At 40.1% G+C, this 72,089-nt stretch overlaps 1 pseudogene; it reads left to right on the top strand.

The window, feature by feature from the left end:
* Positions 1-37,987: 37,987 nt before the first annotated feature.
* On the top strand, positions 37,988-67,090 carry LOC124964069 (AP-2 complex subunit mu-like; annotated as a pseudogene).
* The last annotated feature ends 4,999 nt before the right edge of the window (positions 67,091-72,089 follow it).

The following is a 72,089-nucleotide window of genomic DNA, read 5'->3' as shown; positions in this document are numbered from 1 at the left end:
TTCCTTTGAAGACAAAAAGTTCTAATCACTATTGAATTAATTATTTCATCCTACTTAGGGGGAAAGTTTAATAAATTAGTACATTATTCTGGTGGATTAGTTGACCAGCATGAGGCTATCCTTTGAATAATAATACACTTTGAGCCAAAACTCATTCGCTTTCTAAATCAGAAAAATAGAATGGGCTTGATTTATATGTTTCCAAGGGGATAAAAACTGTCTACAGAAACCTCCTTTGCTTTTCTCATCTCAACCCTCATTTTTAGATAATCACATACAAAAGCTTAAAGTGTCCACTGACTTCATCATCTGTAATAAGTGCCAAAGATCATGGTACTTGGAAGTCTTTTTGAAAGTCAACATGTTACCAACATAAATTAATTTTGAACTACTTACTTATTCATTCTCTCTTTAAACATTTACTAAACATACACTACTTGCTTTCTTTCATGAAGCATCAGGAGCATAATAAAAGAAATAAACCTCTGTCCTAGAATAGCTCATAACAACCCATGTGGGGGTGAGACTGACATTAACAAAACTGTGTGTGTTAAAAGTCACAAAAAGAATATATGCAGAGTATTATTGGGATAGTTATATAATAGTTTTTGATAGTCACTGAAAATTTTTGACTCTTAACAGTAAGACATCACTAGTTTAGCTCTTATAATCATAGCTTGATATTTTACTAAACCAGAAAAGATTGCCACAGTCATGGAATTTCTACAAGAAGAAAAAATTAGGTATCAATTTGTCTCAGTGGGGTGGCGTTTGGAAATTATTAAATGAAAGATAGGACACAATACAGACGAAATGAGATGCTTCATATTCATTAGAAAATATTCATAATAGAACTTATGTACACACTGCATTACTATAAAGTTGTTATCTAATACATAACCCAATGAAATTATTTTCATACAAGTTTCCAAGAATCAAGATATCTCTATGGCACCCACAACTTTGGAGAATTTAATGTTCAATACCTTTATGTATTACTTGTTTTAATTCTAGAATTTATTCTTTATCAGTATGTTTTGAAACAGCTAGATATACTTAAAATTTATTAGCCATCTCTCTTTGAAAACATACAATTTCATACAGAGGTCACATGCTGGGTTATTTTGCTGATGTGAGAGGTAAAGTCATTAGACATTCTTGGAGAGAGGTACAAAGCTTAGGGACTGTCCTTTATCCAGGTTGAGGGGAGGAGAGCTGAGTCTGAAATCTGAACTTGAGGACCATTGAACATATTGCCACTAAAATTCTTAGTATTAATTTCTCTCAAACCATCTGCAGATGTGTGCATATTAATTGGCTTCAGGCATTCTGTTGTCTAGGAGGAGTAACATGTTTGGTAGCTAAAATTAGAAGGAAAAAACCCCCAAAACTTTGTGTGCTGATGTAGGTGGGGTGTTATAGCAAGAGACCCTACCAGGCAGTAGGGCTACTTAATCCCTGTGAAATGTAAGTGGCAGAAGTGCTGAGGCATATTATGGAAGGATAATGCTGCTTCACCCTTGCGTCTAGATTTGAGGTTGGAAGGCTGAGAGCTAGAGTTATTCACCATTTACACTGCCACACGTTTTTACGGCATGCTTTTCATTACATGGATTTAAATACATCAGGGTGATGGGTGAGGGGGCGATGGAGGAAGCCAGAAGGGAAATTGGAAGGCATGTGGTTTTCTGCTGTTTTTTTCTGTTTAAGCTCATGGAAAAAAAAAAAAAAAAAAAAGATCTCCTCAGCCTTTTTAAAAAACAAAAACACTGGAGTAATGAAAATGTGAACAACCAAAACAACAATAGCCACAAGTTGTGGAGAGTATGTTATATATGAGGCACAATGTTAAATGTTTTATGTATCTCATCTCATTTCATATCTCCTGTGCTTCCCCCACTCTCCCCAAACAGTAAAATTCTATTCCAGAACTGTTCCTTTCACACCGGATATATAGTAAAGGATTCTATATTTACAATTCTGAATTTCTAAGATCTCCTTCACTCTTTACCTTGTTAGAGCTACTTTATACTTTGAGATGGTTAACAGGGTGCCCCTGACTGCTGAGGGGAATGAAATCTTTTCCCTCCCCACCCAAAGCCAGGCTCAGACAAAGGAGAGTGTTTTCCTTGGGCTTGTTGTCAAAGGAAGTGTCACCTCCTACTAGGAGAACTGCAAAGTTGAGACCTGCACCTACCTACCTCCACCTCCCTGTTCTGGGTCTCATCCAGTTCTTGGACTCAGAGATTCTCCTCTTACATAGTGCTTATAAGGCACCAGGGTGTGGAGAATGGCTTTCCTGACTCAGGGAAGAGGACTGACCCTGCCAAAGTGAACACTATTCACTGTCCTGAGAGGACGGTGACAATAAGGCAGATTGTTCTTGGATACCTTCCAATAAACCCAAAACCAAAGGAAATGCCTGATGAAACAGGCAAGGAAAATCCTCAAATAATTCAAGTGGTTCACAGGGTGGATGAGGACTCAGACTCACTGTCTTCTAAGCAGAGAAAGGCTGTATTTCTGTTCCCTTCAATGATCCACTGGGAGAAGGCACCTGCCACTACTACACCCTGGACATGTTCTCTTTTAGAGAACTCTTCCATTCTCTCCTTCCTCTTTTTCTCTTAAACTTTGCTATTGTCGGTGGTATTTAGACAAGCTGTTTTCTCTCCTCCGGGTGCGCTCCAGGATTTGATCTAATTGTCCTGCTGTTCAAGTGTCACTTGGCATTATTATTGGGAAGATGAATGGGACGTGGGTCAGAGTTCAGCAGGAAGGCATCTGCTCGCTTGCATGGCATAGTGGAAGCACTCAGAGGTGATCTTTAACGAAAGCTTGGAAAAGATTCGCACACAGCAGTCTATCCTTCCAAATCTGGAGTGTCCAAAAGGTGGCCCTTTTCGATAGGGCCAGAAATCGAATAAACATGAGGTAGTAATATCTTTGCAGGAAGTTCCCTACTTACAATTTCTTTTCTTACAGGGAGAAAAATGGGGGAAAAAGTGTGATTAAACAGGGAGGAGAAAACGGAAGCTTCTGAATGGGTCCTAACCATTTTTTGACTGTTTTGCTTATACAACAATCTCACCAAAGAAGAGTTTCCATTCCACTCGCAAGGACTCTCACCCGGTGTCTCCGCGGCTCTCAGGTTACTGCACCATCGCCACCACAGGCTCAGGTTCTCCTACTGGGCTCTCCTCGGGTTGATCGTTCTTTCACTTAACCAAGTAGCCAGAAGCCCCACTTAGAAAGTGCTTTGGCATTTAAGACAAGTGGGACAATGGCCTCATTGTTCTTTTTGCCCTCTTGAATAGGGCAAATGTCTCTTCCATCTACCCTGTCACCAAGGAAAGCTGTGTGGAGGTTCCTTGGAGACTCACCTTCCTTCCACTCCCCCTTTGTTCTTTGGAAGAGGGTTATTGTGTGTTCCTCTCAGCCCTCTACCTACCAAACATGTTTGGGGAACCCTAGTGGACCTTGCCCTTTTCTCCTCTACCCAGAGTGGAAGTTGGGAGGGGGAAGAAAGAAGCACAAACCAGGGAGCTTATTTTAGTTAAGGTGCCACCTGCAGCCTGGGATTCCTTTTGGACCTCCGGGCAGACGCTTCACGGTTCTCGGCGGGATTTCTGGCTGACACACTAAAAATATCCGGGACAGGGAGAGCCCGGTGTTACCCAAAGCTCGCGGAGAAGCGGTATCCTAGGATGGGTGGGGATCCTGCCACCAGCGTCTAGCGCGGCAGGAGCCACTGAGTCCTCCAGCCGGGCGCACCTTTGCGACGGGGTTTCCCAGCTGCCTTCCGGGAACCCCGCGGAGCCCCGGCTGCTCCGGTGGGTGCGATCTTCCTCTACTCTCCAGCAAGCAAGCTCTCTTCGCCTGCAGGTCTCCCGAGCGAGCGCTCAGTGTCCCTCTCTGAGCATGCGCAGCCCGGCGCCCTCCCCGCCCCCGCCTTCTGCCCCCTCCCCGCCAGCCTTTTGCTCCTTTCCTTTCATTAAACAAGCAGGAGATCCTGAAACCTGGACCCTGTGTAGGCGCCGCGTCAAGAGGAGGCGGAGGAGGAGGCAGCGAGGGATGGGCGTCGAGGGGGATCTGTGATCCCGCGCACCCTCCTCGCGCGCGCGCGCGCGAAGACACACACACACACACACACACACACACACACACACACACGCATACTCGCCACACTCTCGCACAAACACACACTCGTACACGCCCGCGCCGCGCGCTCGCCGGCTCGCTCTCCCACGCAGGCGGAATGCAGCAGCTCCCGGGGAGAGTGTCTCCAGCAGCTGCCTGAATGCACTTCGCTGCTGGGAGCCGGACGGCCCAGTAGGGCGCACCGGAGGACGCTCCGCCACTGGAGGTGAGTGTGGCGCCCGCCGCCGAGGGACAGCTCCGGGACGTCGCAGCTCCTGGGCAGTCCTGGGGGCAGGTTCCTGACCTGACGCGGTGGTGCAGGTGGCCCACGCTTGGCTCATGGGTTTCAAGGTGCAGATGAAGCCGGCGCCGGGGCAGTGTCGAAGGACAGGGCGATCCCAGGGAGGGTCGCCTCCTGCGAGGTGTCAGATTGACCCGGCAGAAAGCTACCCCCTCTCTGCTCGTAAACTTTCCTCTGCTGTCATTTGGGAAACGTGGAGACAAAGGGGGCGTGGAGGCTCCCATCGTCCGGTTCCACCCTCCTGACTGCATTCCGGGTTTCCACTCGAGCCGGTGCGCGTGGGTGGGCATTCGGGCTGGGGGCGCCCGGCAGGTAGGTGGTGCCAAGTCCTCCTACCCGGGCGGGGATTGGGATATCTCACCCTCAGCTATCAGCATTGCGATTGATTTTTTGCCTCGGGCGTGGGCACTGTCATCTTTTCCTTCCACCCGCCTGCGCCCCAGGCACATAGTAGTGGTGTGTTGGAGGGGGGTGTCACCTGAAGAATTGGAAGGACAACCATAGGCTTTCGCAGTGCTGGAGGCGCCGGGGTGAGGCTCGGGTCAGTGGGGGGATGAATGATGAGTTACTGAAAGGTTTGCCATAATCACCTCCTAGAAACGCTGGGCGCCAGGATCGCTCCTCCCGGGGGAAGATGCTGCTTTCACGTACACCAGCGCTGCAGCGCTGGGAGCTGAACTGGGGCTGCTGTCGCGGCAGCGGTGGCAGGGGCAGCTGCGGCTTTATTTTTGCCTTGGGTTTTTATGACACACACGTGTGGAATATGTGGAGGATTCTGGGTTATTTTTCTTTGTGGGCATACCGGTTTTTCTTTCAGCCTTTTTCATGGAAGAAATGTTTTGCTGCCTACAACCTGGTATCTAGCTGGTGGTCAGGCACTGTTCTGAGTATCTCTTTGGCTCAAAAGAAAAGATCCTGGGAAAAGGATTTCTTAAAATGCCAATCCCAGTGGGGCAGGATCGTAGAGTACAGAGTACTTGCCTGCATCAGGGAAATCTTGACATCTAATGGTCCTTTGAAACAACCAAGACTGGGTCGGCATGTGATGAGTCCAGGAACTGGACAAAGGGGAACGCCAGAGGGACGGACAATGGTCTTTGGGGGCGATGTGACCAGAGGCTTATTAAGGCAGGAAGAGGTTGAGTGCAAGACCAGGAACTCTGCACCCTTCATTGAATTCACATGCCTTTTCTACTTCTATGGGTGGCAGCTCCTTTTCATGCAATGGGACTGTAGTTTGGAGATCTCTGGAATGTCACATCTGGAACATGAAGGACTGTGATTATTCCTGGGCTTACCCTTTACCATAATCACAAACTAGTTCTTTAGGTCTAGAAAGTGCCAGTGTGAAAGTTTCTCCATCTTGACATGTTTGTGCTTGGAAGGTGGGATGGCCAGACAGGTATATTTTTGTCTCTTTGGTACTCCAAAGTCTCAGATTTGTTAGGGAAGCCAAGCCAATGTTGGCAGAAGGAAACACTGAAGCCCAGACCCAGTACTGGTCATCAGAGGGGATTCTCTTCACTAGGAGATGACAGACGGGGTCTTCTTTCTGCTGCTGCTTGGGAAAGGGACCATTTTTGTTTTTAACATTTTTTGACTTTGAAGAGGGAGAAAACATGATATGCACACACATGCATATATATATATATAGATACACACATATATGAGATTCATTGAGAAAGTTCACATTCGAAAGAGTCATTGACTCATAAGTTAACATATCTGAAAGTGCAGAGGCTGGGAAAAAGAAAAGGAGAAAGAAAAAAGAAAGAAAGAAGGGGAATTAAGAAAAGATGCATATTACTAAAACATTTACTTTTATGATTTTTCTAAAGTCTTTCAGAAAGACAGAAATCTGAAAGTGTTGGGATTTTTTCTTCTTTTTCAAATGACAAGTGAAGTAAAGACCTTTCCAGAAATATTTTCAAGATGAAATTGGCATAGAGGGGGCTTAAAAATAATTGTCAGCATATGTTCTTTTTTATTTCATGGTGAATATTCTTATCATTTTCCTTGCAAATCTTGGCAAGAAAAGATCAAGATTTTTTTTTTTTTGCTCCTTACTAGAGCTCTTTCTTCGCTCTACTACAATGTGTTTCTTCCTTCTTCATCTTCAAGATCACTTTATTTTGATCATTTTCAGATTCTGTTCACAAGTACTTATTGACTACATATTCTGTATTTAGCAAGTCAGATAAAAAATGTATAACACTTCTGTTCCTCGAAGGGTTTACCATCTAGCTGTAAATACAAGATTAACATACATGAAATAATCAAAGTAGGATAACTCTGTATTGTACTGTGAGCTCTTTACACATTCTATCCCTATTTCCTGGATTTTTCACAGCATTTAGAAAACATACAGCAGCACCTATTATATGCTGGAGCTTGGAGGAAAAAAATAGGAAGTAAAAATTGGTCCCAGAAGTGGGGAATAGTTAGGTCTTAACTACCTATGAGGTAATCTGATTAACTGTTATATTTGCGGAGTAAACCAAGTACCAACAATATTGACACGTGATTATTTTTCTTCTGAGGAATTAGAACAGGTGATTTTTGAGATATTTTTGAAAAATGAATAATCTTTCCAGGTAGGGAAGAACAGAAAGGACATTCCAAGCAGAGAGAATGTGTGAGAGTGCTTGATAAATTAGGGTAGCTATAAGTCATCCTCTGTGGCTAGGGCCATACAAGGATGAACAGCACCTGGGTGACACTAATTAACAACTGATACTGTGGCATGAGTGTTTGGATAGGGATATGGCCAGAATGCTGTGGAAGCACAAAGGGAAGACTTCCATCAAAGAGGGGATGATCAAGAAGATTTCTTAGGGAGTTTGATGTGAGCTGAGTCTTGAACAAGGACAAGGAGAAGAGAAAGCCTTTCTGGGCAGATATAACCATGTGAGGGCTTAGAATTAGTTCTCTGTGACGGCAGTCCCTCATTGGAGGGACATGACAGCAAGCCTGAGAAGTCAGCAGGGATCAAGGGTGAATGGAACATGCAAAACAGCTTCAATTTTATGCAAATGGTCAGGAGCATCTGGAAGTTGGAAAAGCTGAGACATGATCAGATTTGCATTAAAGAATTACAGCCATGACCACAGTGTGGAGGATGAGTTGTAGGTGGTGAGATTGGAGGCAGGGAGCTTACTGTGGAAATATAGGTAGATGTGAAGTGATAAGGGTGATGGAGTAGTGTGGAGAGGAGGACCTCTCTCTAGGAAACAGAGAAGTAGAACCTGTTTATTTCCAAAGAAGGGCCAGCATCGTGTGCTCCTATATCACCCTCTACTTCTTGGGTATTCACTTGTGTAGCTGTCTTTTCTGCACTGTGAGGGCAGAACATTCACAGCTTCATCTTCCACATTCAGAGAAGGCCTGGTATAAAGTAGAGACTCAGTAAATATTGGTTGAATGAGTGATTAAATAAATAAATGAGAAATAAAGTCACGAAATAATGATCCTGCACTAGCATAGCAAAAGCTAAATCATGATTTCCATTTCTCCAAGGCAATCAACTTTTGGGAGGTCGGTGACTTAAAATGTTCTAGAGAGACCACAGATCAAAACAAAAGCACTTTTCTCAGCCACTTCTATGAAGACCTGTCATCTGAGGTGCCACTAGGAAATGGTGTTGAGACATCATTTTTTTTATATTTAAAAATTTTATCATCATCACATCTTGAAGGCAATGTCAACCACACAATTAATTCCTGATAATATAGTATGCTAGTGGTAAATCCAAGTCTCCTTTTCCTTCCCTCTTACTTGTCAGAATTTTCTGCTTTCATGGAAATCAGGACTTTGTGAAAACTTTCAAAGTCAGCTGGAACCAGGGAGTTTGTAAGCCACAGAGTATCATTTAAACAGCTCATGGCATACTGGCAACCTGGGATGTGAGCCAGACCACCCATCAGCAGTGCAGCCTTAGGAACTAGGCCCCTTATTGAACCAAGCCCAAGCATATTGGTTTTCAATCTGAAAACCCCAATAAAAGATGTCAGAATGGAGAGAACAGTCAGAACTTGTTTTCTACAGGTGGTGAAGGAAAGGAGTATCAGATAGTAGCTGCATGAATGGTGTTGGAGGAATGACGAGGGAGGTTAGCTCAGGAAGGTAAAGACTCAATGCTGTTCTGCAGGAGTTGATTTTAGGGTGACATTGAAACATCTTGGAAAGCACTAGGACAGATCCCAGTGTGTGGTGATTTCACAGTAAATGGCAAATATTGTTTGTGTTAAGGGAGAGGATAGAGAAAGTTAGAGACCACAGAGCCTGAGACCAAATTTCAGCATGTAGGAACTAGGGATTAGGGATAGAAGCAAGCTCTGGTAAAGAATGTAGGAAGAGAATTCTCCGGTAAAATGAGAAAGAACTGGCAGGAAAGCAGAGCTTTAAGAATCATGAGAAGGGGTGGTTAGATTTCACAGAAGTGGCCTGGATCAGACCTTGTACAAGTGCCCACATGTGGAATCTCATTTTTACTGCACAACACATGTGACTCCTTTCTCCACTTTTTAGTCAAAGCAGCTGAGACTGGGAGTTCAACAGCTTGGCTGTGGTTAATGATCTTGTGTCAGAGTCAGGTCTCAAAATCTATTTTCATAATCCCACAGCCTGTCTCTCCTTGTGGAATGTGTAAATTATCAGAATGGTTTTAAGTGAGGACAGACTGAAAGGATTCAAAGTAGGGGACTGAGAACAAGACAATGAATCAGAGTTTTGGGTGACTGTCAGGAAAGCAGTTGTAGCATAGCAGTGTGCTCAGAAGCCATATTTCAGAGGGGGGAAGGAGCTAAGAAACTCCAGGCAATGCACACCTATCAGTCATTCATGGAATCTGGCAGGGGGAAGAGTTATGGGGCCATTGGGAGAAGGATCAGGGAGCTACAAGCAAGTTCTTATCAAGCAGGAGCAGATGGGAAGAGTCTGCCTAAAGAGAACAAAAGCTGTGGGAACTGACTAGGAGAGAGGGAAGGATGTCTCTGCCTGAGAGCATGCAAAGATGCATTTGAGGACAGATACAGGGTTGCTGTTCTCCTCACCAAATGACCCAAGTGTTTCCCGAATGCTGAAGTGTCCTGGCAACCTAAGGAGACTCTGAGTGCCAGGCACTAATGGTGTCACTTGGGCATGCAGGCTGATGGTCCTTGTTTATATAGGATGGCAGCTGGGAGCATGGACTCTGGAGTCAGGTTGCTACCTGAATTAATTCTGCATCAATTTGGGATTCTGAATTGATTGATTTCTTCCTTCTGGCTCTGCCACTTCTTGACTATGTGACTTTGGGCACCCTGTTTACTGCTCTGTGCTTCCAGTTGCTCCTGTGTTAAGAAGGAGACCACAGTAGAACCTATCACAAAAGATTGTGAGGATTAGATAATTATTTGTATAGCTTGGTAGGGAGTAAGTGTTCAGAAAATGGTAAGTATTATGGGTGACAGTGACAGTGATGTTAAACACATATAGCTTTGACTTTAAGCCCCGGTCTCTAGAGATGTAGACTTTGGCATCCATTTAAAAAAATCTTTTTTTTTTTTCCTGGTTGGTTATAAATAACTGGCTCTACTCCTGTCTTCCTAAATGCAGGAATTAAATCAGCAGATACAAATATGGCAGGAGCAGACTAGCTCTGCTGTGAGACTCCTAGGTGGGCCAGACATGTGCCGGGGGGGGGGGGGTCTGCCAATAACTTTTGCCTGGTTGTCTCCTTCTCACACCTGTCTGGGGAAGATGAAAGTTTGCTTGCCTTAAGCAGGTCCTTGCATTCTTCAGGCTCACAAGCATCACACAACAGGGACTTAGCTATTTAGCAGATCATTTTCAGGGAAGCGACTAGCTACATTAATTACAACACCTCTTTGGTACTGAGGAATATAAGCTCTAAATATCTCAGATGTGAGGTTCATAACATTCCTTAGAAATCAAATGTCTCCTTCCCCATGAAAAAGTTTCATGTGTTCTATAGAATCCCAGTGAATGTGGGAGGCCTATCGTTACCTAGCTGGTCATGGGGAAGAGACTGGAACTCAGGTCTGACCTGTATTCTGGTGCACTTGGTATTACACTCTGGCAAATACCTTTTGGTTGTTTTTCCATGCATCTTATTTATATTTCAGCCATACTTAACTTTGTGTGTGTGTGTGTGTGTGTGTGTGTGTGTTGTTTGTTTTTAGGATTTAAATACATGTCCTAATGTTGTTATTGGTTATACATGACAGTAGAATTCTAACTTTATAGTTTCCCCAATAAGACTTTTCTTTTTCATCTTCAGGCTTTTGACCTTGTTGTTCCCTGTGTCTGGAATTCCATCCTTGCTGTCCCCTGCTTAACTTCTTTAGTTTTCAGATCAAAGTCACATTCTCTAGAAGGTTATCCTAATCTCTTACACTAGGTTGACTTCCAACTCTATGTCGTTTCAATAGTCCCGAGCCTTGTCACAGAATAAGTGCTCAGTAAAAATTTTGGATTGAATAAATCTTTTGGATGAATGAATCTTGCCCTTTCTAGTCCCCCAAATGCAGCTTTTTGTTATAAAAAATCATAGCATTTTTTCTAAAAAATGCATTTTATATGAGAGACAGAAATACTCACTACATGCAGCATCCGATATTTTATAATTATTGTCCTTTTATTTTGGATTGTTGCAGTACGGGTTGTTACCCTTTAAATCAATTTCGTGACCACTCCTTCAGTGGATCACAACCAGTTGGTTGAAAGACATTAGTCTGTGTATCTCTGCTTTGGCCATGAATAAAAAATACTACCTTTCTTCCCCCAAAATCACAAATTTTCAAGTTTGATGATTTATAGGAACTTATCCAATCAGACTTCCTGAGATGAGGAATTGAGAACCAAAGAAATACAGTGATTTGACTGAGGCTGGTAGTCACTATAGCTAAGAAATATCACAGCTCAGATTGAAACCTTTGTCTCCTGGCTTCTGACTCTGAGTCTGCCTGGTGTTGGAATCAGGGTGAGGCGAGGAAAGAAGGAAAGCAAGCACACCCTCAGATTCTTTTTAAAAAAATTTTAGTATTTCCTTCATTGAGGAACTTTGGTCTTAATTATGTTTTTAAAAATAACGCATTAAAATATTGTTATCATGATTATTGAGCACATTGGGACCCCTTTTTTCCCTGATACAAGTGCCTCACTCACCTGACAGTGGTTCTAGCCTGCTCTTTCCCCAGAGCGGAAGGAAGGACATGCCACGCCTTCCATTGCTGCTGTAGAGTGAGCAACACAGTGTGGCAGGTGCCCCGAGTGCAGCTGTCCAAGGAGCCACCAGTCAGCATGGCCGTGAGAGTGGCTGGTAAACGTTTCATTTCCTGGTTGATATGCTAATCAGCAAACAGTGCATTCAATGGTAAAAGTAAGGCCAAAGGGATAAAAGTGTAAGGTGAATAAAAGCTCTATCTGCCTATCATCTCTCTGTGTCTCAGGGTGTCAGGGTTAGAGATTGTCTAGACTAGTTCCTTCACTTATCAATTTATGCATGTGACTGTCTACTTCTCTATTTTTGAGTTTTTTGCAAATCCAAGTTAGTAAAGGGGAGAAAATTATTCTACCCATTAACTTGACTGATCTTGGCTTATTGCCTTGTTGAACTGTTTTGAAGATTTAAGGGCAGAATGGCAGTCTGACTGTTCACACACACACACAAATACACACACACACACAAGCCAACCAACAAACAAAAAGAAAAAAGTAAAAGGTGCAAGGATGGGAAGAAGAAAAAGAGTAAAGGAAGGAAACTTGATTGGTATTTATTAAGTACCACACAAAGTACTACTGTGGATTATCCAAGGGCTGTTGCTTGTATTATTTCTTTAATTCTATAACATGCTGAAGAATAGTTATCAGTATCCCTATTTGACAGCTGAGCAAACCAAGTCATAGGAAGTTGAGTCGCTTACCCACTTCTCTGAACTAGAGCTAGATTCAAATTCAGGTCTGACTGAGTCCAAAGTCTGTGCTCCCTCTCGGACTTGGTCCTTCTCATTCACAAGGTTTGGAATTTCACAACTGCCCTGGGAAGCCTAATGTGATGACTTCGGTGGCTTGTGCCTTTAACTGCATGGAAAGTCAGCAGGTGCCTCCCATCCTGCCGGTATTATTTCCTTAGGTGGTACATTTATCTTTTCCCATTTATCAATAACAACATGGAGAAGAGCTGCATACGCATAGGAAATAGATGTCCTCTTTGTATGAAGATCATAAATTTTTACCTGACAGGAAAGCACATATTTTATACTGCTTCCATTATGTGAGAAAGAGCTTCTTCTTTGGGTATTATTGCATCAAGTGTTCTAGAAATGCTCCCAGACACAGACTGATGGAAAGGTGATCATGTTGACTGGAGCAAATCTGTCACAAGGAGGGGAATGTATTTGCATGCCTGACAGGGGTTTCTGGGTGCCCTTTTTTATTTTCTGATGGGAAGCATGGAACAGTGGCCCCCTCATCAACATTTAAATTCAATAAAATATATAATCAAGTGGAATCAGATACAATTAGCAAGAAGAGTGTCTGGTAGAGAGTGCTGCTGTTTAGCTGAGCAGCTCTCCAAGCCAAGCGTGCTTTATCATTATTCCTATCTCCCTGGCTTCCCTAGCTATCGCTTCCAGGCAAACCCACTCAACTGCTCTAATAATCAGCCCACAGCCTTCTCTCCTGGGGGTCACTGGAACTGAAAAAAAAAAAAAAAAAAGATCTTTTAATTCACACTTGTATTAACAAGAAAAAACATTACCTCTCTGTATTTTTTTTTTCCTACAGTGTTTTAGCAAGGCAATATCTCTAGATTTGAAGAAAATCTTTTGGGTTTAGTTTTTTTACATTTTTACATGGGTTGACATGTAACATGTGACAGTTTCTGGTCAGGTGGTTTGGAACAATCAGAATATAATTCTCTAGTAATTAAAAATTAACTAAATCAGTTATATATGTGCTACAATGATGCATAAAATGCAGATATAATGAAGTTCCTAACATAGAAAATAAATGTCACTTAAATTTCTGCCTGACTCATTTCTCTTGTTTGGTATAAGTTCCTCTAACATTTTTGGCTTATTAACATTTGCATGTTTTTAAAAAAAAAATTTAAAGGGTAAGATTATACTTTATGTATTTTTCACCATTTTCTTTTTGTTATAATTTCAAAGAAGTGATTTCTTTTGATTAATTAACATTTGTTAAATATTAAATAAATTTGTTAAATAAATAAATGCTGCTTTCCATTTTAAGATAGAAAATGACTAATGAACAAATATTTTCTGAGTGTCTTGTGGAAGCCACTTATTACATCACGTGCTTTTGAAGAGTTCACAATTCAGCAAAAGATCACATACCCAGGGCACTACGTTTTAACTTAATCAATGACAGCATCTGTCAATTCTCCTTGATTCACAGAATTCCTGGAAGGGATAGTTCATTCCAATTGTTTTATTTTTGCTGATCAGAAAGTTGAGGTCCTCTGAGGGTAAGTGACTTGCCAGAGTCCCACAAGTCTGGAGAGGCTGAGATGGTAGGGTGTTTTCAGCCTGTTAAGCCAGTGCTGATCCTATTACATCTGACTGCATCAGGACGCAGGAACTAGGGAACTCACTTCACAAATACTAGCTTGAGCAAATGATCCCTACCAGATTGAAACTCATGCTTTATGTAAATGTTGGCACCCACAGTCAGCTGCAGAGATTGCCTCCTATCCTCCCTATCTGCCTATCTCCTCTCTCTCCATGCTCCATGGTCTGAGATTCTCACATTAGAATAATACTTGGGAGCCAAGCAACAATCATGAAATGAAATGAGATGTTAACGAAGGAAGGTGTTCTCCTGCAAACATATTAGTAGAGATTTATTTTTTTCAATTTAGCTTCTTGCCATCTTAAACCTTAATGAATTCTAAAACAAATGCATTTTACCTGGCAACTTTAATCAAGTCATGAAGTCTTCTTTTTAATAACTGATGATTTTTGTCCATGATAGAAACATAAATAGAATTCTGATTCTTAAGTACTTTACCTGTATTTCCCTGCTCAGGAAGCAGGATCATGTGGTGGGTTAAGAGCTTAGCATGTGAGGTCAGATGGAGCTGAATTTGAGCTCCTGTTCTGCCATTCACTAGCTTTGTGATGTTAGGCCAGTTCCTTAGTCTTTCTAAATTTTAGATTTCTCATCTATGAGATTGTGATAATAGAAGACCCCTCCTCCCAATGAAAGTTAATGAGAAATAAGTAAACTATTCACTTTAACATAGAGTCTAGAACATAATAAGGACTGAAGAAACTGTAGCTACTACTATCTTCATTACTTGTGATCTACACAGGACATACTGCTAATATAGCCCTCAGAACCACTTAAATATCAAGTGATGAGCCATGGATTTAGGAGCTTAGCTAGAGGTAGGAAAAGGGAGGTATATGATCAATATATCAAAACTATGTTTTAAAAATAAAATCTCAGTCTTCTTTTCATTTTTCTACATTCATGGAAATGCTTTAGAATTCATAAAAGTGTATACTTTTCTTAAATGTGAAGACAACATTATTAATCTCTGTTGGCCAAATACATGCTTTAAGTCTTGTTTTCCTTAGTTTTATTGGTTGTTTACCTAGATATAGACACACATTCATTGTTGCATAGAAACACGAACCTGAGATGTGGATGGTAAGAATCCCAGACAGTCACACAGTACTAGGATCTTTCCTTCCACACATATAACAAGAAGATGTCTGGTCTCTGTTTTCCAGCATTGGGGCTTCATTCCTCCCTATGTTGGTGACCACAGTGGAGGTACCCAACATAGGGACTAATTGGGTCTTAGCTGTGGTCGGCTAATATCCTAGAAGCTGGGGCAGAGAAAGTAACACTGATGTTCATCAAATGCCCCAAGTTTTGAACTTGGGGTCTTTGCACTTGTGGTTAGCTCAGTCTGGAACATCTGCTCTGTAGAAATCTGCATCTTCCTTCCATGTCACCTCATCCATCCATTCAACTGTCATCAGACAGGCTTTCCCTAATAACTCTAATACACCCAGTCCATTAATCTTTAACTCTACTTTGATTTAGATTTCTCATTAGTACTGATAAAACCTTACTTTCCATTTATGTGTTCAGTTGTTCATCTGTTTGTGATCTGTCCCCCCTACTAGGATGTAAACACCACAAGAGAGACTCTGTGTATTTTGTTCATTATTACATGACCAAGACCTACAAATCTTTTATATTCTAAAATCAAAACTTATTGAATAAATTAATTAAATCAAAAGATAATTAGTGTTTTGAGAGTTAATCTGAGAAGCCAGTAGCAATCACCAAATCCAGAAGACAGAAAGCAGGTGAACATCTCAAAATGTGGGATGACTCCAGAGAGGCAGAATGGGTTGGATCTTTGAATGCTTGGTAGGAAATGGGACCCAAGGGAGGGGTTGGTCCCAGAGGATTAATGTGAATGAAGCAAATATGTTTCAGCTGTAAACCCTGCCTTTCAGGTACATGGGAGCTCTGTTAGGACTCATGCCAGAGAGCTTACTTATATATAAACGAGTTCATTTTACTGTGCAAAACTTGAAATATTAAGATATTCTTCTAGATTTAACTGAATTCTGTGTCCTTTCTTTACCTATATGGGGAAGATGGCCAGGTTTGGGGGAGCATTTTGAATGGAAGAAGATGAAATTAAGGGGCATCCATAGAAATCAAGCTCCATTTCTTTGATTTTGAAAAGTGTGAAGAGAGAGCCTACAGAATGGGAGAATCTTTGCCAGGTACTTTTCTGACAGAGGATTACTATCCCCCTGAAAAAAAACTATAAAAAACCCCACCCCCAAAAAACAAATCAATAAATGGGCTAATGAACTAAACAGACACCCTCAAAAAAAGAAATGCAAATGGCTAGCAAATGTATATAAAAAACAACATCTTTAGCAATCAGGAAAATACAAATCAAAATTACACTAAGACTTCATCTCAATCCAATTAGAATGGCAGTCTTAAGAATGCAGATATTTATAAATGATGGTAAGGATGTGGAGGAAAGGGTCACAAAGTTGGTGGGGTTGTAAATTAATACAACAAACTGTGGAAATCAGTATGGAGGGCCCTCAAAAGACTAGGAATGGAACTACCATATGACCCAGCAATACTGCTCCTTGGTATTTAGCTAAAAGAATTAAAGACAGCATACTATAAACCATACATGAATACCCATATTTACAGCAGCACAATTCACAATTCACAATTGTGGAACCAACCTAGGTGCCCGTTGACAGATAAACAGTCAAAGAAAATGTGTGTATAAATAGTGGAGTTTTATTCAGCCATAAAGAAGTATGATATTATGTTATTTGCAGAACAATGAATGGAACTTGAGAACATTATGTTAAGTGAAATAAGAAGTGAAATAAGACCAAATCAGAAAGTCAAGGGTCATATGTGGAGGTTGAAAGAAAGAAGGAAACATAAAGTTTTTTGGGAGAGCCCATAAAAATAGAAGGAAGACCAGTAGAATAGAGGAAGGAGACCAAGGGAAGGGAGAAGGGGAGGAAAAGAGGAGGTACTGGGGAATGAAATTAACCAAATTATGTTGTGTGCATGTAAGTAAGAATGTGTAACAACAAATCCCACTATTATGTGTAATTATAATACACCAATACAGTAAGAGAAATCAAATTTTATTTTGTGTAAAGACTTTGTATAAACTAATTGGAACAGTATGAAGGAATCAAGGTAAGAAAATACCTTTGGAAAACTAAAAACATTTAGCAGAAATACCTTCTTTTTCTTTACATATAATCTATTATTGAGGAAATGTACATTTGTAAAGGGGATCTAGCATCTTGGTGCCTTTCAATATGAGTTTACCCAGTTTCCCTCTGGTCACTAGGTTTAGCTTTCGATGAATTGCTGACAGGCATTCTGTATGGTTTGTTGTGGTCTTTGTGGTCAAGGGTGTAGCAGTCTGGGGAAGCTCTGTGGAGGACCATGGAGCCATGAAGAAGCCATGGGCTACCTTGAAGTTGTGCCCACACTTTTTCCTGGGGATGCTGTGTGGCAGTGTTGCCTACAAACAGGCTCAGGTCTTGATCTTTGTGAATTTCTTTGGAGAACAGTCATAGGGTCTCCTCTGGTTCTCTTGCTTTGAGTAGAAGACCTCACTCACTCAAATACCAACTTCATGGAGGAGATTTACCAAAGTAATTGAAGAGCAATATAAAACTTTTAGAAAGTGTTACCATGTTAAAAGAGAGTATGATGCTCTACAGTCTCAAATGGTGTCAGCCTTTTGAAGTGTCACCAGGAAAAGCAACCCTGGAGGCAAATAGTGAAAAGCTAGCATCTATACCTCTAGAGCAAAGAGAGTTTATAGAGAAAGATAAATTTAATCATTCAGAAGTGAGTGTATGGATTGCCTGACTTTACAAAGTAGTTAAATTCACTAGAGAACAAATCAAAATTTACCAGATAATAAGTAGTTTTTCCAAATGGGGTTTCTGGAGGAGAGAATTCCACACATGGTCTTTCACCTTTGCCCAAGGTAGGGCTTTCCCTTCTTCCATCCAGGTTCCCACCTTTGCCACAGACCTTTGTTCCTCTTCCTTTCCCCTTGAATTAAAAATTCTCTATTGTGGATACAAAGGAACAGCTCACAAGACTAGGACCTCTTTCTCTACCTATTTCTTCAGAAGGCATGTAGGAATCATTCCGAGAACATTCTCTACCATGGAATTTTTTTGGATTACCAGGTCCTTCTAACAGAGATCCTCCCACCAAGAGGGTTTCTTATGTTTCTTCCCCAGGAATTAGATTCACTCCCCACCCTGAACATAGTGGTTACTTGTAGATAATAAGTTACTTTCAAGATAGATTTAGTTTTTAAAAAACCTGCTATTGAACATCTAGGATTCCAATTTTCTTAATCTTCAAAAGTAATTTTGAATTATTTCTCAGTTTGAGTTTAGGCAACATCTGTAGCTTCAGTGGTTATATGTTTGACCAAAAGGAAGCTGAATGGCATTATAATTCTCAGGATAGTATTTTGTAAATGAGGGTGATTTAATATTTTAAAATGTGAGTTAAAGATGATAATTATTTCATAGTTATAGGAAATGAAATGCACACTTCACCTCATCAGCCTGTGTTTGTCAGCTTTGTTTTGCTGTGACCAAAATACCTGACAAGAACAATTAAGAGGAAAAAAAGTTTATTTTGGGACTCATGATTTCAGAGGTCTCAGTTCCTGGATAGCCAACTCCATTGCTCTAGACCTGAGGTGAGGCAGGACATCATGGTGGAAGAGACTTGTGGAAGAAGACTGCTCAGTTCATGCAACCAGGAAGCAAAGAAAGTGTGTGTGTGTGTGTGTGTGTGTGTGTGTGTGTGTGTGTGAGAGAGAGAGAGAGAGAGAGAGAGAGAGAGAGAGAGAGAGAGAGAGGAAGAAGAGCAGAGGAGAGGAGAGAGGAGAGGAGAGGAGAGCAGGGGAGGGGAGGGGAGGAGATGGGAGGAGAGGAGAGACAAGATAGATATATTGTCCAAATGCATGACCCCAGTGACTTACTTCCTCTAGCCATGACCCACCTGTCTATACTTATCACCCAATAGTCCATTCAACAATCAGTGGTTTAAACCAGCAAATGGATTAATCCACTGATGAGGGCAGTGCCCTAAAATCTCCACCTCTGAAATATGTGCCATTGGGCATCATTCTTTAAAAATGTGAGCTTTCTGGGGGACTTTCCATATCTAAAACAAGTCCAAGCTCTGTGTGAACTTCACCTCTGGCATTTCCCCAGTCCTCTGGCCCTTTCTTCAGAGCTGATGTTACCTTGCTTTTGTCTTTGTCTCTATTTTCTTGCCCATTTTAGACAGCACTTTTTGCTGATATCTAATGCATGACTCCCACTCTCCTCCTAGACAACTTTGCAGACAATATTTGTCCCCAAGAAAGAGGATATAGAGATCATTTGGAAATGGTGGAACATAGTGAGAAGAGTGTCAGATTTCAGTGTAAACATCTGAATATGAACCTTGACTACATCATTAACTGTGTGACTTGAGAATTTTCTTAACCTCTCTGAGATTTAATGATTTCATTTGTAAAATAAAGACAAGTATAATTTAAAAAATGCTTTGAAGTAATGTACAAAAGGATAACTTCAAACATTCTGCCCAAATACTCATTATTAATACATTATTACAAATTCAATACCATCATTTTAGGAAGGGAGATGGAATAACTCTTTCAGCAATGTGAGGCTCAAAATTTTACTATTCATTTGTCAGTTGAAAGCCAAAGTGTCTATTATGAGTCAGATAGAAATGCGTGTACCAGATGAGGATATAAACCACCTGAATATCAGATGTGTTTCTCTTTGCTATGACTACAGTGTTCTTCAATAAACAGAGTACATGTTTGGCATTTGTACAGGAAATCACTTCACCTAATTTGCCCCAAATTACTTACCTAAGACTATTAAGTGATATGCTTTCCTGTCTTCCTTTTGAATATGAAGTGTCTGTGGTTACCCAGAGTTGTCAAGAAGGTTCTCAACCTTGATTGTAAAAGAGGTGGGTGAAAAGAGGGGCTGCTTGTAAAAGAGGAAAATAGAAAGGGTAAAGGGAGAAGGATCTGAGCCAATCCCAGGAATCAGCAATGTCGCATGAGCCTGAAATAGGAACACCAAGGCTTTGCTGACATGACTGTGCTGCTTGAAACATTAAACTCAAGGTCAGACTAAGGGTCCATTCTCTTTACCTCTGTAGAGCTGGAGCAATCAAAATCATTTGGACCAGAATCGCCAGGAAAATTCAACTGTATGAATAGCTTGGATATAACCTGGTACATTCCTGTTCTTTGATTTATTAGACATATTTAACTACACAGTAAATATTAGTTGGGTGGGTTGAATAAAAGGCAGTGAAATGAGGCAGTGGAAGGGAACAAGAAAGTAAACCAAAAGAGCAGTGGGTGACTGGGATGAGTCTGTGCTTCTGAGAGCTGGAAGCTGGATGCCTAATTGGCAATAGGTAGGGGGACAGGGAGCCAAAGGTATACTGGATTAGGGATTCCAAATGACTGTTGTTAAGAAGTATGGTTTAGCGAGACAGGATCAGATAAGAGGCTGGCCCCAAAGCTATGCAAGCCAGAGCTGTGATGCTGACTGATGCTTGAGAGTTCATGATATCCTTGTACTGCCCCAGGGACACAGGATAGACAGATGGGGAGATCCTGGGCTCTGAATTCCAGCAGTTGGTTTTTCAGTCCTGATCTGCTAGCTTTATTTTCTTTAATTAATTAATTTTTTTTTTTTTTTTGCAGTGCTGGGGATTGAACCCAGGTCCTTATGCTTGCAAGGCAAGCACTCTACCAACTGAGCTATCTCCCCAGCCCTGCTAGCTTTATTTTTGAGGGAAGTGTTTTAACTAAGGAGAGTCTTATAATTTCCTCAAAGCACACTGTCTGGTAGGTGGACTCCAGCCTCCTCCATAGAAGCAGCTCAATAAATCACCATGCTGTACCCTATAAATATGTACAGTTATTATGTATTAATTATAACCAAATAAGAAATCTTTTGATTGAGTGAATCATCTGCTCCTTCATTCCGTTTGCATGCTGGGATCCTATTTGGCCTAACTTCATTTCTTCTTTTTCTATGTCTCAAGAACTATGTCAGGAGAAATGTGCCAGAGAAACAGGTCCATAAATAGATCATTACTCACGGGGAGAGATGCCAAATGGCCTTGTTCCGTGTCCAAGAAAACACTGGGACTCCTGAAAAGCAAAATGAAAAATGACAACCGAGCTTATCATTTCACTGGGAAGACAAAAGGCATCATAGAAATAGACAGCATGATCCTTGATCTAGTGAGCATTTGAGGGAGGGTATACCAGGCTTGCCCAAGCTAATTAAAAGCCACGGGAATCCTAGAGCCCTGGATCTTCTAAAAAAAACTGTATAAACTTCTTACTGAGTCCCTAATATATTCCTATGAGGAATCAGAGAAGAATACACAACTTTGGGAGGTAAAATTATTCAGGAAAAATGGGACTCACAGTGAGATAGTAAATCATCCAGAGGTCCCTGCTCAGGAAAAGGTTACTTTTTCTTTAGGTAAAATATAAAGATTAATGTGATGCTGTCTCATTTCAGGGAGATTCATATAAGCATTGATTTTATAATAGGAAACATGTACATCTTCTAATGCATTTGCATTGAATGTTTTACTTCAATACCCACAAATCCTCAGAGGCCAGAAAAAATCTTGATTCAGAACCATTGTCTAGAGGATGGCCATTTAGGAGTCCATGAGAACAATGAAGACTTAAACTGTGGGAAAACTGCAGTTATACCTATGGTTTAAAATGGGTTAATAAACATTCTATCACAGAGCATCACAAAACAAGTAGATAATAGTAAAAGGAGCAACATTTATGATCAAGAAACTCATAAAAGAGAAAATGCCAGTGGTCAATAAGTATCAGGTGATACCTTTAAGTTTCACGAATGGATGGAGAAATAAGTTTAAGGTATACCATTTTGCAGCTGTGAGATTCATAAATAATTTCAAATATTATTTTCATTGAGTGCAGGCACAAATGTGAGTGAAAGCAGATGCTGTGACACTGCTGATAGTCATGTGAATTACTATAATAGTTCTGAAACCTGGTTGGCAGATGTTTTCAAAGTTGAAAGTGTATACACTTTCTCATTCAGTAATACAACGTGGGAGAGTGTATTCTAAGGAAACATGAGCATGAGTGTTTAAGGATATACAGGATTTGTGATGCTTCCTCCTAGGATTTTTGTCTTTACAATGGATTTATCAGGGTAGTAAGTGCATTTTCAACTTATAATATTTTTGACTTATGATGAGTTTATCCCTTTGTTAAGTAGAGGAGCACCTGTATATCCAGTGATACTGCATCTTATAGTTCAAATATCTGAATTCTTATCAACAGGATACTAAATAAATTATGGAATATTAGATAAATTGAAATGTTATGTCTCTTTGAAAATGAATTATGTCTATTCATTGGGAAGGATGTCCAATATAATATGGCAAGTACAAAAATAAAGTTAATAATAATAGTTAAAACATATATACTACATGGCATGTGCCAGGCCCTATGTCGAATACTTTGCATGGATTGCTTCATTCATTTTCACAGTGCCAATTAATAGATGAGAAAACTGAAGCAGACGTGGGTAGAACACTTAGTGGTAGAACGAGGACTTGACACTTGGTGGATCAACTCCAAAGTTGGCACTGTCAAGGACCACGGTGTACTTTTTCTCAAGTAATGTGGTAATGACTATTATAAAATCCTAATTTTGTATAAAAACAAAATAAAAATAGCCATATGTATGTATTTATACTATATGTGATAAAATGATGTTTCTAATAAGAGCTTTGTTTAAAAAAAAAACCCAAGATAATACATGAAAGCAGTCCTTCTTTTGTTGATCACAACGAAACCACCAGAACAGGAGCTTCCTGGAAGAGTCTGAGAAATGTCAAGATCTGTGATTCAGCAATCTCTGAATTGATTGGAATCTTCCTCAATGTCTTTTGTGGGGAAAAAAGTAGTATGTTTTAAGAGAATTTCTTGTCTACACTGAGAGGGGAATCATGGAGCTAGTTACCTTAAATATGAAGTCATGGCGGTAAGAGACAGAAAAGGAATAAAAACCAAATGTGTATTTGAGTTTTCCAAGAAGGGCTGGGGTCTAATTAATAACCATGTGTCTCAGACAAAGACTTCCTAAATGAGTAGGTGCTATAGTTTCTGCCATTTAGTTGTTTCTGGCAAAACCAAGTGTGAAGGGATAGCATCTTGAATGGGGGTATTGTAAGATATTATGGAGTAGGACAGAAGGAGCCCAGAACAAGGGGACGTATGATGAGAGGGCACCCAGTAGTGCTGGTCTATTAGTATCTGTAGAGGTGCTTCCTTAGCCTTCTCTTTGTCAGTTTGATCTTCCATCTGAACTTTACTGTCATTCTGTGTTGACTTTACTGCCGCCCTTGGCTTCCTTGGCATTATCCTTCATAGTTTTCCCTTTGCCTCTAGTGCTTATTTTCACCCCCACCCACATTCTAGGTTACTTCACTCCATCTTCCTATAAATGCAAATGTTGACACTCTTCCATTCTCTGCCCTCCACAGTACTACTAGTATTGTTTCTGCTTTTCCTATTCTCATCATTTTATCACTTTTTAAATCTCGTCCCCTAAATTGTCTCTTGTCTTCATTTCCTCCAGTTCTTTGTCACTTTTACAATGTTTATCTATCCACCCATCCATCCATCCATCTATCCATTCATCCATCCATTCAAAATGCATGTCTCATTATTACCCCACTTCTCAGCAATATCCAGTAGCTCACCATGACATCTAAGCTCTTCATTCTGACACTCAACGTCCCCCACTAGCCTACCCCAGACTTTCTCGCCATCTTATCCCCTACTTGCTCAAGCCATCAGAACTCTCCCCTTTCCACAAGAATGTCCTGCATATTCCTGCTCCCATCTCTTGGACCTTCTTGTCCCATGTGCACTTGTCCAAGTTTTAACTGTTGTTCGGGACCTACTACCTTCTCACCTTTTCAGTTGCTTCTCCTCAGAAATAATTATTCTTATCTTAATTTTTAATGTTTTATTTTGTACTTTTACCAGGGCTCATTCCATTTTTGTTCTTGCTTTGTAGCTGGTTTGTACATGTTCTTCCCTTCCACGTATTCTGCACGTCCTTGAAGGAAAGTAAATGTTTATTTTTTAATTTAGAGTTACAGAGATAGTGTAGATAATTTCGACACCCATTGGAGATAATCACTATTATATTTTGGTGTATATCCTTTTTAGTTTTCTGTATGCCTCCATACAATTCTCAATTTAAAAAAATAAAATGATATTACTGCAATTTACATATTCTTTTATAACCTGATTTTTGTACATAATGAGAAACCAGAATTCAATGAGAGTTGACTGAGTTATACTAGAAACAGATGACTGAATTTAATCCCTACTTTACTACTAACTTGTTAGGTAAACCTGATGTATTTAGCCTTTCTGCACTTCAGTTACCTAATATGTAAAATGTAAATCATAGTATCTACCTTTTATGCTTGAGTGATGACTTAACGACATCATTCATGTAAAATATGCCATAGTGTATGTGACATAAGTATACAATATTGTTTATTACAAATATAAAAACTGGACATCTCTTTAGTATAATAAATATGGTCATAAACATGATCTAGGCCCATTGTTTTCAACTGGTGGTGATTTTACCTACATGGGACTTTTTGCCGTGTCTGGAGACATTTTTGGTCATCACAATGAGAGAAGTAGCAACGTATACCTTCTTGTGGGTGCATCTTTCAATGCACTAGACATTCCCCCACACCAAAGACTCACCTGCCCCACATGACGGTAGAAGCAAGGCTGAGAAGTCACAATCCCGCACGTCCATAGCACAGAGGAGATGGCCAAGAGAGCCAAGGTAGCTGAGATGACCAGGGAAGCTGGGGCTTCTCTGTTGTCTTTCTTCTTATAGGAAGCTAGCTTGAGCTTATTCCCATGGTAGGGGCAGTACCAAAGGGCAAAACCCCATATCCAGACCTTATATTTTTCCCAGTTTAGGTCATGTTTTCTAATGTTCCATTGGGTAAAGCAAGTCTAGAGCCAAGCCATGATTCAAGGGGCAGAGAAATACGCTCCACTTCTTTATTGGAGCTGCAAACCATTGTAATTTTTTATTTTAATCTACCTCATAGAGTGGGCATACTTTTAATTGGGACTTATTCTGCTAGACTGGTGTCCTTGAAGTCTATACCAGTTTATTCAACAGCAGTTGCTGTATTTCCTTACCTCACAATTACTTCTAAATTGGTGTTAAAAGACATTAGCATTTAAAGTCTTTGATCAGTCAGGTGAATGTAAAAGGATAGGATAGAAATAGAAATAAAATAGAAACTGTACATTAATTCATTTTTGATGTTTCTACTCAGAAGAGCTCAGAATCACATATTGAACAGTCTAATGGCATCTCAACTTGAATGACAGAGAGTACCTAAGACAAAAGATGTAAAAGTATTGACCTTCCCCCACAAAATGGCTTTTCCTGCACATCCCATTTCTGTTAATGGCACCACCATTATCTAATCACTGGAGTTGGAAAACCAGGTCTCCTCTTGGTGTCTCCCTCTCCCTCACTTCCTTTTTTAATCAGTCAGCAGGCCATTCATTCCTTTACCTCCTGAATGTCTCCCAGATTGAATTCATATTTCCCCACTCACATCACTGCAGGATTCATTTAGACTCTTATTCCTTTCTTGGATCATTGCAATACCCTCTGTGACCACTTTCAATTCTTTTACCACACTTCACCTACTCTAATGCCTCCAGAGTTATCTTTCCAAAGTGAATAACAGAACGAGTCAACTCCATGAAGAAAATTTCTTGAATTTTTATGTCCTTTGTGGAAACTCCATGTCCTTTGAGAATTAAATTCAAATGCTTTAGCAGATCATTTATTTCCCTGCTCTGGGTATAATGATAATTCTCACACAGCCCACCTTATGAGATTGTTTAGATACATAAATGAGATGCTGTGTATACATTGAATAAATGAATGAGTTTATGTATCAGTAAATGAGTCAATGAATACAAAGAAGTCCTTTATGTGGCTGGACTTGGAAGTCACAAGGAAATGATGCAGCTTGAAGTGTAGTAGTCTGGAGCTCAATTGTAAATAGCCTTGTGTATCAGGGTGAGAAAAGGTTTTATTCTGTAAGAAACTAGGGCCCTGCAATGGTTTCTGCTTATGACCTCTCCAAATAATCTCTAGAAAGAGAAATAACAAACCGTATTGGCTAAATACTTTAATGTAAAATAATTATTAATGTGACTGTTCTTATACATGTTGAAGCATAATTTCCTACAGAAAATTAATCCACCTGATAGGTTGGGCTCTCTAACACAGAGGCTTCAAGTTCACAAGATAATTTCCCAAACCTCTCTCATGCATTTATTTCTTTATATATAGCCTTTGACCTGCATCAGAATATGATTCCAACAACATTCCCAAAGCACTCTGATGACACAGTGAGTTGGAACAAAATCCTGAATGGTATTGGAGCACTGGAGTCCAGGAGTGATATTTCTGTGAAGCCCTCCTGTCTTAAGCCCTGCTTTATACACGTCCAGTAGCCTTCTAATAAACAGGATTTGTTCCTCACAAAGACTTATTACCTATTATCCAGTGCCCTGTGATCCCTGAGGATATTGAAAATTGATTTGTTTCAGTGCCTTTCCTGAGTCCTAACCACTGAAATCCTTGACCATAGGCAGGGGAGAATTGCAAATAAATAAACAAATAATCAATGGACCTTCTTTGTTTCAAGTCTCTCACTCCCACTCTGCTGCAGACCTCTTCTGTGTGCATTTGCTGTGTCAGCCTAAAGTGAAGCAGGCAGGACAGGAATTGAGGAAGGCCATTAGGAAAGGAACCTGCCGTGATCTGTGAGAGGTAGAGGTAGCCCCTGCCCTGCCGCCAGCATGAAGGCAGGGATGGTCTGCTAGGGAGGGAACAGAGGTCCTTTTTTTTTTTTTTTTTTTTTTTTTTTAGTAAAAAGATGGCCATAATTAAAAGGCTACACGTGGACAACTTAACCTGAGCACTCAGTTTATTTGCTAGGATCCCTTTTAGTTGAACTATTGATTGAATAAAGAGGTTATCATTGGGATGGTGTTGGTCCTACTTTGAATAACATCATGTTCTTTCCTTGAGGGATTTTTGCATCCTGTGCAGAATCATCTGCAATATTAATTGTTTTTGAGTATTTATGCTAACAATGAAAAAGACCTAAATGTATTAGTCTTTCTTCTGTGCTAATCCAAGTAACATCCTTTTGATGCCTACCTAACAAAGACAGTGTCTAAAACCAAGTAATAGGCTGTGAACTGTGTTGTGAGCTCTCATTTCATTCAAGACAGAGTTTACCTGTAAGTCTCCAGCTGAGACAGTTGTGTTTATCTTTCCAAAAGCAGTTTGGCCAAGTGTTTCAAGTAAATCAAAAGATCAGCTAATCGCTTCCTTTATAGAATTGGATTAGATACTCTTCTTTCAAATGGCAGCTTTGTGCTTGCTCCCTGTCTTGCATAAACCTTACATACTCTACACTATCTTGCACTCCATTATTTATGCAATCCCTGGCTCTTGGTATTCTGCTTTAGGTCATATAAAATCACTTACAGATATTTTCAACAGGCACACAAAGGCCTTTTATGTCATAATCCAATTTGATGGGTTTTTCTCCCCTTGAGTTACCTCATGTGGGAATTCTTGTTTTAACTTTATTGATCTGCCGGGTTGTTGTGTTGGGCTATGGCTCCACATCACATGCGTGGGATGGAGAGGTATAGTGAACAGATGTACATGTTTTGAGGTTTCCCTTGCCAGCAGACACAATTAGCGCCATCTCTTTTAAGTTGTCAGTTTTAAAGCCATTGTTTGCTTTAGAATACATTTGGAACCAACATCATGTTCTAAAGTTATCTGTCTTCTCTACCTGTAGTTGACAACTTCTACTTTATGCTGATTAGTAACACAATAAGAACAACTGCCATTTATTGAGTCTTTCAAAATGCCAGACCCTGTTAAGTGCTTTATATGCTTATCATATTAATTTTTCGACTTTCTGAGGAAGTGCCTGTAATTATCCATAGTATCCATGAGGGACTGGTTCCAGGAGCCTTCCAGATACTTAAATCTGCAGTTGCTGAAGTCCTTTATATTAAATGACACAGCATTTGCATATAACCTACATACATCCTTCCATATGCTTTAAATCATCTCTAGATTATTTTTAATGGCCAATACAATATAAACACCATGTAAATAGTTGTTATATTGTTTAAGGAATAATAACAAGAAAAAAGTCTGTACAAATGTTTTTTTCTTAGTATATTTTTGATTGACAGTTGGTTGAATCCTGGATGTGGTACCTGTGGATGCAGAGGGCTGTATTGGTATTACTATTATTATTGTAGTCTTTAGGTGAGAAGACTGAATAATGCAAGTAAGTAGAGTTGAACCTCAAGATTAAAATCTATGATTTGTGACTCTCAAACCTGTGCTCTTAATCATTTCATCATATAAGGTGGTCCATTACATCTTTCAGTTGTTACAGCACTTTGTCTCCACCTGATATTGGAATCTCTCCTCCTGGAGCTTTTGTTCATGGGTTGGCTATTTTGGCTAGATGAAGCAGATTCCAGTTCTCTCTGTAGATTATTGTTTTTACAGGTGAGACATCCCTCATTCCTTCTAGGAGCATGTACTAGGCACTTGATCCACAGGATTATGTATTCCCAGGAAAGTGTTATTCATTCCTCAGAACCATAGAGAACTTTTATAGAGGCAGGTTTTCAATGCTTCTCCTTCATTCTAATATTTCATTAATATTGTCTTGGATCATTTCTGGCCCCTGGTTACTTTAGTAGATTTTATTACTGTGTGTCTATGGTAGATTTAAACCAGGCTGCACCCACAACATCCTCTTTGTCCAGGACAAGAGCACCTTCCAGTTTCGATCACCAAAAATCATCCATAAAATCTGAGGCCATCCTCTGGGCTCAGGACAACTCAGTAGAGGTTAAGGAATCCAGTTTGATCTAGGAAATCGGGTTCTTCATTGCCAAATGGAACCAAGGTTTTATGGCTGCTCAGCTGTAGCTGAGCTTCCCTAGGATGAAATTGACTTCAAGTCAGATTCACAGTGTTGACCTGAAGACTTTCCGAGTATTACCCATGATTAAAATATGTATATACAAATACATATGCATATATATATCTTTACATGTGTGTGTGTGTGTGTGTGTGTGTGTGTGGATGTGTGTGTGTGTGTAGGAGAAGAAGCATTCTTTAGCATTCTTTTATAGACATGTCCCAAGTCTTTAATTTTGAGTACTTGTATGGCTGACAAGATTTTATTCTGGCAGATGCTTGTGTCATTTAAAATCTAGTCTCTGGGTGGTCATTCAGCCCTTGGCTATGTGACTCAGTACTCAGCTGCAGAAGTCACTGACACTGCTGGTGACCCTTATTACCTTCAGAGCTAGTTACCTCCAGGGTCTGGTCATCTGTTAAGAGGAGCCAACTTCCAGTAAATGTTACTGGGTCACAGGCCTTTTTGTACTCAATCTCTTGTGCTCACATCTTTCCAAAGAGAAATGTCCAGTTCAATCCCATCTTCCTTTTCCCCTCTGGTGGCTTGTGAAAAATATTTTGAAAGAAATTGAAAGGTCCCAGATCCCTCATTCCTTCTTGCATCTCCTTTAGGCCCCCACACAACCTTGACTATTTCACTAAGGAAGAAAAGAAACAGAATCAGAATTTCCAGACAGCCAGAAGAAGAAAGAGAAGAAAGATTCCCAACACATTAGAAATGTATTGCAAAGTATCAGTGACCCCACAATACTTCATTGACTCTGCCTTGGGTCTTTTCTGTCCTTCAGCTCTTTCTTGGGTTGGGTGTCCCTATCAGATCTGGCTGCACCCACGTTTATTCTCTTTGGTTAAGACAAGAGCACCTTTCAGTTTTAGTCACTGTAGGTCAACTGTAAAATCTGAGGCCATCTTTTGGGCTCAGGACAACTCAGTGGAGGATCAAGCAATCTAGTTTGGTCTGGGAAATCCCATTGTCAAGTGGAGCCAAGGTCAAATGCCTACCCAGCTGCAGCTGAGCTTAATAAAAGTACAGAATGAAAGTACAAAATCCTGAGCTGCTCAGCTCTCCAAGATATAACCCTCTTCCTTTGTCTAGCCAGAGTCCCCAGTCCCTGGTGGGAGAAAAGGAAGGCAATGGTTCTTGCTTTGTGACAAAGCACTTTTGCTTTATAATCCAAACGTGCCCATGGTGAAGAGAGCTGGAAGGGGAAGTAAGGAGAGCTTAGTTGAGGATTGGACCTGATGAAGGGCTTGACACCTTTCTCTGTCAAGTAGAAACTGGGTGTGATAATAAAAAAAAGATGGATTTGAGGATCTAAAAGCAGAGGGCCCCACCTTCCTTTTCTTAGACAGAACAGGGGAAAGAACTAGATCTCAGAATTCCTCCATGGTACATAGGGGTGCCAAGAGTTAGTTCTGGCCTTGGTGGAAACTTCTTTGGGGACTTCCCTCAGTAAGGGTGGGTTTGTGGTAGACTACAGTGTAGTGGAAGTCTGGACCCTCTCTGAGTCACCTAACCTAGTCATTTGAATTGGCTTCTTTTACCCACCCACCTCAACTCCCGCCAACACCATAGGCCTGATTAAAGAATGACTGGGTGGTGGGATCAGAAAGATGGGGCTGAGAGAGCATCTCAGATGTGCCTCTCTATGGGCAGGGGAACAGTCCTATGTTTACTGAGAAACCAGGCATGGCACAGATACCATATAGAGAGCCATGGAGGCCCTGTGGTTGAGAATAGGGGACAATTAGCAACAAGCCAAGTGGACCAATATTGGAAGATGAAGCTGAAATGACCATCTCTCATTTGTGATCATCTGTCTAATATATGATCAACTCTATCCTCAGTGCCCCCACCCCAGTACCTTGATATACCACAGAAGCCCTCCAAAACATGGACAAAACTCTGGGGGAAAGGAAGATTCTGAATATACAGAGGTTAGGTTTTGTCTTTTCTAGCAGAGTGACTCTAAGATAGAAATTAAATTCAATTACAGAAACATAAAAAGTATGTTACCTATATATAGGTTTTTTTCTTTTAAAATCATTTTCTTCTGGAACTTTAGATTATATAGAGGGAAATGAGAGGGAGAGGGTATGAAAAATGGTGGAATGGGACAGACATCATTACTCTATGTACATGTATGATTACACGAATGATATAAATCTATGTTGTGCACAATCAGAGATGAAAAGATGTACCCCATTTGTGTACAATGAATCAAAATGCAGTGTGTAAAAATAAAAAAAATTTTAAAAAAAGATAAAAAATAAATTCCTTCTGAAATATTTGCACATTTAAAAGAGTTGCAAGAACAGTACAAAGAATTTTTTATACCCTTCATCCTGCTTCTCCTAATCTCATTATCTTGTATAATTTTAGTACAGTTATTAAAACTAAAAAAAAAATAATACTGGTATCCTACTACTGACTATATGATTTTTATTCAGATTTCGTTAGTTTTCCCACTGGGCTCTAATTAAGAGTCACATCTTTATTTGGGGAGAGGGTACCAGGGACTGAACTCAGGGACACTTGACCCCTGAGCCACATCCCCAGCCCTATTTTGTATTTTATTTAGAGACAGGGTCTCATTGAGTTGCTTAGTGCCTCGCTTTTGCAGAGTCTGGCTTTGAACTTGCGATGCTCCTTCCTTAGCCTCCAAGGCACTGGGATTATAGGCATGCATCACTGCACCTGGCTGAGGATCATAGCTTATATTGAGTTTTCATGTATCCTTAATCTCAGTTTTTAGTTTTCATTACCTTGACACTTTTGAAGAATCCTGGTTATTGTGTAAAAGAGTTCTCTTCAACTTGACTTTGCCTGATTTTTTTTTTCTTCATGGTCAGATTGAGGTATATTTTGGGAATAATACCACAGAGGCAATATACATCATACCCAGGGAGTATGTGATAATGGTATGTGCTATTATCATATGTGTGCTGTTAATCGGGACTGTTTTGTTAAGGTGGTCCCTGTTGGGTTTCTCTGTTGTGAAATTATCATTTTCCTTTGGTAATTAAGGAGAAACAAGAAGTTTGCATGGTCTCAAAATATCTTTACACTTTGGGTTATAATCTAATACCCTCCTTGTCTTGTTTTTCAAATATTCCAGGTTGGCTCTTGTGCTCTTTTGACATTTTTAACTCTCACTTTTCTAAAAGTTACTTTATTTTTGGATCAGTTTTAGGGTCACAGAAAAGCTGAGAGGAAGCTACAGAGACTTCCATTCTTCTCCCTTCTGCCGGCAGTCTCCCCCATTAGAGTGGTATTTGTTATAGTTGATGAATCAGTATGAGTTCATCATTATCAGCTCGAGTTCATCATTTACATTAGGGTTCATCAACTTATGTGTTTTTTGTTTGTTTGTTTTTTGTAGTGCTGGGTATCAAACTCAGGGCCTTGTGAATAGTAGGCTGGTGCTCTACCATTGTCCACACAACCCTAGTCTCAGGTTACATTTTGAGGAAGGGAGCTTAGTGATAATTTTATTGATTCCTGAATTTTACTTTTCAGTACTGTTCATTTAATTTTGATTGCAATGGTGGCTCATTACAAGCCTCCCTATTTCATTTCACTGTGAAGTGTTGGCGGGGGAGGGAGACCTGGGATCCAGAGTGAGACTGGGGAGCACCGTTTTTGTGAGGATGGAAGGAAAATTGTGCCTTCCTGCTAGATATCATGTGACACCTTCCTGTGTCACATGTGAGGCAGATGTTGCTGACTCTGGTCTCGAGATGGAGTTTGCTAGATGAGGAATAAATTATGTAAGTGCACCCATCTATTACATTACGGTGGTAGGTTTTAAAGCAAGATCTCTGAACTTTGAATTCTTGATGTTTGGGATAAATACTGAGAGAATTTGATTAGATGTTTAAAAAATTATTAAAGAAACAATGAATCATGCTGAGGTCATTGGCTATCATATTGACATAGGCTATCACAAACTTATTTTAACAGGCAAGTACATCTTTGTATCTCTCCAGCAAGATGCTGGGCCACTGGGGCAATTCATGTTAGAGAGCTGAATATGTGTAGTGGCAGTGGACCCAGAAAATCATGAAGATGCAGGATGAGACTGAAGCATCACAGCTTAGGTAGGGCACATGTACTAAAGCAGATTAGAAGGAAGTTCACATGTAAGAACCAGGGAAAGAATCAGACACTCTAACTCTGCATTCCAAAAAGTTTGTTCATTAGTTGTGGAAGAGCCAAAGGTATAGGTAAGGAGATGTTGTGATTTTCTCTATGGAATGGTGAGATCCAGGATGGATGTGGGGTAGGATGAAGAGTTGACCATAGAGGAATGGTAGAGAATGAGGAACTCTGAAATCCACGTAGTTGTTCTCCACTATTTCTCAGATGAACCTACCATATCAGTCAAGCCAGGCTTCTCATGACTGATTCCCTTGCCCCATGGTCCTCTTAGCCCAGATTTCTAGGCACAAGACAGCTCAATGAATGTACCTCACATGCTGAGCCTACCTTCTCATGTTGTCTATCACCCTTGAAAACCATCTCCTTTCCTACTCACCCCCTGTGTCCAGTGCTTAGAGGAATGCTTTCCATGTTGTTGGCATTGATCTGTGTCTTTTGAATAAATGAATGAAATAATATAGTATTAGCAAGTGTTTAAATGAATCCTTCTCTTATCTCCCAAACAGGTATCTGTTTTTTAAGTGCAATGTTAGATATTATAAGGATGACGAAAAATGATTTGATGAAATGTTTTGCTGGTTGAAAGAACAATATTAATATTCTGCAAAATACAATAAATAACAGTGCTATTTGGTGTTTATTAATAAAAATAAATTCCTCCCCCCAAACAAATAAGGTAGCATCTGCATTATCAAAGTATACTTTCTATTAAAAAGTAATAACTTTATACTTTTATATATTTATAATATATAAATATATAAAAGTATAAAGTAATAACTTTATACTTTTATATATTAATGGTTATTATGGAAATGCATAATAAAGTGAGGGTGTGCAAAAAAAGATGCTTTATTTTTATTTTATGCTGATACTTTTAGTGCTTTCTGTGAGCACATAACTATGCTCAGCGTTTTATATACTTTTACTTATTTACTGACAGTTCTCTCAGTAGCTTCCCATGAAGGTATCCTTAATATTCCCATTTCATAGAAAAAGGCTTTGAGATTTGGAGACATTATGTTAACATGTAAGAGGGCTGGAGGTTGAGTCCTCTGGCTCTGAATAGCATGGTTTAGCCAGTAGACCATGCTCTTTTTCATCAGGAGTGTCTACTTGAGTCCGTTCACATCTACATTTATGACCAGCATGTGTGTGTGCACCTGAGGGGAATTAGCCTCTATTTTCATGAATCAACTTGGAGGCAAAGAAGAAAACAGTCCAGGGGAGTATAGCATGATGGCTATACTTGTCTTAATGATCTGCCCCATTGAACCCAAGGAAGGCAACATTAAGCAATACCATGACAGGGTTTCTTCCCTGAACACAGCCAGAGGGTCCAAGGTGTAGTGAGCATTGAAATATGCCATGTTTGGTGTGGGAAGTGACATCGGCCTTATTGACAGCAGCAGGGAACCACCTCAAATGGTTTTGCTGTTCATGAACATTGACCCAGAGCTGGAGTGGGAGAGGGAGAAGCCGATGACTGCCACACAATGATGTGAACTACGGGAGACCCTGGTGATCACACAGAGGACACCTTGTGGGGTGCGTCAGACATTTCTGCGTGAGACTCCATGAGGGTGGGGTTTCTCGAAGGTCTTTCCTGAACAGATGTAGCAGGAACCAGTGAAATTTGAATTGTCATAGTGACTGTGATTCCATCTTTTGGTGGAACCCAGAGAAACTCAACATCCCCAAACCAAAGTTGCCAATCCCCTTTGCTAATAGATGATGCAACCGCTTGAGATGTAAGTTATGTCTGCAGCAGCCTGGGGAGTTGGAAGTTCACTCTTCTCTGTAATACGGGCAAAATCACATTTTGTATTTCCTGATAATATCCAGCATTGCAAACATTTAAGTTTTCCTTATTGTCTCATTTATTTTACATTGATCACTTAAGTAATAGCCCCATTTTATAGGCGAGAAAACGGATGCACCGAAAAAAAGTTGCTCAACTTAAAATAATTTAACAGTAATAACAACTAATTGAACCCCAAAGCACAATACTAAGCATGTTATACACACTATTATTTAATTCCTAAATTTACTCTGTAAAATGAGTATTGTTATTTCCATATTATTGAAGAATAAATTAAACCTCAAAAATGTCAATTGACTTTTTCAGAATCACACAGCTGACAAATTGTGGAAATCTGTATCACCCCATGTCACAATCCACACCTCCAGCTTCTGGCTATCCTGGAAGAGGCAGAACTAGAACTCTGGTTTTGTGATTATCTGTAAGATAACTTTTCTGTCTGTTTTTACTTACAGGGGAGTTTTTCATTGCATGTGAGGTAGACACTCTACCAAATTTTAGCCTATGAGCTTTTCATTAATATGTATCTAAAGGAAACTTATGATTTTCAGATGGATTCATTTCTCATTTCCACTGCTTTCATTAATTTGAATATCAAAGCATTTGCTTGTTTATACACACTAAAGAATAAGCACTCTAAAGGGAGACAAAAGCAACTCCCTGAAAAGGTTTTGGCATGTTTTTATGAGTAAAAAATAGTTTATGTGAATCATTCAGGATTTGTGTGCATGATGCACAATAAACCAAATGAGTGTAACAAGTTAAATTTATGAATTAAAGATCTGGTAATTCACCAGCCACCGGTCTGTAAAAGATTTCTGAATTCAGTGTCTATGTAATGTTTTCTGTAATCCATGGAGGAAATATGCATTGTGGCCATAAAGTAATGGGATTTAAAATCTGTAAGAACTTAACTATCTCTACATCATATACCTATAAGGGGTTAAGATTCAAAATATACAAGGAACTCAAGCAACTCTAACAAAACAACAAATAATCTGATTAAAAATTGGACAAAGGACTTGACATATCTCAAGGGAATACATACAAATGGTCAATGGGTACATGAAAAAATGCTCAAGGTCACTAATCCTCAGGGAAATGTGAACTAAAACCATAATGCAGTATCACCTCTCACCTATTAGGATGGCCTTTTTCAAAAAGACAAAAGGTAACTATTGTCAGTGGGGATATGGAGAAAAAGAAACACTTACTTATAAACTGTTGGTAGGAATGTAAATTAGTTCAGCTATGGAGGTTCCTCAAAAAATTAAAAATAGAACTACAGTATGTTCCAGTAATCCCACTACTGGATTTATATCTGAAGAAATTGAAATCAGTGGGTCAAAGAGACCTCTATGTTCCCACGTTCATTATAGCACCATTCACCGTAGCCAAGAAATGGAAACAACTTAAGTGTTCATCAACTGATGAATAGATGAAGAATACATGATATGTATTTATATAGAAATAATGTAATACTATTCAATCATCAAAAAGAAGGAGTTCTGTTACTTGTGACAACATAGATGAACATAGAGGACACTGTGTTAAGTGAAATAAATCAGGTGCAGAAAGATAAATACTGCATAATGTCACTTATATGTATAGTAGAAAAGAGTTGAACCCATAGAACTGTAAAATAGTGGTTACCAGAGGCTCAGGGTGGAAGGATTGGGGAGATGATGAACAAAAGACATGAAATTTTAGTTAGACAGGGGGAGTAAGTTCAAGAAATCTAATATATATCATGGTGATTACAGCTAACATGTTGTATATTTGAAAATTGCTGAGTGTGGGGTTTAAGTGATTTATCATAAAAATAGTATTTGAGGTAATGCTTATTATATTAATTACCTTAAATTAGCCACTCCATAATATATACATATATCAAAACATCATGATATATACCTTATATAAACATATGACATGTACTCTTGTCAATTAACTGAATACTGGGTATTAAAAATAAAACATGAGAATTTAGATAATTCTTATAATGTTTTCTTTATAGTGCAGTGAAATAATATGTTGAGTGTAAGCTTTCTGCTCTATGGTAGGCTGGAGGAATTTTATACATGTAAATAAGTGTATATTTCTCTAACGCAGCCACTTTAGAATCTGTATTCATTTATTCCAGTAATACTGCCATTTTTTAAAACACTTTCAAAACTTTCCTGTGTGAATTTTCCCCAGAATCACTTTATAAGGCATAGGAAAGTCAGTTTCATCAACTTACAATTATAATCATTCCTTTGTTTTAACAAGAGTGGTGATTCTTCATTTTGTAATTCATGTTATTTATCAAACCAAGTTCTCAACTCCCTTTTACTATTTCCCAGAACAAGTTCAGTGCCCCAGTGTGAATACCTAAAGGACCCTAGAGGAAGCCCCCCAAATATTTCAAATAATTAACTTCCCAGTGAGGACAATACCCCATGGGGGCCAAGTGCCTTTCAGTGGACAGAATCTGATCTGCCCTTAAAAACAGCAACTCTACCCCAGTCTCACATGTACCCATACTCTCTAAGATTCCATTTTGCATTTCTAGTATCTCAATTCCTCCGTTGAAACCAAAAATAAATTCCTAGCTAATGTGAGCTCTTTTTTCCATTAACTTTCATTTGTGATGACATTTTTAAAGTTAACACATTAATTAAGATAGAACTTGCAATGCACTTCAGAATTTCTCTTTGAGACAGGCTTTCAGGAATTGAAGATTTGGGCTGCAAGATACACTTCTGATATTGGATTGAAAAACAGGCCAGGAGCTGAAGAGATAGCTCCTCTTGGAGAGTGCTCACCTAGCATGTGTAAGGACCATGGTTCGAGTCCCCGGACCCTCAGATGGGGCGGAGACAAAGAAACTCTTTGGAGCTGAAGAGAAAAACAGGCCAGTCAGGCATCTTGATTGTGGAGCAGAAGTCAATTTTTAAAAAATTTGTTTTAATTAGTTATACATGACAGCAGAACACATTTCAACACATTGTACGCAAATGGAGAAAATGGTTGCCAACCAAGAATCTTATATCCAGCAAAAATCAAGCTTCAGATTTGATGATGAAATAAAAACCTTCCATGATAAACACAAATTAAAAGATTTTTGCAACTAGAAAACCTGCACTACAGAACATTTTCAGCAAAATATCCCATGAGGAGGAAATGAAGAAAAAAAAAAAAAAAGAAAATCCACAAAGGGAGGAACTACACTAAAGGAAAAACCAATCAAAGGAGAAACCAAGTCAAGTTAAAAACCAAAAATAAACCAAAATGACCAGGAGCACAAATCGTATCTCAATAATAACCCTGAATGTTAATGGCTTAAAATCATCAATCGAAAGACTTAGACTGGCATATTGGATTTTAAAAAGGACCCAACACTATGCTGTCTTCAAGAGACTCATCTCATAGGAAAAGACATCCACAGACTGATGGTGTAAGGATGGGAAAAAACATATCACTCACATGGACTGTGTAAACAAGCAGGAGTTTCCATCCTCATATCAGATAAAGTGGACTTCAAGCCAAAGTTGGAAGGGATAAAGAATGACATTTCATACTGCTTAAGGGAATCATACATCAACAAGGCATAACAATCTTAAATATTTATGCCCCAAAGAATGGAGCATCTATGTACATCAGACAAACTCTTCTCAATTTCAAGAATCAAATTGACCACAACACAATAATACTGGGTGACTTTAACACACCTCTGTAACCACTGGATAGATCTTCCAAATAGAAACTGAACAAAGAAATTATATAACTCTATAATACAATCAATAATAACAGACATACATGGAATATTTCATCCATAAACAAGCAAATACATTTCTTCTCATCAGCACATGAATCCTTCTCTAAAATAGATCCTATGTTATGCTACAAAGAAACTCTTAGCAAATACAAAAAAAAAATAGAGATAGAAATACTGCCCTGCATTCTATCAAATCATAATGGAATGAAATTAGAAACCAATGATAATAAATAGAAGCTACTCCAACACCTGGAGACTACATAGCATGCTATTGAATGACAGATGGATAGCAGAAGAAATAGGGACAAAATAAAAAAACAATTCTTAGAGATAAATGAGAACATGGGTACAACATATCAAAATCTCTAGGACACTGTGAAGGCAGTGCTAAGAGGAAAGTTCATTGCATTGAACTCTTTCATTGAAAGAATAAAAAGTCAACAAATGAGTGACCTAACATTACATCACAAAGCCCTAGAAAAAGAAGAATAAACCAACACCGTTAAGTAGAAGACAGGAAATAATTAAAACCAGAGTTGAAATCAGTGAAATTGAAACAAAAGAAATAATTGAAAAAAATTGACCAAACAAAAAGTTGGTTCTTTGAAAAAAATAAATAAAATTGATCAACCCTTAGCTACACTTACTAAGAGAAAGAGAGAGAAAACTCAAATGACTTAAATTTGTGATGAAAAAGGAAATATCACATTTTAAAGTGTTGAAGCTTATTATTTTGAGTCCCTTGACATAATTCCCCAAACTGGTTTGAAGTTTCTCTGTACTCTCTGAAGTTTATTTAAAAACAAAAAAAAGTAGGACAGTGTGTGTGTGTGTGAGAGAGAGAGAGAGAGAGAGAGAGAGAGAGAGAGAGAGAGAGAGAGAGAGAGAGAGAGAGAGTAATCGCACAGGACCTAACATATCAAAGAGCAGTTTGTCTTATGGGATTCAAAAAGAAGCATTACCTTAAATGGAAACAGTGAAGTAGTTGAGTTTTGAGTTTTGTCTCTGATGTCCTCTCCTTTAGACGATCAGAACCCTTCTCGTCCATGGTGGCCCCTGACGCTCCTGTGTCCAGTTCCGACTGTGCCTTGCTCCCACCTACTCTTCACAACCATGTTAGAGCTTATTGCCTCTGTTCACAGGTCAGTTTGGTATTGGTAGTATTTAAGATAACATTTAGGGATAGAATGGTGACCAGGAAAGCACAAGTTAAAACATTGACAAATATAAACCCTGAGCACTGGCTGAAAAATTGAAGCTAAATTTCCAAAAACCTTGAACCATTAAAGGTAGAACCTTTGCTTGGGAATGAGACCTCCTCTCCACTGAACACCTTATGTTTCATTCCCCTGAATTTTCTGGAACCTCTTTTCAATGACCAAATATCATTTCTTGTCCAGATCTTCCCCCAAATATTTTTTCTATCTCCTTTCCTGAGAAATCTTGACATAGTCCCTACCTCTAAAATTGCAACCCTGGACTTTCTCAGTTGGAGGCTCACTCTTAGTCCCAGGTTCCCATCCTATTTCAGACCATTGTTTAATCATCTTTTTTGCCAAGCTTACCAAGCCTGTTTTTACTTGAAATCTACAGTCTCTTCCCAGCCACATCCCTCCTGATTTTAATATCTGATGGCTGGATTCATAACTTCTTCTTCCTTCTCAGGCTATTTGAACTTCCTGCACTGTTGAACTTTGATAGTCTTCTTGAGATTCTCCTCTCCAAATTCTCTACCTCCTGGCCTGCTTTTCATTCTTCTTATTGCCTCTTCTTTCTCCAGTCCTTAACTGCTCTTGTTAACCCATGACTTCCTGTCTCTACACTTTCTCTCGGAATGATCTAATCAACACTGAATAGTGCTCCTCTTTATTTCCATTGTTGTTTGTGCAGCTCAATCACCTGCCCCACTGGATGAAACTCCTGTATCACATCTCCTTGTCTTATTCTCTCCTGCTTTCTACTCAATTTCCACCATCTCTCCAGAGTCATCCTCTGAAACACAGACCAGTCTAAGCACTACCTTCCTTGGAAATCGTTAAGGAATCCTGCTGCCTCCAAAAAATGTGCAAGCTGCTAAAGACTTGTGAAGGGAAAGGAAGGTGAGGCAGGGAAGGAGGGTAACAATGCAGGACGATGTGTCATGCTCTGGCCGCTGTTTCCTCAAGAGCCAAGGGGGATAGCTGAATAGAATGTCTACTTGGCTGCACAGGATGTCTTCAGAACAGCTTGTTCATAGATGTTGTACCTCAGAGAGACTGTGCAGTGGAGGGAGGGAAGTTTATCTTCTCAGATCTGTATAATCTTGGTTCTCCATTATTCAGTTAGTCTGATGGGACTTAATTCCCCTGTGTTGTGACATCCAACTCTCTTAACACCTTATTCAGAAGTTGGAACTCGTGACTATGGTGTGGTGTTTCCCCTCCCTGGAAGTGGCAGGAGGAGTCAAAGAGCTAGTTGGCCTAAGTTCATGTGATAGCTGAGGTGGAAGTCCTATATTCCCAAGCAAGTAACTCCTTCCTGCCTTTGGGAAGTGAACCACAGGTATATCCGAGGTCTCTTGGTTTCTGCCATACCACGGACAAATTAAATGACTCAGAGTCTGTGACAGACAAGTGAAGCTAATACAATTTGCACTGTATTAAGTATCAGAAGTAATCTAGAGATGGTTTAAAGTATATGGGAGAGTGTACTTAGGTTATATGCAAATACTATGCCACTTTATATAAGGGGCATGAACATTAAAGGATTTGGGGTATTATGGGGGTGGGGGACCAATCTCCAGTGAATAAGGGAGTGTAACTTTATGAACTCTATGGTGATAGTGATTATAAGCAAAAGTTTAAAAAGGCTTAGGTGATCAGAAAACAAAAGATAGTGTGTTAGCCAACTCTTTGTCACTGTGGCCAAAATGCTTGACAAGAACAACTTAAAGGAAGAAAATCTAATTGGAGGCTCATGATTTCAGAGGTTCAATGTGTGGTCAAATAAATCCATTGCTGTGGATCAGAGGAAGGGTATGGTGAAGGAAAGCTGCTCAGCTCATGGTGGCATTTAACCAGAGAAAGCAAGAAACCAAGGACAAGACACAGTCCAAGGCTCAGCACCCTGTGACCTACTTTCTCCAACCATGCCTACCTGCATACAGTTATCACCCAGTAGTCCCTTCAAATGATTACTCCATCAAATGGATTAATCCACTGAGTTGTTACAACTCTCATAATTCAATCATTTCACCTCTGAACATGGCTTTATATTGACAAACAAATGAGCTTTTTGGGGGTATATTTTTGATCCAAACCACATTACATGTCATTGAATGTAAGAGAGGAATCTTCTCTACTTAATATCAAACCAACAGTGAAATGCTCTGGGCTATCTGTGACAGTGTATAAAGGGGATGGTGACACCCAGTAAGTAGAGTTAGGCCTAGAATGCAGAGTGTATGCAGTGCTTCTAGAGATTCCTTGAAATATTTCAGTGAAGTCTTTCCTAAAAACTAAGGTATTGGAGGAAACACACTGAATCAGTAAAAATGAGAATTTATGTCAAGATGAACTCATTTGACTATTTGAGGTCCAAGGTCATTCAGACAGTTAATTGTCCCTCTTTCCAAAATATGTATTGCATTATATTAGAGACTTATTTTCTAAAGGTTAAGGATGAGGTGGTACTTACACAGGGTTCTCAACCCTTAGTTATCAAAACTAGCACATAGTAAACATAGGCAATGTTTATGAAATAAGTGAACGAATAATTGATCAAGAAATTTGGATATCAGTTGGAACAGCTTTGGGATGAACCCACTATAGCTTCTCTCAAATCTGAAAATCTTCTGGTGAGAAAATAAAGAAAAACTGTATGATTGGTTTGAGTCTAAAATCTTCAGGAGAACTGAGAAGCATCATGCTTTTTGAAATGACTTTGTATATTTGTGCACAGTTGCATTTTTATCCTGCAGTTTATGTTATTGCATGGGTAATGCTAAAATCCCCAAATCTAAATATGGTTAATGTATTCAGTTCCCAACTGTCAGTCAAACTCTGCCCTTGTAAACATTTCACAGGCACTCACAGATATGACACAGTTTGGTGTATGTGTGTATGTGTGTGTGTGTGTGTGTGTGTGTGTGTGTGTGTGTATGTGTTATGTTGTATTTTTCTTCATAAAACCTGAGGATTTCACATAAAAGTCAAGGACCACATTAAAAAACATTAATCACCAGTAAGGTAACAATGAAAATTCCTTAAAGCAGACAGATGTCCTGCTTGAAGGATAATTTTTAAAAATACTTTTTTCTTCACGGAGGATAAATATGTTCATGGGGCTCACCAATTGCCCAGATATATTTCAGGTTAGTAACATGCAGACTTTATTATTGGTGGCCCTGAGTTTTTCAGAATAAGCAAAGCTTTTAATTGATTTTATGCGTATGTACTGTTGTAATGCTAGACCATAGGCACGATCCTTACCTAGTTTAGATTCTTTTGTTTTAGTCTCTGATTCAATCCTTTACGATTTTGGGAACACACTTAAAATATGTCATGACAAATTATAATGGTGCATTAAAAGTATGAATTAATGAAATATTTCACAGAGAAGAAAGATAACTGACATCACCCAAATTTTGTCTTTGGCTAAAAGATTCTTTGTTAGAAAAGACCCTCAAAGGAAAGTAGAATGCAGTAGCTTAGCAAGGTAAACCAAAGAAATAAAGACCCTACATTGTCATAGGATGTGTGTGCCTCTTTGGATAAACCTGCACTCGAATGACATCCTCTGCCCTCCCTTATGCCCATATTACATGTACTCTTGGCCAATTAAGATGCTGGGTCTCCTGAGTTCTCTTTGGGCTTGTGTTTGGAAATATAGTTTACTTTGGATCATTCTTTCACCATTGTGTCTCCTAGATTTTTTTTCAAACTTCATAATGATGGTATCTTAATTTGCCATGAAGTCTCAGATCATTCTCAGTTTGGCTTTTGGAGCAGCAGGAAGGGCCTTGACTTGATAAATATCACACTGTGTGGTCTCGGCCAGCTGTTTTTCATATAGCCAAGCAGTGAGAAGCCTAACGTAAACTTTCTTTAACATAGACAGGGCGAGTTGATATTTGAGTGGATTATGTTTTCTAAACCATGAAGTGTTTATTGTGAGAGTTTTGGAAAGTCTACAAGCTGTTAGATTGTGTACAGATGCTTCCTTGAACCAAATGGTTGTCCCATTTTTATTTAAAATAAATTATGATTCTGTGAACTTTGCTTTTCTGGACAAAGCTGAGTTCCCAGTTGACATAACATGGGACTTCCATTTTTTCACTTCACGTGACCCTTTGTGGCAACCCAACACAAAGCTTCTACTCGTTTGCCTTCTAATTCAATCTCTACAAAGACCAGAGTGATGGTGAATCAGATCATCTCACTTCTCTGCATCTGGTAATGTGTTCTTATAGCTCTTAGAGTAAAAATCAAATTCCTTGTCATTTTGAATGGCCCCTGGTTATGAATTCCTATTGGAACTTCTATCACTCTCTTGTTTCATTAAGGTAATACTCATTGCTGCAAAAGCCAACCTCTGAAATCTCATGGCTTCACACTAGTAGAGGATTATTTTTTATACATGTAGGTCCAGGTGGTATAAAGAAGGAGAGAAGAGAGATCTATTCTCCATGCAGTCACTCAGGATTCAAATTCATAGTGATATGGCATCTTCACATATGGTTTACAAGGACCCTCTAGAAATCAATATTCAGTTGCACTTAAGCAAAGAGAGTGGGGAGTTATATATGGAACAGCTCTATTGTGGCACTTCTTAACCACATTCTGTAGACCTAGATTTAGTCAGATGACTATGCTTCCATACATGAAGGAGGAGGTAGAAAATAAAATCTCTTACTGGAAAGTCCATTCCCCAGATTGACACAACAATACAGAATAGGCATTCTTTGGTGGATAGTAGCTGTCTATTCTATACTCCTCTTCCACATTAAGCTCCAGTCCCACCAATTTTAAACTGATCCCAGCATCTATGCATTTTTGCACCTCAGGGCCTTTGCCTACTTTGTTCTTCCTCTGGGAGTATTTTTGATGCTTTTAACATGTCTGGTCATTTCTTTACTTTCATGCCATTTACTGAAATGCCATTTTCTTAAATATACCATTCTTAACCTCCCATCAAAAGTAAAAATTTCCTGAGCACCTTGTAGGTTTTCTTTATAATACTTATTGTAGTTAGTAATCCTTTGTTTATTTACTTCTTTTATCTGTTATTCCCACTAGGATGTAAACTCACAATGCTAGGTGTGTTAGTCAGCTTTGTGTTGCTGTGAGCAAAATACCTAAGCTTAGAGGAAGAAAAGTTTATTTTGGGCTAATGGTTTCAGAGATTCAGCCTATGGTGAGCTGACTCCATTACTCTGAGCCTGAGGTGAGGCAGGACATTATATGGAAGAAATCTTCTCAGCTCATGGCAGCCATGATACAGAGAGAGAGCAAGAAGCCAGGGACAAGATATAGTCCAAGACCTACTTCCTCCAGCTATACCCTACCTTCCTACAGTTACCACCCAGAAGTTGATTCAAATGATTAGTCCAGCAAATGAATTAATCTACCAATCAGGTCAGAACCCTAGTTATTGCCTAAAAGACCCATCTCTGAGCCTTTCTGCATTGGAGATCATGCTTTCAAAACATGGTGTCTGGCATATAGTAGATGCTTAAAAATATTTTCTAAATTATGCCAGAAGCTCTGAGTAATGAGGAAATAATTATACTATGAAATGAAAACACCATTGATTGACATTAATATAAAGTTGTATATTTATGATTTTATGGTCATGTTTGACGTAACACAAAGAATCATTATTATCCTGAACTGACATTTTATATAACCTAACACTTTCTTGAATATTTTTAATGGACTATTCCAGTCAGCTATTGCTATACTATGTATTACTTTAAAACTTAGTGGCTTAAAGAAGCAACAGTAATTTTAATCATCTTTCATATATTTTATGGGGCAAGAATTCCAGAAGTATTAGGCTAAGTTATCTTGTCTTGGAATTTCTCAAATGGTTATGGTCAAATAGTGTGGCCAGGGCAGGCATTCAGTCTGCAGGTTTCAGGGGCACATATTCCTATGTGTGAGGCAGAAGAGCATTGACCTTTATGGCCTAGCCGTGACAGCCTTGCATCACTCCTGCTGTATGCTCTTGGTTGGAACAGACACAACAGCCCTCCTAGTTTCAAGTGACATAGACCCTAATTTTGGAAAGGAGGAGTGTCAACAGAATTTGTGGACATATATATATACTGTCACACTAACCAGGAGAAAATGACTTTACAGGGTCCTTTAAGGAATTGTTATCACCAGAATGTCTCTCTCAACATACCCTTTTTACACTGGAATTAAAATGGATATTCCTTAATATTGCTTTGGCACATTTAGGGAAAAGAACCTTTTCAGAATAATTGTTCTTGGATCCCCAGCATTAATGTTTGACATTACGAATTCTGTTTCCATTAAAATGTTGTTTAAAAAAAAATGGAGCAAATGTTCTTTAGCTTGGTTGGAATTTCAGAGGAAGGAATTACCATGAATTCTAAGTTGCTGCTTTATTAATCATCTCACCAGACTTATTTAAGGAGACGTTTTAGAAGGTGCATAATTTGGATTTGAAAACTCACAAAATGTTATATGCTCAAAGCTTCAACATGCATAGGAAAACCTTAATCAAATATATAATGTAATCCCCTCCACCATTTTCTTTTTACTGAGACTTCATATATAGTCAGAAATATTATATTGTTCCAGTATAACCTTGAACAAGGAAAATAAAATTTTAATAAATTGAAAAGCAAATTTTTCTTTAGAAGAGTTTAATATTTGCAGAAAAGTTGCAAGAACATTTCAGAAAGTTCTTCAGTAACTCTCGCCTGATTTACCCCATTGCCGACATCACCGTGATACAGGTATTGCAGTTGATAAACCAGTACCAATAGATGATTATTAATGGAAGTCCACACTTCATTTGGAGTTCTTAGTTTTTACCTAATGTTTATTTTCTGTCCTAGAATCCCATCCAGGCTACCCCAGTACATTTACTTGTCATGTCTCCTTAGATTTCTCTAGACTGTTACAGTTTTTTAAATCTTCCTTGTTTTCAGTGATCTTGACATATTTGAGGAGTGCTGATCAGGCATCTCAGGTCTCTCATAGGTCATCCTTCACTTTGAGTTTGTTAGGTGCTTTTATCATGATTGGACAGGGGTTATGGGTCATGTCATACCAAGACTGCCAACGTGACTTGTCACCACTGATGGTGACCTCAGTCATTTGGATGAAGTAGTGCTTGTTGGACTTTTCTTCTTTAAAAGCAGCTTTTGCCCCTGTCCCTTCATCCTGTGGAAGGAAGTCATTGTGCCTATCACACTTCAAGAGTATGAGGGGAAGTGGCTGTCTAAACTTTTTGGCGTTCTTCTGTATAGAAGATTTTAAAATTCTCTCCTATTAATTTATAACCATCTATTCCAATCAGTGTGGACTCATGGATACTTATTTTAACATTGAGTAATAATCCAGTACTACCTTTTGTTGCTCAAATTGTTCCAGCTTTGGATATTGGGAGCTCTTTCGACTGGATCCCATTTACATACCCTCATCAGTATTGTTTCTTTGAACACTTTCTTCTTTGGTGACAGTAAAGATATTCCAAATTCATCTTTTATATTTTCTGCCCCTACCCTAAAATCAGCCATCTCCCCAGGGAGCCCTGTCTCTTTTAGTGGTGAGTGACCTACGTGCTGGGTGTGCTGTTGTTACTGGGATTGGCTCACTGAATTTGCCCAGCCTGCCACCTCCTGCCATTTATTGAACAACTACTCTGAGCTAGGCATTTTAGTTACATAAGATGAATTAATTCTCACCCTGTGCAATACTGCCCAGATAAGGAAATTCTCAGAAATGTCAAATGCCTTGCCTAAAGTATATAACTTGTAAATAGCAAAGTTAAGGTTCAGGCTTTGTTCTCTGTGATATCCTGGCTGGTGCTCTTTCTGTCTTACAGTGTTACCTTGATCTGGTTTCACAGCCATGGGTTCTGCCCCTCATTTTAGTCGTCTGTTTTGTACTGTGGATGTGTAATACAATGTTTCTATTTCAGTGCAGATCACCAAAATAATGGTCTCAAAGACAGGACCTACATCTGATGTACAAAAAAATCATCAACTTCATGTACTATCCCCATCATTAATCCTGAAGCTCTTGGATGGGATTTTGGGAAATGGAGTCAATCAGAGGAGAAAATATTTGGTTCCTGAGACCAGAGGGTATTGACTTTATAAAACATATGTGGTTCCTTCTCTTATAAACACTGCATGGAAGAACAAAGATAATCAATAGAAATGTATGATTTCATTAATAACCAAAGAACTTTCAGAGGAGAGTGTGCATCAGCAATGGTTTGGAAGTTAAAGGATTGGTGATGTTGAGCCAGGAAGACTTCTTCCAAGAACAAATATTTAAGTAATGATGAAGAGCATGAGGAATAAGCCTCTTCTCATTCTGCTGAGAGAAGTCATCACCCACCTCCTCAAACTGTCTGGAGTGGAGATAAAAATCTTTCCTGACTTTTCTAAAAATACCTCCTAAACTCTTCAGCACAACTAGAGTTCTTTGCTTCTTTTAGGTGGAAGTTGAAAATGGCAAAAGTGGAGGAAGACCAGGCAGTGTTGTATTAGGGTTAGGACTAAGACAGTAGTCTTAAGGACAGAAGAGCCATGTGCTTAAATCCCAGGCTTGGCTTGGTACCTATTAGCTGTGTGACCTTGAGTAGGTTCCTTAACCTCCCTGAGCTTCAGTTTCATTATTGTCTAAATGAGGAATAGCAGCATCTTCCTTAAGGACTATTAGGAGAATGAACTGAGGTAAAGTATGTGTTTAGCATAATGCTGGGAAGGTATTCAGTTATTAAAAGGTGTCTAAAATAAAAGTCAGCCCACAGAAGTTAAAATTATAATATAGCTTACCCTCTGTTATTAATGACAATAATAATAATTAAACATTTATTGAGCACATACCATTCACATAAGTCACTACACATGGTCCCTGACCTATGATCTTATGATGGTTTGATTTACAGGTTTTTGACTTTACGATGGTGTGAAAGCAACATGCATCCAGTAGAAATCGTATTTGGAATTCTGATCATTTCCTGGTACAATACTCATTTGCAATGACAAGGAGCAGCATGAGCCCTAGTCCTGTCAGCCACGTGATCATGAGAGAAAAACAACCTACAGTCCACAGCGTTCTGTGCTACTGAGCTATAATGTTCTGTAGGTTGGGTGAATGAAGTCCATCTTCAACTTAAATATTTTCAAGTGATGACAGGCTTACGAGGACATAACCCCATCATAAGTCCAGAAGCTTCTGTGTTTCAGCCACTTTACTATAGAATTGAATTGGTTATATTACAAACAGCCTTTATAGTTGTGTTTATAGGGAAAATACTTCTGCATGTTAAGGTATGAGAGAGAAGATAGATGACTCACCAGTGTGAGGAAAGCCAGCAGGGAAGCCCAAGCAGGTGTTAGTACACTGATGGAAAGCTGAGGGGAAGGAGATGGAGCAGATGAGCCTGAGTGTGGGTTTTGCACAAGGGTATCTGAAGTAGGATTTTCATCCATCTTTGACAGCTTTGACAGATTAGAATTTGTGGTAAAGATTTTGATATCTTTGTTCTCAAGCTTTGCTACAGCAGCCAGACCCCTGGGTGCATTGGGAGGGCAGAATTTGAGGGCTGCCTAATGCTCAAACCTTTGGCATGTGTGAAGATGCATAAACAAAGAGTCAGGAAAACACTCTCACTTCTCAGGTTGCCCATGACTTGGTAGAAATGGAAAGCTGGTCTCACTGGCTCCATGATCCTTCCCCAATTACCAAGAGACAGATATGCTTGTGACTTACTAATTAGGTGGAACCATCTAATGACTTGATTGCTTTTGCAGTTCCACTAAGAAAGTGTGTGATTCATGTAAGGCAATCAAACTATAGTCCGCAGCTAACAAATGAGCAGACAAGGGTGCCATTCCTAGTGAGCATATCGAGTTTGCTTATTATGCACAAGGGTAACAGGAGATAGGGAAAGGGGTCTATCCCCTGAAAGATAACTTTGGATTGTTGTCTGTTATCTTGGGCAAACATTTCATAAAGTAAAACAAAGGCTTCTACCCAGGGTAGCTTTGGGAGCTGAGGGCAGAGGAGGAAATTAACCATTGGAAAGAGTTCTCCTGATGGTGCTTAGGCCGATCCAGGCTTTCCCTAGTGATTGTTGTTATTTTCCACAGTGGATACTGTTCAGGAGAAAAGCAAGAGAACAAACCAGCAAATTTTTTTTTAAAGCTGCAATGCTGCAAAATCTCATATTTAATATCAGTAGCATCTTCAATTTACTGGCCCCTGTTACTTGCAAGGTGCTGGATAAAATCACCTTTTCAAAAATCTTTCAGTAGATCAACAATCAATATGTCAGATACAATGCCTTTCATTTAAGAGATGAAGAAGTTGAAGCTGAGAGAGGTAAAGTAACTTGCCCAAGGTCAAACAACAGAGCTGGGATATGAACACTCACCTGTCATTTCTAGAGCCCCTGATTGGAACCTCTGAGAGACAGACCTGTCACACCCAGGCAGTGCTGATGATGCTTTCAGCGATGTTTCTGAATTAGAAAGACCCTAAGAGAACCCTGTAGAAGAACTGTGTAGATGCCTAGGGCCGGGGGAAACTGCTGAAGACAAAGGGTCAGCAAGTACAAAGCTCTGGGGGGAAAAGCACTGCTGATGTGCTCAAGGGAATGTCAGGAGGACAGGGTGTCTAGAGGGGGTAAGGAGGGGTGGCAGAGAGCCACTAGGATCTTTGGTTCTTGGCTTTCCCTTTAAGCCAGGAACTGAGACCAGTTAGCCAGTTGCACTAACATAGAATGGTGGCTTGGATTAGGATGAGAGTTGTGAGGTCATGGAAGTAGGGGGACATTGTGATAGCAGAGCCAGAGGAAGATACTGCATTCAATAGATATTGGGTAGGAGAACTGGTGGTAAAATTGCTATTCTCAATGTGCCTGCACAGGAAGTCACCTGGAGAGCTTGTAAATATGCAGATACCTCCTTCCCACCCCAGAACTCTGGATTTAATTGGTCTGGGTGTGGCATTGTTGGTAGAAGAGAGAGGTATTTAAAGGTTCCCCAGGTGGCTCCAGTATAATCCAAGATTGAGACCCACTGACCCACTCTATGTGATTGGCCATTTGTGTGGCATGTGGGCTGTCAGCGTCACCAAGGACTTTGTTGGAAATGCAGACCACCAGCTTTCATTCCAGGTGATGTGTGTGCACACTGAAGTCTGAGAGAAAGGCATTGCTCAGGTAACCCCTAGAGAAGAGGAGTTAGGGGAAAAGGGAAGGGAACAGCGTTCTAAGCTGGAGGGATAACAACACAGATGTCCAGAGAAGAGAGAACGGCCGTTTAAGAACTGGAACTAGGTCTTATGGCTGAAGCACAGCCTACCAAGGGGCTATAGGACCAGTCTTTCCATATGGGCTAGATGTGTTTCTGCCCCAGAGTTTGGCCTGGGCTACTCCCTCTCTGCATGATTCACATTCCTTCACCTCAAACAATACCTCCTCAGTCACAGCCTGCTCTTCTCTTCTCATTTTAATTGTCATTTTTCCTCTAAACCTGTCTCTCAGGTTCCATTATTTGCTCTATTTCCCCCATGACATTTGTAACTTTCCAACATGTTAAATGATTCACTTACTTTTATCTTTACTGTCTATCATCACACTAGAACATAAACTCCATGAATACACAGATGTTACTTGTTTTCTTCACCGATATCTCTTCCACTGCTGAGAACAGTATCTGGCACTTAGAAGTGGTCCTTCCTATCTATTTGTTGAGTTAATGAATTAATTAACTTATAAAAATCTGGGTGGGGCATGCTTATCTTGGGGCTTGATTATGAAATCATTTGAGAATCTTTATAGGACTTGAAATGAGTAAAGAACAAGATGAGATTTATATTTGATTTTAATTTTTTAAATGGGGATAATGGTTAAAAAGTGGTGTTTGGGGATGATAAATATGATTTCACTGTGGACAATGGGATAGAGAGGGAAAATATGGGGAATAAGGAAATTTTAGTATTGTATTAAATCAGATACTCACTTATTTGATATCTCCACATCCTAGTGTCAAAACCATGAAATTTGCCTCCCATTTTTGCGAGTATTCCTGGCTCGTATTCCTGGCTGAGTGACTCATGATCAGAGTGCTGTTCCCCAAATTGTGACTAAAGCCCCAAACCTCTTTATTTTCGTGGCTTAGCCTGCTGCTAGATCTTTGGAGGCTCCTTCACTCAAGGAAAAAAATCTTGAGAGGAGTCTATGGGCCATCCAGCCGGGGCAGATGATATGCCCACATGCATTCCAGTAGCTAGACTGCAATCATATGGCTACAGCTCACTGGGAAACACTGCCTGTGTGCCCAGGAAGAGGAAACTGGTTTGGTGCATCACTATTTACCTCTGCCATGGGTAGTAAAGGTGAGAATAATAAATGTTGCTTGAGGGAACAGTGAGGAAGATATGCATTTATTAGAAACTGGGCAAGTAGAATTGACTGTAAAATTGCCATTGCTTGGCCAGGAGTGGAGGGCAATTACAAATGTAATTGCCACCCTGAAAAGATGTTTATACCATATACCACTCAAATCATGTTAATATTCCCCAGATCATAATGGGCTTTTTGATACGGGGTAATTGCTTGTGTTGGAAAGTGCGATCCTTCCTCCCACCCCCAGGTGTTAGTAACCAGGTGAGAGGGGGAAGTGCTCTGGAGGTGTTAGCATCCCGATATCTTTGCTTTGATAATCAGCTGCCTGTCCTTTGTCCCTGTCTCATTTTGAGAAGGATACAGGAGAAAGATGCTTTAGCAATTCGTTGAGAAAATACACAGAGAAGTTTAGAAACTTTTGCACCAATAGGAAAGTTATTCTTTCTTCCAATATCTTAAAAATAATTTCATCATTTATGTGCACTAAATTAAAACGTGAAGAAAGCAAATATCTCACTCTGCGAGGTTTAGGAATTCTTACTGGTTTACTAAGAGTTAACAATTCAGGCACACAATGGGAAAAACAGTCTTTTGTTTTATATGCCTACCTCGACAAATCTAAAAAATAAAAGATAGCTACCACTATTATGTAGATACAAGAAAGGAAATTGAGGAGGAATAGATCTAGGTCGGGTGAGATGAGCCCAAAGTAATAAATCATGGCATGTTTGTTTAGTACATCTCTACTTTAAAACTCTAATTTTTACTGGGTTATTCCTCAAAGGAACTTCCAATTCAATTGTAGCTCACCAATATAGGATTCTCAGTTGAAATTTGTTTTGCAGCCAATCTATTGCACAAATTGAGGCAGCTGTGCACAGCATGCGTTTCATTTCAACCACTATATAGTAAAGGGGTGTTATGCAAAGGACCACTAATCAGGGAAAAGGTTCTCTTCAATTGGCAACTTTTCAGGGCCTCATATAAAGGAAGATTTGCATGTTTCATTAAGAATGAACAAACCTATTGGTTTGTGAACAACCTGGATCATTTACATTTTCGAGTTAGAAAGAATGCTTAGATGCTATTTCCAGTCCCATGTCTTCCCTCAGTTCATTAGCCTGAATAAACCAAGTTCCCTTGGTAGAGAAATTGATTGTCGAACCGTGGGTTTCTGGGGCCTGGTGGTTGTTGTGTACCCAGATAACCTTAATAAGATTAGCCTTGTCTTTTCCTCTGGGCTTTGAGGATGGCAATCTACCACATTCTCCAATTAAAACCCTTGTCACACTTGACTTTTGTTTTGCTTAATTTTTACAATGTGTTCAGCTTGAAGAATAAAAGTAGATTGATCTGTTTCACTCACTCTGAGTTAAGTTGCTCCTTATGTGGATTTCCATGCTCTGGCTCATGTCTGTGTATCTGCACCAAAGCAGCCGGTGCTAATCTATATGAATCTATTTTATGGGGAGAGAAGAAAGAAGATGAAACCATGAATATTAATATTCTATTATGTAATGATATTCTGAACACATGCACCATAGAAATCACAAAATGAGGAAGAAAGAATCTTGGGATCAGTGGTATAATTCCTGTCCCAAAGAACAGAAGCCAGGAAAGAGCATAAAACAAACTGTAATTCCAGGCCTGGTCAGAGTCACAGAATGTGGCTCTGAGGTCTCAGCTCTCAGTAGTGAAGTCCTAGGAGGTGTATTGATACATCAAGAAAAGTGAATATGGCATCCTGTGTCTTTGTGGATCAATAAAGTGCCAGACATGAACTCGATGGTTTGTGAATGCTGTATGTCAGTTCCTGTGTCAACCATCACAGAAATCAAGTATGTCACTGGGTGCAACATTTCCTTTTTCCTGGAAGGAATTATGAGACATGAATCTAATTGTTGAGCATGGAATTTTGTATCTCATTAATCATCATAACTCCCTGATTTTTCTCCCAAAGGAAAATGCATTCCAGAGAGGCAAAGCAACTTCAAAATAACCCCATTAATTAATGACTGTGTTTTTGTCACATTTTTTTGATAGTCCATTTTCAGTAACAGGTCCATAGTCTTCCTCTCTTTGAATAAGCATCAAGTCTCTGTCTGCTCTTAAAGAAAATATTTCCCTTGAGAACGTGGGGCAGTGTAGACCATCAGAGAAACAGGCTTCCTTTCTTGAACTGTGACTCCCTGCTCCTGTTCTCTTTGATGGGTGTGTTGGTCATTGATTCATTTGTAACCATGGAATATCCCTGTGTGGTTGGTTTTCTGTGAGGTTTAACAGGGCAGCAGAGAGGCATGTGTGAGAATGTTTGTGTACTGAGTGGGGCAAAGGATTGCACCAGTGACCCAGAAGATGGTCCCCACTGTAGAAGCATCCTTGGTACGATGGTGTCGTGGGTAGGACCACAGGTCCAGGCTTATGAAGCACCATTAACACCCCCACCCGGGTCTGATTCTGAAGTGCAGTGTTTTACTTCCCTTCCCAACCAACAGAAATTGAGGCAGATCACTTTCTGTGAGCCACAAAATTTGAAGCAAACATTAAACATCTCCTGAAAATAAATCCTCATGGCCAACAGTTGTGAGAAGCCATTCAAATGAAAGTTGTACAGATTGAGTTTTTTTCTTTTTTGGGTAAGAGCTGCAGCACAGATAGTTGTTTAATAATCGAGTGTCTAAGGGAAGAGAATTTTTATGTTTTAGGTGAGAACTGAGTTATTCAAATGGCCCTAACAGCATTTTCAAAATATCTTGGAAGCCAGCATTTCCTATTAAAGATTTGCGGTTCGATGACTCATTAAAGGTCATATGCTTGAGGTCACAGATGCCTGGATCACAGCTCCTTATCAAACTAAATTTAGTTTCATTTAAAAATATGTTTAATCTGCTCACAACATGGTTGCTCTTATTACAAAATACCTTGATTGTCTCTGTTAGAAGAAGGCTAATATTACTATATTCATTCTCTGCTTAGCTCAACTTTCTACCAGCTTTGTGCTAAATTGTACCTCCTGGTCTAATTTTCTAATTACCAAAGACGTGTGGAATAAATTTTCTAATTACAGATAGCAAAGGGAACACAAGGTTCTTGGATGAGAGTAATGGAAAGTGATCAGCAGAGGTGGAGGCGTCAGGTGCCTGCCTGGCTAATGATGGACGTCCTCTTACGACTCAAAACTCTCAGTGCAGATCTGCTCTCCTCCACAGATTTATTTTTTCATCCCCAAATTATTCGCCCTTTGCCTCCAATTGCCACAGGTAAACCACAGCCAGAGGAAGTGCCTGCCCACATGGCCCTTTCTCTCAGGAGGAGAGATAGATAAAATGCTGAAAAGCAAATAATTGTCGCCTACCTCCAGATGAAGAGCAGCACCAGTTAAAGAAAATAAAATAGGACAATGGTGTAGATAGAGTGGTTGGGTGGGGAGTTCCTGAAGCTAGGGTGGTTGAGGAGGCCCTTCTGAGAAGGTCAAGGTCAAGGAGAGAGCAAGCTTAGGCAGAGGGAACTGAAGTGCAAAGACGTTGGAACTAGAACCACTCTGAGGAGCTGAGGCTCAGGGAGACGAGTGTAGCCAAGCATTGTAGGCGAGAGATGATGCTAGAGATCTGATGGCCCTGAGCGGCGACAGATGCAGTAGTTCTCAAAGTGTGGTCCCTGGACCAGCATCATCAGCATCATCTGGGAATTTGTGAGCAGTGCATAGTCTCAGGTTTCACCCTGACCCACTGAGTCAGAGTCTCTGGGGTGCAACTTGGCAGTCTGTATAATTTTGATATATGTACCCAGCTTAAGACCCACTATTCTAGAGCCTTGTTGATTGCGGTGAGGAATTTGAATTTTATTTTCTATGGGAAGGTTTTAAGCAGGAGAGTGAAATAATGTTACTTAGGTTTTGAGAAATAACTTTGGCCTTTGTGACAAGAATGGACAGATTCATACTTACTCATTAATATATTTATTCTGACTAAAAATTGTAACTCAGTGGGAAAGAACAATTAGCAGACTCATGCTGAGCTCTGTTTACTTTTATTGTGAAGGATAATTGTGTTCAATCTCATGCCTGAATTCCAGATGTTGGTACCTGAAAATGCAAATAGTAATCCCCTGCTGTGAGATGTCAGATAACTGAAATTCAAACATACTAGTGGAAATGCAAACCCATTATCAATTGTCTTCAGGCACTAATGTCTTAAGCTGGGCAGATTTTCTAGTTGAAAAAAAAAATGGCTATAGCAATGGGATTAATTAGGACAGTTATAAATTAATATTAGTTGTCAATTTTATTCTGGATGTCAGCTTAGATTTGGAAGGGGGTGTGCATGCATGCATGTGTATGTAAAACATTTCTAGAGTAAGAACCTTTCTATCACAAAATTACTCTGGATAGTTACAGTCTTCAAAGAAGGTTCTAGAGCACATATTCTTAACTACAAATTACATCTGCCATTTTCCCTTTACATCTCTTTTTCCTTTTCCAGTTTATGCCTAGTATAGTTATATAGGGATGTCTTGTCTGTGTCACGACTATCACAGGTATATATTTATCACCTCCTATTACTGGAGATTTTGCCTTCTGTAATATGCCCTTGTGGCCCTGTGCTAGCATCCCCATGTAGTGTTAAGGCTGCTTTTTTAAAAGGGCAAATCTCTCACATACTGTTGATGCCATAATCAGACAGACTAATCCCAAAGAAATGCTGCTTCTACTTCTCCATGTGCCACCCACAGATACTGTGAGAAAAAACCACTCTCCATTCCCACTGATGTCCCTCTGTCCTTGGGGCTTGGGATGCCTAGGAGGTTAATTCTCTTTTGTTACCAGCCCCTGCATCTCCCATGCACCTGTCTTAACCTGAGCATTTGAATTTCTCTTTGAAATTTTGCTGCCCTTGTTTCCTCAGTTGACTTTACATGTGTTACAGCCACATGCACTCATATTAAAAGGCATACTTTAATCCAAGTAGGGATGCACATTAAGTTACCTTAAGCCTGTAGCAGACTGTCTGGTAGCAGGAGGTTTATTGGAGAATGTGTTCAGAACACACCTCTGAGCAAGAAGGAAGCTGACGCTCCAGAGGGAAAAGGGAGCTTTAGTACCTCACCACAGAGGCCTCAGATTCCATTCAGGAGCCCCTGAGCAGGGAGGGCTCAGCCCCTTCGCCTAGGAACCCTGGGTTACCTGCCTTGTGTGCAGACTACCCCCATAGAGGGGCCTAACCTGGGGAAATTCTCAAGAGGGACACAGGTGGAAAGGGGTGACTTAGTTCTGAAGGGTGGGGAAGAGGACAGGACTGGATTCACTACATTTACAGAAAGAACTTCATTTTTGTATGTGAGGGGAAAATAATTTGTGAATATTTATGATCATTTCCTTTCATGTTTTTGATGAGCTAATTGGTGGTAGGTGGGAAGTAGACCTGAAGGAGCTAGGGGAAGTCAAATGGCTTTACCCGTGCAAAGAGAGAGTCTGGAAGGGAGGAAGAGAAGGTTCTGGAAGGCTCCAGGTGGAGAACAAAAGGCTGCCAGTGAGGCCAAGTTCTGAGAGGTGGCAGAAAAGTAGGGTCTGTATTGTAGGGTGACTGGGTGGATGTTTTTCCTCACAGAACGTTCCTCACAGAACCGGGTGGATGTTTTTCCTCACAGATATCAGCATTTTCTGACTTTTTTCTATGGCTGGGAATCCAATCTCCAGGGAAGCCTCTTCTAATCTGCCTGGTTGCCAAACTCTGGGAGCTGAGATGTGCAAAAGGACTGAGGTCTGAACATTCAGTCTGCCAGTGCTGTGACTGTCCATTGTTTTCAGTAAGGGGCCGGCTCTCAACCGAACCTGTGGCCTGCTCAGACCCCCTTTTTTTTCTTTCCTAGAAATAAAGTTCCAGACTCTGCCAAGACAGAAGAAGTACAATAGCAAAAGATGTTGAGGCGGGGAAAAAAGATGTTGGGAGGCAATACTTCTTAGACCTATCTCTAACAAATCTCTTCTTTTGGGCCTATCTTCTTTCCCTCTCAGACATATCTGGTGGCATGATTCCTAAGCACACAGGGACTTCTGCAACACAGAATTTCTTGTCTTTTCCTGCTGCTGCTTTAAAATTCTGCTTTCTTGAGTCTGCCAAGTCAGTTACCACCTGTTTTAGTCAGCTTTGTGTTGCTGTGACCAAAAGATCCAATGAGAATAATTTAGAGGAGAAAAAGTTTATTTTGACTCACAGTTTCAGAGGTTCAGTCCATGGTGGGCCAACTCCATTGCTCTGGGTGCAGGAGGTGGCAGATGGGCATGGCAGAGGAAAGCTGTTCAGGTCATGAGAGCCAGGAAGCAGAGAGAGCACTCCACTCACCAAAATATAAACCCCAAAGGCAGGCCCCCAGTGACCTACTTCTTCCAGCCAAACCCTACCTGCCCATAGTTACCACCCAGTTAATCTATTCAAGTGGCTTAATCCACAGATTAGGTTACAACTCTCATAACTCAATCCTTCCACCTCGGAATGCTTGTCTCACACTAGAGGCTCTTGGGGGATACCTCATATAAAAACCATAACACCACCCATCCCATCACTTCCTGCTAGCATTTTAGTTTGTCATCTCCTTTCCCATTTTCCTTTGTGAGTTAATGCATTGAAAAAAATCCTTTGCTTGGGAGTTAATGGAGTTTGGGAGGGAACAGAACTAAATGCCAGTGTTTAATTTACCATTTTAAGTCAGAAGAGCCTTTGAACTTATTTTCTCCTCCCTAGTCTCTGAATTGGGTTAAGAGAAGTAGAGAGTTATATGAATTTTGGCATCCACAGCCCTATGATTCCTCATTAGAAATAGCTGCAGTTAACTTAGATTAAAAATCTTCTTCCCTCTGTGTTACATACTGGCATGATCCAATTCTGTTTCTGCTTGCCATAAGATGAGCAGGGATGTATTTAAATCTCAGAAAGGGAAATGGAGATTAGATAATAACAGAAATCTCCTGACTGTGTGGGATGTTGAAATGTGCTATCAGGGGAATCCACCGCAGCTTGGGAGTAGCTGAATTGACAAAGAGCTAGGAGTAGAAGCATAGCTCTTAACTTGGCTGGCATTGCCTTTGTAAGGCACAGCAATTAGTGCAGGAAAAAGCACACTCCTCTTCTGGATTAAGAAATAGCTGCGATTTTAAGCAGATGCACTGCTCTCATTGTTGCCTGTTTGGATGTCACAGAGCTGTCCCTGAGATCAAGTCGCTCACATCTAATCAGGGCCTGGGCTTCATTTTTGAGAGTGGCAGGCATGGCTGCTTCAGGTGGGCAGGGTAACTCGGTGAGGACCGTGGAGGGGAGATAGAGGGGAGGTGTCTCTACCACCCAGTGTCACAAACACCTACCTGTTCATAAGATATCTTCCTAATTTATTGGAAAAGCGATGGCTGGTAACCCCTCTACTTTTATAGAATCATTTGCTTTTCTTCTCTCTTATCCTTTATTTTATGTATGATACAATTTTACCTGAATATTTGAATATTTGGGGGGTAATCTTTTTATGGTGAGGATGAAGATGTTGGGATGAGCAGGAAAGCCTTTTGTTTTTTCAAGGAGAAGATTACTTTTTTTTTTTTTTTTTTTTGGTAAGCACAGTTTACCCCTGGGGAGTCCTCTTAGGTATTTGTGTGTTTTTGCAAATTGTGAGGCCAGTGGCCATCAGGAGAGAAGCCATCCTTGCCATGCATGAATTTGAATTGGATTATATTTAACTACTAAGTTAAACTCATGAAAATGAAGTTGTCATTTATTACTTCGCACTGAAAACTTGATGGCTTCCTGCCTTTCTTTGGAATACAGCCTTGATAAAATGCTTATTTATTTCTCCAGGATGTTCTAATCCCACATTTCTAGCAGCATTGTTGCTCAGGAGTATAGGACGTAGGTTTTGGGGTGAAACAGTCCTGGGCGTAAATGTGTGCAACTTTGATTAAGCTAGCTAATTTCTCAAATTCTCAGCCTCCTTATTTGTAAAATAGGATGTGTTAGTATTTCTCTTGGGGTGGCTGTGAGGATTAAATGAGCAAATACGAGTGAATTACTCAGCATGTACCAATGCAAGACAGCTGCTGTCATCACCATTCAAAGAAGGGGCTGTCAGAGGGAGGAAAGGTAGGAAGAGGCGTTTGAGAGGAGACTTGGGAGTGAGCAAAGATGAGGCCCAGCCTTCTCCTGTGGAATCCTGTTTAATACCTGTGTGAACTTGGTTCCATGGCACAGATGAGCAAATGAATCCTGTTTTATGAAATGTCCATTAGTTTCCTCCCAGAGTTTATCTTATCACCCACCAGCCATCTTTGTCAGATCCCAGGACAAAGCTCAGAAAAGTATCACGAAGGATCCACATCTCATTCAGAAGAACGCTTCTTCCTTGCCTGTGTCCACAGTAAACAGGCAGGAAACACTGTTACTATTGAGATAACTCCAGGAGAACACCAGCAATTCTAAATTTATCATTTTAACTAAAATGTCATAAAAATCCAAAATATTCACAAGAGGAGTTGTGCAAGGTAGTAATTTATGCACATGTAAAAGTATCAGTATTCCAAACCTTCTAGCTAATATACTTTCAAATCTGGAGAGAGTCGTTAAAAAAAAAAAAAAAAAAAGCAAAGTTGAGCTGGGAAAAGAAAAGGCTTCAAAGGATCAGTGATTCAGAACTGGGTTCCTAGCTTTAAAAAAAAGGTAATGCAAAACTAACTGAAGAAAATAGCACTTAGTAAGCAAAGACTTTGCTTTATATATCAAATCAAATGCATTTCATGCAGAAGCAGGAACCTTTTAAATAAATGCAATGAAGCTTCCTTTAAGCATTTACTCTAGGGACTAACAAAAATCAATTGGCTTCTCAAGGTAGATCTTTAATAAAAGATTAAATCAAAATGGTATTGAAAACTGCATCCATACCATAAAGAAGTGGCCCCTTAAGAGGGATGATAACTCACCATGCAGCATCTTTAGGACAGGTTCCATCATCTGTTCTAAAGGAGAGGATTCGATTGAGGCCTGCCACATTGAATACCAAAGTCTATTCTTCTATCTGTTTACTTATTAAAGATCAGATTCTTTATCTTAAATAACCGAGAGAGGGAAGAGTATTTCCAAGCCTCATAATAACAAGAGTGAGTATATTTATGTGTAACTCTCAGGAGAACTCCACTTGGCGGATACAGCCTAATTAATCTTTACAGCTGGTCTGTAAGGAGGACACAGTTTTAATGTGCCCCAATCTGTACATCTAATAGTGGAGGAACACAGAAGATAAATTGTGTTTGCCCTGAATGGCTGTTTTAGAAGAGTTCTCTATGGTCACGTAATGAAGCCTATTCTAGGCTTTTTGCACAGGGGATTGGACTCAGCTTGCTGGGGTGGGATTCCCGGGAGGCCTTTGAATCAGGGGAAATCTGTTAGAAATGTTCAGATAGTTCCAGCTCTTGAAGGAGCAACGCAGTCTTCGCTATGCTTTGGGGATCTGCAAGGGCCCACTCTCTCTTCTAAATTCCAGGCACTGGGTAGTTTGGAGAGGCTGTACACCAGCAAGGTACGTGGCGAAAATTCCTATCAAAGGGGAGAAAAGGACTGAAACTCGGTCGTGCCTCACCAGACACTGGATGGGGTGTATTAAGCAGTGTGGTGATGATGTGCATAATGATGGTGATGACCGTGTCAGGGACAACTTCCACTGAGTGTTGCTCCTGTAGGCCCAGATCCAAGGGCTCTATTTGCTGTGTCTTCTTTAATCAATACAACATTCTGTGAAGTTGGTAGGATTTTTATACCCTGTGTACTTCCTTCCCTGTAGGAAGGAAGTAAAATCCCTGACTTTTGTGGGAATAGAACAAAATGAGAAATCAGAGCTTTATAAAAGGAGTTGTGCTTTTCTAATGCAAGAGCACTTTGCAATGCTCCTTTGACCTTTTCACAATCTAGTTCAATTTTTGATTCAAGGGTCTCCTTGGGAAGTGGTGGCAGGAACTGGACTGGATATTGAGCTCTGAGAAGTGAAAATGGCCTGGTTTCATGCTAGATTGGTCTACAAACCTAAATGCTTTCAGGAAAGCCATGCAGCCTGACTGTGCTGAATCTGACAGGGTCTGAGGCCAACTGGAGAGGACATATCTCATTTAAATTAAAATAAACAGCAGTGGCAACAAAAATCCCTATTGCATAAGCAGAACCCCTTTCTGATCTGGCTTAGGCCTGGCAATTATGTGAAACTTATGAACTAGATACATTCTAATTTCTTGACTAATCAGATGCTTTCTCTGATTTTTCATATTAAAACGAAGGCATAGTGTCTGTACCTCTCTGATACGAAAGCTTCAATATAGAGACTTAGAAGCTTAGGAACTGCTGATGACCATGACCTCCAGCTTTAAGGCTGCCCATGTAGTGAGAATGGAGAAGGCTCAGAGCAGCAGAGACAGGAGCATGCGTGAGCAAGAGTCCAGATGGCATTTATGTCCCTGGCCCTAGCTGTCACTAAGGCCCTGTGGTACATTTCCCAAAATTTGGTTGTTCAGCGGTTTTCTTCAAGTAAGAGAAAAATATCCTCTAGAATATCTTTCTGAGATATTTCTCCTCCTTTGGCCAAAGTTAGTTAGAGTCGTGTTTCAGTCATGTGCACCTAAAAGTGATCTAACTTATTTATAGGGCTGCCCATGAGGTCAGTAGGAGATCAGGGAGGTTGGGGAGATATCCACAGGGTACAGGGCCTATTGACACTCATAATCTTAAAGGCGAAGAAGTGGGGTCTCAGAAACAGTGAAGTTCAACATTAGAAGCCAAAAAAGACCATAGGCAATGGGGGAAAACTGACATGAGAAGTAAGTTCCTATTTGGATCTGAATCTGTAATTAATGAACCTTTTTCAGAAAGTTGTTGGAAAGGGTTCTGGTAGGGCCTTGAAAGACTATGGGTTAGGACAGCCCTCAGGAGGAGGGGAAAGAGCTGGAGGCACCAGAGTACCTATAAAGTGGACTTACTTCCTTAGTTTGCCCCCAGAACTCACTCTGGCTTTTTTGGGTTCCTGTTCCCTCACCAGAGGTAGAGCAAGGGACTTTACTGGATCCCTCTTAAAATGAATATGAACTCTGTATGTCTGCCTTGTTCCTGATCTGAGGGGGGAACTTTCGGTCTGTCCTCATTCAGTTTAATTGTTTCTTGTAGATGCCTTTCATCAAACTGAGAATGTTTCCTTCTATTTCTAGTTTGTTGAGTGTTCTTGTCATGAAAGAGTGTTTGAATTTGTGAAAAGCTGATCCTGTAGCTTTATCTTGCAATCGGTCAGTATGGTCTATGATGTTAATTGACCTACTGTTTCTTTTTTTTTTGCCTACTGTTTCTAAAGTAGGTAGCCTCCTGAATGTGAGGACATGAATCTTTGTGGATTCGATTACGTCATCACTTGAGTCCTCTGGAAGCAGATATTAAGGGTATCTGGGTTTCTGGGGGTATGACAGGCTGATGGGTGGTCAACCTCTGTGGGAGAGGAAGGAGAAGGAAGTCCTGCCTGGAAGGATGATCTGGGCCCCTCATCAGTCTGTCAATCACATCGCCACTCACAGACATCTGAGATTCTGACCCAAGTTTTGTTGCAGGCATCAAAGGTTTGAATCCCAGAGGAGAACAGAAGTGCATGGATAACCCTCATACCCTTTGGTCACAGTCATGCATAGTAAGCTAATAGCCACAAATTTCAGAAGCAGGTCACCACAGTCCTTGGACATCTTAGCAGTACAAAATGGCCTATACTCACCATATCCTGAGACTTTGGTGACCCATCTAACCTTTATCTCATGAGAGGCAGGGCTTCCCCATATCAAAAGATCATTTAAGAATAGGTTCCTATTATCATTGATGACAAACACTTACAAATATAGGAAGTGAACTATCACTGATGTGATGCTCCCTTCATTTGAGAAAGGGAATTTTTTAAAACAAAGACTTGAAAATGTACTTTAACATGTCTGTTTTATTTTACATCTTTTTATTCTGCAGTCTTTTCTCACCTTTGTCTTAATTTTCTAAAAGCCTCCATATCTATAATTGAGAGACCCTGTAGAAACTGTGAGGAAAAAAAGAAAAAAGATTTTAAAGTCACATCCTTTTTCTATCAAAAGAAGTATTTATTATTCTAGGGTAAATACCCCGCTTACTGTGGGTTTGGCTTTTTATTACTCTGGTTTTGTTATTCTAGTCTCACTTTAGTTGGCCTCTAAAACTCACATAGGCTGGGTTGATTTTTTTTTTTTCTTTGTTCTCACAACATGGTATAATGAACAGGAAGCCACATTAACGCTAACACCAAGTGTTGGTATATTTTATGTAAATGATTCTCTAAGGTCTTGCATACTAGATTACCTGGGAAGTGGGGAGGAAGAAATTAACTCAAAGTTCCTAAACATTGGCCCTAATCTGTTCTGAAAGTGAAATTAATTACTGGTATTCTTTTCTTCAGAATCATCTAGTTATTATTCTTTGAGTCTAATGATTCTTTTACATATGAAATAACTAGTTGTTCCTTTAATCTGAAATTTGACTCATCAGTAACAGGTGTCTGATTCATCTCTGATCCTGATACCCAGTGAGGATGACTAATTGAATTTAGAGATAGCAAGGAACTTCAAGAAATTTCTGCAAGAATATACAGGTACATCCAGTTAAAGAGGGTGACTTGGAGGATCAAGAGTACAGTAAGATCTACTCAGTGAATTCCTAACTATGTTAGAGGAGGGATATGTTAATATACTTGATTGTAATACTGATTTCATTATGTGTATGTCATCAAAACATCATGTTAAATACATACAATAAAATAACATAAATAAATGCTAAACATTTTTAGACTAAATTCTCAAAAGATATTCTAGTAAAATTAGTTTGTTTTCCATCTGTGGGAGTCACATAGGCCATATGGTAGGCAAATGAAATGACCACATTGATAGAATAAAAGTTGAAAAAAAGTCACTTAAATATCCTTACTTGGGAGTGGTTGGGCCATTGGAGTAGGGGCCACAGACGCCAGGTCAGTTCTCAGAGCGATGGGCAGAGGAGACTGAGCTGCCGCCATGATGGAGGCTTATTCATCTATAATCACAAGGGGTGGTGCTCATCTCTGGGGTCTACTGAGATGACATCGGGAGGAATGCAGTGGAGGCCTTTCCAATCAGTGTTATCCATGCATGGCAGCAGGTACACACAGCCTTGTCACCAACATTGCTCACACCAGCTTCTTCTGTGTTAAGTAGTCCAACATCTGGCTGGCAGCAGTTACCAAGCAAAAATGTCAATGTTGCCATGGTTCCTCTAAGATGTGTGATGGAATGGCTGCTTACTTTGGTGAAATCAGTGAGGAAACATCAAGAACAATTTTGTGTTCATATATGATCTTCTGGACTTTGGCTACCCACAGAACTCAGAGACAGGTAAACTGAAAGCCTTCATCCCATAGCAGGGCATCAGGAGTCAGCATCAGACAAAAGAAGAGCAGCCCCAGCTCACCAGCCAGGTGGCTGGGCAGATGGACTGGAGGCAGGAGGGCATCAAGTATCACTGAAATGAACTCTTCCTGGATGTTCAGAAGAGTCTGCATCTGCTCATGTTCCCAGGGGTAGGTGCTGAGTACCCATGTATCAGGCCGGGTAGTAATGAAGAGCTACCTGAGTGGCATGCCCAAGTGCAAGTTTGTGATGAATGACAAGATTGTCATTGAAAAGCAGGACAAAGGTCCAACTGATGAAACAAGCAAGAGTGGGAAGCAATCAATTGCCATTGATGACTGTACCTTCCACCGGTGTGTGCGACTCAGAAAGTTTGACTCTGAATGCAGCATCGACTTTATTCCACCAGATGGAGAGGTCAAGTTCATGAGGTCTCCCACCACTGAGGACATCATCCTTCCTTTCTGGGTCATCCCCATTGTGTGGGAAGTGGGATGCACAAAATTGGAGATCAAGGTGGTCATCAAGTCCAACTTTAAGTCCTTACTGATGGCCCAAGAGATTGAGGTGAGGATTCCAACCCCGCTGAACACAAGCAGGGTGCAGGTGATCTGCATGAAGGGGAAGGCCAAGTACAAGGCCAGTGAGAACACCATTGTGTGGAAGATCAAGTGCATGAAAGAATCTCAGATCAGCGCAGAGACTGAACTTCTGCCCACCAATGACAAGAAGAAATGGGCTCGACCCCCTGTTTCCATGAACTTTGAGGTGCCATTTGTGCCCTCTGGCCTCAAGGTGCATTACTTGAAGGTGTTTGAACCAAAGCTGAACTACAGAGACCACAATGTCATCAAATGGGTGTGCTACATTGGCCACAGCTGCCCAGTGACTGCTAGCTCACCTTCCTACCACCTTCTCTGCAGGTCCAACTGCCCCCAGCTACCACGCATCAGTGTTTCCTCCTGCTTTGCTGCCTTCCCTTTGCAACAACCTGAGTCTAGGTCTCAACCAACTGCATTGGAAGTGGGACTGGCGGAGCAGTCCTTGGGCTCCCTGGCAGGGTGGTTTCTGGGACTCCTGCTCTTCCCAATTCATCTGTCTGTCCTGGTCTAGCACCAGGCTGAGTTCTGTGACCAAAGCCAGGTGGGTCCCGTTCCTCCCCACCCCTGTGGCTACGCCTTACCTCAGAGCTCCCCCAAAGGCCAGTAATGGATCCCAAATCCTCAATCCCTATTTGGCTTGGGGATAGTGTGAGCTTCATTTTATACGTGTGACTTCATCTAGTTATGAGCCCAATAAACTCTGTAGAGCGGAAAGAAAAATATATATCCTTACTTTATGTTTCCTCCTTCTTCTATTTTAAAGAGAATACAATGGTATAAATACAAATGGTATTTGATGGTGTTTGTTCTATAACATTGAGCAACTGCTAATTTTCACGATGACTGTATCAGACCATCTTAAGTAATGAGCAAAATACAATTTTCCATTGTTGAGTTCTATATGAGCAAAAAGACATTTTTGATTGCTCTTACCCTGTGAGATGCTTAGAGGAAATTACTGCAAGGATTACAAAGGAAAATGGTTGGCAATGATATTTCAGCTGTCATTTATCTTATAGTAATCAAACATCTTTTAACCTGCTTAGCCTTTTATTATTTCCTTTCTAGAAATTTTCTTTATACTGAAATTATAACTTTTACGGGGAAGATAGTATGAGCACAAAAGAGTTGCTCAGACTGGCTGTGCTGGATTATTGATCCCCGAATGTTAGTATTCAGCTAATGACGCAAATATTTTGACACCTTGCAGCAATTCCAAATGGTGAACATTTAAAATGCACAGAGATCTGCCTTTCCTGGCAAGCTGGTGTGGATTTCAGGTTCCTAATGAACTAATTCTAGAAGACAGGGTAACGTTTATTGGCTATTTAGGATTTGCCAGTCATTGTTAGTGTGCATGATATCCCTTATCTCATTTCATCCTCAAAACAATGGAACAAAAAAGTTGGTATTCCCCTTTTATAGATGATTAAAGTGATGCATAAAAAGTCAAGGGATTTTCCCAGCGACATATAGTAATGGAGCTGGAAATATAGAGAAATAGAGATAGTATAAAACTGGAATAATATTGGGCCAACTATAACCTACTTTTTCACTTAAATATGTAGCGTGAACATTTTTCTCCACATCATTAGTTTTCTTTTAAAATGGTATTTTTTATGGACTTATCTAGTTGGTCAATTTCTTATTTTTGATTAAAATTGTTCCTAATTTCCATCATTATAAGTCTGTACAGTGAACCTTCTTGTTAGTCTCTTTTTATTTCATTGTCATAAATTAATAGAAAATGAATCAAAATTACCATTTGAAAGGTACTTGATATATATCTCTAAGATGCCCTGGGAAGGTGATTCAAGGTACATTAGTTTTCTAGAACTTTGGTAAAAATTCTGCCTCAAATTGGGTGGTTTAGACCAATAGAAATTTTTTGTCTCATGGTTCTAGAAGCCAGAAGTTCCACAATGAGGTGTTGGTAGTTCATGCTCCCTTTGAAACCTGTAGGGGAAGGCTCTTTCCCTGCCTCTTACAGCCTCTGGTAACCCCAGACATTCCTTGGCTTGGGACGGCATCACTCAGTCTTCGCACAGCATGCTCTCTTCTCATTGTCTTCCGCCGTGTCTCTCTTTGTCCACATTTTCCTTTTTATGATGACACTAACCCTAGTGGAGTGGAGTCCAGCCCAATGACCTCATCTTAACTTGGGTCACATTCTGAGCTACTTGGAATTAGCACTTCAACATTTTGTTTTGTTTTGTTGGGTGGGGTGGAGGGGTGGTGGATGTGGAGGTAGACAATTCAAACCATAATACAAGGTGTACAATCTTAAGTGTGAGTCCTTATTTTCCTGAACCTTCACCAGCGTAAAATTAATATGGAAACATTTCATGTTTACCAGTTTAAACATTGACACATTATGTCTGCAGGTGTGCACGTGTGGTTTCTATTGCCACTGTGAATTTTCCCTTGGATTATTGCACTCCTCCTCAGCTCCCCTCAATCTGGCTTCCACTCCCTCCACTCCTCTGCACCTGCTCTTTCCAGAGGGCCATTAACTCCTTCCAATGAGTTCAGGGATCACTTCCCAGTTTCATAGTTCCCTGACCTCCTCAATAGTCATGCAGTCTCATGACCCAACTTTCCTTCTTGAACTTGCTCTGAATTTGCTTCATGGCTGGACTTTTCCGTTTTCTTTCTTGCTCACCACTCCTTCTCTTCTTTGTCTATCCTCTAAGTTCTAGTGCCCTTCATGGTTGGGTACTGGATTCCTCCCTCCTCCTTTCCCCTCTTCTCTCCTTCTCTCCCTTCCTTTCTCCCTCTTTCCATCATCTTTACTTGGTAACCTGTTACCACAATTGTTAATGACTCTCAAATCTTTATTTACTGTCCAGAACACTTTCTTGATTTCCAGATTCATATATTTACCCGAAACCAGTATTTTAGAAACCCAAAACTAGTGTGTTCAAAAGTGAATCAAGATGGGCCCAGTGGCACCTGCCTGTAATCCCGGTGGTTTGGGAGGCCTGAGGCAGGAGGATCCCAAGTTCAAAGCCAACCTCAGCAACTTGGTGAGGCCCTTTCTCAAAGTAATAAAATAAAATAGAACAGAATAAAATAAAATAAAATAAAATGGACTGGGGATGTGGCTTAGTGGTTAAACACCCCTGGGTTCAATCCCTGGTACCAAGAAAAAAATAAGTGAATTGACAGCTATTTCCTCAACTTTTCCTCCCTGTTGCTGTGTTTCCTAAGGCAAGCACCGTCCCACATAGCCGCCCACAGCCCAGTCTTGGCATCTCTTCTATCCCACTGCTCTCCCACTGTGTTAGTTTCATATTGCTGCTGTAACAAATCACTGAAAATTTAGTAACTTAAATTGCACAAATTTAGTATCTTCTAGTTCTGGGGCAGAAGCCCACAGTGGGTATCACTAGGATAAAATCAGGAAGTGGGCAGATTGCACTTTTGGCTTTTCCCATCTTTTAAAAGGCCACCATTGCTCCTTGGCTCATGGCCTCCTTCTTCCATCTTCCAACCCAGATAGGATAGGCCAAGTCTTTCTCACTGCCATCTCTCTGGCTCTCTCTTCTGCCTTCCTCTTTTGTTTGTAAGGGTCCTTATGGTCCTATTGGGTTTACCTCAAAAATCTAGGATAAACTCCATATTTAGGATCAACTGGTCAACAACCTAATTCCATCTGTAACCTCAGTACCGCTTTGCCATGTGGCTTAGCCTATCCAGAAGCTCCAGGGATGAGGACATGGGCATCTTCGAGAGGATGTTATTCTGTCTACTATACTATTGTTAGCTAGTCAGTCACTCAGTTTAATGACTTTTACCTCCTAAATGTATCTTAAATCCCCCTAATTCCTTCATCTTCTGTTGTCCAAAATGTAATTCAGCTCTCATCATCTCTCACCTGTATTACGCTAACATCCTTGTAAATGGTCTCCCATCTTCTTTCTGTCTTCTTTCTAGGGCACCTCTGTGGTCCCTTTCCTCAGTGTGCAGTCTGTACTTCTCAAGTGGAGTACATGTCCCTTCATGAGGTAGCCCTTGCCCATATCCCCAGCTTCTTCTCTTGACAGGATCTCTTGGAACTTCACCTTCCTCCAGCCTGATGTGCTTTCTCCCAGTCCTGGGCCTGCACACCAGCTCCTTCACACTAGAATACCTTTTGTTTTTGTCTTTACCTTGATATGGTGTACTTTCCTTTCAGGTCTCATTTTTAAATGTCACTTCCTTTAGGAAGCCTCCGCTGATCCCCATCCTCTAGGATATGTTAAATGCCCCTACTTCCCGATACCAGCATTTACTATTTTTGTATTGTGATTTTGTTTCGTTTTGTTCATTTAACTATCTGTCTGTTCCTCTTAACTCTAAGTTCCATGAACACTAAGAGTGAGTCATAGCTGTCTTATCTACCATCCCTGGTATATTTTTATTGTCTACCTAGTACTTGACCTGGTAACTTTTCAATATAAATTGTTGTATAAGGGAAATGAATAATCACTACAATTTAAATCCTGTATCAGATGAGATGACCCTGCTTGGTCTGCCATGCCTATCTCTTGAGCTCTCTGTCCCTGTCAGACTTGCCATTGTCAAGGGTCCTGGCTCCCTCATGCCTCAGAAACATTGCCCATTGGCACCCTCTTTCTGAAATGAATTCCTGAAATGCATGAAACTACCCTGCAGATCTCAGCTCAGGCTCACCTCTTCAGGGAAATATCATTTGACTTTCATCCTTTTGTATAATGAATGTTTGTGTCCCAACCTCCAAAATTCCTATGTTGAACTCCAGCTCTCAATGTGATGGAGTTAGGAGCACTTTGGAAGGTTATTAGAGTTTGGGAGTCATGAAAATGGGGTTCCCACAATGGGATTAGTGTTCTTACAAAAAGAGGAAACACCAAAACCCAGTTCTGTCTCCTTACTATGTGAAGAGGCTGAGAGGCAGCCATCTGTGAACCAGGAAGGGGTCTCTCACCGCACCTGTACCAGCTAACACCTTAATCTGGGACTTCCAAGCCTCCAGAACTGTGAAAAAGTAAGTATCTATGGTTTAATTCACCCAGTTTGTGGGATTTTGTTATGACAACTTGAGCTAAGACACACCTTCATCTGCTTTCTCAGTTAAACTCTCTTGTTATATATTCTGCAAAAACACTTCTGCGAGAACTGAGAGCCGTTAGTATGTAAGCATTCATTAAATAAAATATTCCCTAATATTTTATTTATGTTTCTCTTCCTAATAGACTCTCAGTACCATGAAAACAGGAAGGAGCTATTTTGACTCATCATTGAGTCTCATTCAGCCACAAATAAATATTTTTTGGATGAAAAATAATAAAAGAATGCATGAATGAGTCCCTCTCCTTTCATCCTCTGAGTTTCGCTCCCTTTCCTTCACTTTTCACTGAGTTTTCAGTTATTGTGCCTGTTGGGGCTACTTGTCATAAATACACCAAATGTTTCTTTGCCTACCTTAGATTAGCTATGGTGAGAATCCTGAGACCACCTGGGCAGTCTTCATGCCAGTTAGAAGTTCA

This window comes from Sciurus carolinensis, chromosome 14 (genome assembly GCF_902686445.1).
Source record: "Sciurus carolinensis chromosome 14, mSciCar1.2, whole genome shotgun sequence".
In the NCBI taxonomy this organism is placed as follows: Eukaryota; Metazoa; Chordata; class Mammalia; order Rodentia; family Sciuridae; genus Sciurus; species Sciurus carolinensis.
Note: the sequence above shows the minus strand (reverse complement) of the source record. Positions and strands in the feature narration are given on the sequence as shown.